Source organism: Anopheles coluzzii, chromosome X, assembly GCF_943734685.1.
Source record: "Anopheles coluzzii chromosome X, AcolN3, whole genome shotgun sequence".
In the NCBI taxonomy this organism is placed as follows: Eukaryota; Metazoa; Arthropoda; class Insecta; order Diptera; family Culicidae; genus Anopheles; species Anopheles coluzzii.
The window spans coordinates 16,580,307-16,652,395 of NC_064669.1; the positions used below are offsets into that span (position 1 = coordinate 16,580,307).

Below are 72,089 nucleotides of genomic sequence, written 5' to 3' on the forward strand. Positions count from 1 at the left end.
AAGAGAGGCGGCGGAGGTTTTTGCACCACGACGACGTCCAGGATTTTGTTACGGCGGTAGTTTTGCTTTGTGGCTGCCCCGTCCACTGGCTCGCTCGCTCGCTAATCCGAATTAACTTTCTTTCCCTCAGCTAGTGTGTTCGATGTGGGCTGTACAGTGATGTGGGGTAGAAGAGTGTTTGACGTCCCCGTGGGACTCATTCTGCAGCGTTATCGACAATAATGAAGAATTCCGGAGTGCTTCGCCGTTGCGAGACTGGCGGGAAAACGCCAGGGAAGTGGTAAAGCGTTAGTTTTCACCTCCACAGTCGATCGATTTGCAGGACCAGCTTGAAGGAATGAGTTTCTTTTTTCCCCCCTCATGATTACAAGAGGGAGACGAAGATGGTGTAAAGAGAAGCAAGGAAGGTTTCAAAGAGATGAGAAGACGACAGTTTAACCGTTCAAAACACAAGCACAACCCAACACAAGAAAATATACTTTCCGGGTGATTTCAAGCACTGTGCTAATTCAATGCTTAGCGATTAGCCTAGCTTGCAGGCGAAAATTGTATCAACTCGTGTTTAACACACTGTAGGTCTCGAATGAAGGTTCCGTATTAGCAGGTGTCGTTTTCCACTTCTACCGACTCATTTGGTGGACTGGGATGTATTGGTTGCCATCCGTTTGCCGTATTTTGACAGCAACAATCGTTATATTCCGCCGAGTTTTTTTTTTGTTCTCCTTCCTCGCCCCGCTAATGGCGGACTGGAACTTGCCAATCCAAAGCGTTTGGTTTATGATGCCAATGGGATGAATTACCGCTAACAGCCAGTGTGTTTCCCCCGTGGAAATGCTTCCCGTTACAGCGGCATTTCCCTCCCCCCGGTCGTACTCAATTTTCGTCTTTTTCCTTGCGGGCAGAATTGCTGTTTGCTTTTAGACAGGAGGGGGATACACATAAAAAATAAATCCCCAAGAGTAGTAAGCACCAGCAATGGAAGGTGTGCAGTGAGGAGCGGGGAGATTTTTTAAAAATTTCAGCAGCAGGTCAACCGTCACACTGCTCACCGACGCTCACGACGCGAACTTTACGACCGGTGCAGCTGTCGCGCTTGGAGGTAGCGCAACATGGGGCACTCGGGAGCCTACTTTGCTGGCTATGCTATTGGGAGGTAATTATCAGCGAAAAGAGTGGAGCCCCATATTTATTTTGGGCGCAGAACAAGTTCAGGGTTCTGTAGGGTGTTTTCAAGCTGCACGCAAAAGCGTTTTTAAAGAACCTACAAAAATAGTCCAGTGAAATGATTGCGTCATTTCAAACGGAATAGAAACATTAATATTCCCTAATATAACAAACCGATCTGGAAGCCGTATACTTCAACAAGGAGCAAAGGGCTTCTCCCCTTTTGCGAGTAAAATCTAGACGAGCATTGCGAGATAAGAAATCGACCAGGTCGAGTGCATTTGTCGAGTGTCAAGTACACGCAAAAACAGCCCCGCAGTACACATTGTCAAGCGTTGCGTAAATGCGCAACAGGTAGCCGCCTTGGGTGCGTGGCGTTATTGCCGTACGTATGGGTAATAAAATGATTAAAAACCGATTACGCGTACGCGTAGTGTGCTCGAGATGGATTCATGCATGAGGGGTTGTGGGTGACCTATTCTGTCGAGCACATCCTGCACACGCAAACTGCACCCGCCGGGACCGAACGATGGGAATGTGTACGCATAATTTCCTTTCTCGATACCACACATTTCAGTTAAAGTGCGTGTTTTGCAGCCAACGTATGCCATCGTAATGGGGTGCTGAATCAGAGTGCATTTTGTTTTCCTTCTCTCTCTTTGTTTCTCTTTTTCTCGCTCTGACTCTCATGCTGTCTAGGCAGCTTAAGTGCACTCTGCACTCGACAGTAACAGTTTCGCTGCAAGCAAGGGCAATCGGTGTGCAAAACCTTAATCGGTTCATTGGTTGTGCGAAATTGATTGCTTACGAGGGTACGCTGGTTTGATTTAAATGATTGATGTTTAAATTAATTACCACTCGGCTGCACTTAATCCGATGCAATGAGCTGCGGGAGGTGTTCGATGGTTTGTTAAGTCGTTTGAGCGGCACAGGTCACAGAGGGCACACGCTGTAATGTAAACTGTATAGATTGTCCATGTACAATATTGTATTTAAGCTCGTAAGCTTTGTAATTTTTATCTTGCTCGACAAATTTTTATGAGTGAACAAAAAAAAGCAAAATAAAAATATGTGTCACAAATTTGTTTTGCTTACGCATTTACATAAACTGTTGATCTACCTTTAAGTGTGCTATTATTGACATATGTGTTTATTGCTAATTTTATTTAATTTCGTGTCTACTAAAACACCATACAGCTATTACATTTTAAATTAGAATTTCTAAATTTATGTGTTGCGTCAAATCTTACCCCATTGAAATATTTAATCCTTTGCAAACATTTTGGCGATTTCATCTGTAGAAATATATCTGTGAGCAACGAACAGATAAAGATACATCACCAGCATTTGCAGCGCATTCCTGCGCTGCAAGGCCACAACGTCGCTCGGTAATCGACAATTGATGATAAAACGGAGTTGATCTCCTGTTGACATGTACTCGCGTAAACTTCCTTACCAGACGGGCGCGCTGGCGGAGAGACTTAATATTTGCTTCGTTTTAATGAGTAGCACCCTTCACTTCGCTTCCCTGGTGCGAATGCGAATCAGCGAGGGGGAGCCAGCAAGCGGGCAGTACGGGAGCACACATAGCGTGTACGAGTTTCCATCATACACGTACCACCGTAAGGAGGATGTAGAGTAGGAGAACATAATTCACACTTGCGTACGCCACTGCTCGTGGGTAAACATCCACTAGGTAAAGCAGGAAGAAGCAGCGGAGCAGCTTTCTATATCCTTTTCGCCAATATTTCTTCGCCCACTGCTGCTAGCAAAACGTGCAAAGCTGTACAGGAAGAAATTTATTAAAAAACATAGAATAAAAATCAAGGAAAAATCGCTTCCAAAAACGTTACACAAGTAACATGCGGTGTGCGGCAAACCAACGGTAGTAGCTTTGGAGTAGCATCCAAGATAGAGAGAGTACGGGAGAGTGGGAAGGAGAGGGGCAACCTGCTGGAAGTGAAATTACCAAATCGCCGGGGCGTGGAACATAAGTGAAACTCATAAATTTCCATTAGATCTTACTGCGCCCGGGAGTTATTTGTTTCATATTTTTCCTTCCATAAATTAAGCCCCGATGCGCCCCGGAGTCGTTTCAACCGCGCGCGGCGAGACGACGGAAGTGAAAGCAACAACAGCAAGAAAAACGCAGCGACGCCGAAAAAACATGAGTGCAACATCTTGGGCCTGGGTGGGGGGCATGTAAGGAAAGCGACATGCTCACAGCAGGCTCTCACGCATGATGGAGCCATCGGGCCCTGCCCGGATGCTCGTGATGTTTTTATTTCGCGCACGGTCGCTCGATACGCACTCCACGCCAGGATTTTCTTTGCCGCGTTGCTGTTCTGCAGAGTTTCGACGGCGGATCTGCTGCTTGCCGATTTGCGCTGTAAGGTTTGGATTTTTATTTGCAGGCACCAACCATTATTGGCTGCCTGATGATGCGTTGAGCAGAGCATCTTCGCTAGTGTTTGGGATAGATTTATCGTTTTCGGAGCACAATTTAATTACGTTTAGACTTAATGCGAAAAAAAAAGTGTGCACAATTTGAAATCTCAATCCACGATGATGCTGAAGAGAAAAAAAAAAACATTTCTAATTGGAAAAGAAAAATTATCCAACGATAAGCATACGGATTCTGCTCAATAGTATTCGAATGCTTTGAGTGAGCATAAATTTAGGCGGTTTTACAAAAAAATTATTTTGTCTAAAAACTCCTATAATACCGACAGTCATATTTACTTTTTGCTTCGAAACATTTTCACCCGGCTTTCCAGTTATTCGCATTGGCCCAATTTTGTTTAAAGCACTCGAAAAAAAATTCAAATATCGACCACGCAGCCCGTGTCGGATGAGATTTTAAAGTCCATGAGTAAGTGAACCGGGCGGTATGGCGAAACAAACTGCAAAGCACCGCAAACCGCACCGAAACGCACCATTGCTTTCAAGGTCAGGCCGGGGAAAGTTGGACGGCCACCTTCAAGCCACAGCCTTGCCCGGCAAGGGAGTTTAGCTGGGACCAAGATTCATCGATTTTCGAAGTTAAGTCACCGAACGCCTATAAAGCCCCCTCCCGGCTTCAAGGAAGTTAGTTTCGGGCGGCGGATCCAAGGCGCGCCGACGACATCGTGGAACGTGTTATGATGCGTCGCCGCGAGCGGGATACGAAACGGGTCTTCAAAACGCATAGCAGCAATAACAACACAAAAAGGACACGTTTAGCACCGCTGGCCGTGCTAAGGGCTGGTAGAAAGTGAACCTTCACTTAAGAAGGGATACGGGGAGAGAAAGAGAGATAGAGAGAGAAACAGCAACATAGAAAGCGAAAAGTTGTTCGCCCAGACTTGGGCCGGATTTTCGAAGGGGGTGCTGGTGAAAAGTTTTTAATTTCATGCTAATTAAAGTTTCACTCCACCTCGCGCCGCCAGTGAAACCACCACACGTGTCACGCTCGCTGCTGTCGGTTAAGGTAGAGTGAGAGCAGCAGCAACAACAAAAAACTTACACAAAAACACACCGGACGAACACGTGACAGAGTCGTATTTGCTGGAGAGTGCGAACCAAAAAAAAAAAAACAAAACAAAACACGACTGGCCTCATTCACGTGAGATTTCGGCACCACGGCATCGATCGCGTATCTGCGTACGAAGGTGACGTCAGACAATTGGAGCCTGAACGGGAACGTCATCAGTTGCGACGTGGTGACGTGGTGATTATCCCTCGCTTCCCGCCTAAAAATTGCCAACCGTGTTGCGTTTGGCGTCTCGTGTCGCCTGCGAGTGCTGCAACCCGCACGGCGTGGTAAAAGTTTGCCCCTTGCACACACAGCGGGCCAGGGACGGGGTGGCTTTAAGGGGTTTTGCGGCAGAATTAATTACATTATCTTGCCATGCTACGAAATTGGGCCTCGTTGTTGAGTTTTCGTCTGAGCGTGGTCGTATTTTGTTTTTTTTTGCTTTGTTTTGTTAATGTTTTGATTCGCATCAAACAGCAGACGCACACACATTCGCACGTCGAGAGTGCCAACAGCTGAGATAGAAAGACAGAGTGTAAAGCGTGTCCTTAATGTCATTTTTATGTTCACGCACTTTACGCACCCATACAGACTGCTCTGCCGCGTTTCGCCTTCTCCATTATGCGAGGAAGCTGGAAGGAGGCGAAGGAGAGGGGCGCGACGAAATATGAATAGGGAAAAAGAAGGCCAGTGACAAAAAGAAATGGGGTTTAAACAAAAACCTACCGCTCGTGTTCGGGATAGCATTACAGTTGCGAGATGAATTGGTGTCGTTTATTAATTTTTACATTATTTTGAAAATATTACTTTGACGACTGTACGCATGGAACGATATGAATTTAGAATAAATAATTTAAAATAAAAATTTACACCAATTCATTCCACACAAAAAAACACACACCCCACCAAACACTTATTTCGAATCTCGTTAAACGCCCCATATTCAGTGTCCTCGACCTTTCCCGTAAGCGGATTTTCTGCATGACATCAACACAGTGCGGAAAACGAGTCGAGACCGATGCTCGAGATAATCTAATACGATGGTTCCGGGCTTACGAAAGATCATCATACTGGAGATGGTGTTGATGATGATGATGATGGTGATACCCTGCGCCAGGCAATTGTGCTGCAATCCGGACCGGCTCGACGGTAATAGGGTGCGAACAGTCAACAGTCCGTTGTCCTCGACAGTGTGTTACGGTGATGGTTTTTTTTCTCGTTCGTCAACATTTTTATTTGCTTGTTAGCTCCCCATGGACAAAAAAGTCAATCTTTCCCAAATAATGTTTTTGGGCGGCAATATGGAGCAGGAGAAATTTGTTTTTCTACCTACCTTCCAATTTGGTTTCATTTTTAGACTCTCTTCAAATCGCTTGTAACATACTTGTGTTGGGCAGAATGCATACCATCAGGCGTTTGACTCATTGCGATTTGCATTCAGGAAGATTCGCCTGACAATATGCAATCGCGTTCAAAATCAAGCTCTCTACAAGCACTCAACCGGGATTACGAAATCATTACAATGTGCTCGTGTTTTCATTGTGTTTTTTCGTAAAACAAACTCCTCCAGGAGCAACAATTACTTTATCAAAATTTTTAATGCTTGTTTTTTATTAAAAGAAAAAAAAATAACGAAGTAAAAATGGTAATTCATGTGGGCGCGTGTAAGTATATGGAAATGTATCCCATTCCCGTTTGATCCAAAGCAGAGACATCCACTTGGATTTCCTCTGTGTATGCAACTTCTGCTTAGCTGCGACTCATTGCCTAGCACACTTACTCCGTCGCTCCACATTCCAGTGGCTGCGCATGGTTGGCTCACACGAAGCGTAAAAGCATTTGCTGGCTGGAAAAGCTGATGGGATTTTTTTTTTTTTTGGTTTACTTCAGTCCATATCCTGGCATCGTTAAATTCATTTCGCTTTGCCTCGGAAACGCACATTTTGATGAAACGGCACACATAGAAATTACTGCAGAGTGGGCAAGCGTTGGGAGCTGGAGGAAGTGCAAATAAAAATAGCTAAAGGATAATGTTTGCGCTAAAAGTGACTTTTAATGATGTTACCAACTGAACTTGTCGCTCGTTTTGTTAGCGAGCGTGTTTGCCATGAGCGTGTGTATTCGTTCGTCGTTTGACGTGGGTGCGTTTTCCCAGCCCTCGTTTGCATGCAAAGTGGACGAGAAAATCGCTTAAGCGCGTTCCCGTTTGCCACCCGCACACATACGTACTCGATCGAATGATTTGACAGTTTTACCAAGTGCAAAGGGTGCAAAGTGGCAGACATTTTACCGAAAAAAAGGAAGGAGAGTTTAAAAAATTTCAAACGAAGACAGCAACAGCAAAAACACCGGATTTGAAGCTTCCGGATAAATCTTCTCCCAAATGAAGGCGCCGGAATGGTGTTGGAGAGAGCAGAATGGTGCAAAAAAAAAAATCCCTCGACGTGGTTGCACGCAGCAAAGTTGCTGATGACACTTCCAGCTAGGCAGGAACGGATTCCATCACTGCGCGGAGCTTCATTGCACAGCACATTCAGCACTTCGCGAAGAATGGGTTTTCCGGTTGTGCTGGTTAGCTGAGTGTGGTTCGCAAAAATCTTTCGCAAATAAAAGAATAACACACTAGAATGCGATACGTTTGCACGAGAGCGCCAGCGAAAGAGTGGGCGTACGCTGTAAAACACTTTTAAAATTACAATTTTCTTACAACTTCCCTACAATTTCTTCAAACAGAGCTGTGCTGGAATGAGTGCAATCGAATTGCTCCAGCCTCCCTACACCTCGGTACGCCGATGTCTTGGTACACCCCCGGAGGTGCACACGATAATCCTTTACCCCGTCGAACACGGTTTCTTGACGCTACGTTTCGGGCAACAAAAAAACCGTTTCGTTTTATCCTTGCAAGGAAGCAAACAGGACCTACCCGGATCGCTCGGGCGCTGGATGGTTTGTGCGAGACGGTGTAACATGTGTTACGCACGTTTATCCCTTCCTGCGAACGGAAAGCATGTGTCTCACAGAGTTAGCCTTTTTTGTGTGTGTTGTTTAGTAAAGGAAAAAGAAGAAAAAAACATGTGAACAGAGGAAGCAGTGGTATATTGGACTGAAAGCAGTGTTTTGTTCAACAACACAAACAGCTAAAAGCAATTTCACCTCACCTCATTGGGTGCAGTTGTCTGCGGGCGCGTTCGATAATCGAAGCGGTTTTGTTGCGTCATGTGTGTGTGTTGCAATGTGAACAGGTAGTGTTTTGGTAGTGCTGCCTAAAGAATACATCAAATGGGGCTGTGCATTCTGCAAAACTTAAATAAGTATTTGATAAAGCTCTTCAGGAAAATCTAACAAACGTAAATTAATACATTTTGTACGTTTCTGTTCAATAAATGCTAGTTCTCGCTATAATTCTGATTATTTTTGCTTAGGAATTTAAGTGCATAGATTGATTATATGTATTTGTTTAAGGTGGAAAGAAAAAAATGTTGCTTCAGATTTTTTATCTAATTTTCCGGTTTTTTTTTATTACATAAATCGATATGACAGAATTGAACAACATCTAAAATGAATTTGTGAGTCACTTTAGATGTACAATTTTGTTTAAGTTTCATCAGCTAACTTGCACTTGCCCAGACATCATATGCACCTGAATGTATATAGATCCCGCTAAGAAACTCTCAAACCATTAAACTGCAAACTATTAAGCCAAATTTAGTACATGATGGAGAGTAGACATCTGAGATCAGATCCGAAGTCTTTGGTATCGTCCTATGCAGAGGCGGATTTATCCTTCTCGGGGCCCTAAGCGGGGGATAGAATTCGGGCCCCTAGTTTCCTTAAAAGTCCAGAAAATTATATCGCATTTTTATGAATATCTCGTTACGAATACCAAATATGTCATCCTGATTTCGTAAGGGATTAATTTTCTTCTGTCGTTTTTTATGGCAGTTAGTTAATTATTTTAATAGCATCTATAGTCTTCGTGTAATCAAGCTAACATATTTTTCATATTTTTAGGATGTGCATCATCGTTGTTTCCGGTATTGCATACATCAAAACTATATTAAATACTAGCTATACTAGTGTTACTAGTGTTTAGAGTAAAGAAGCATTTCATTCTCTGTAGTAGTTTTTCAACACAAGTACGCATTAGATCGTTTTTACAAGCTAAGAGTCTTTTATATTGAAATGAATCAATCAACGATGAAATGATAAACTGTAGTTATTAAAACTCCAGACTTTCCGAATTTCAGTACAGATCTAGGCATATCTAGATAAAGATATATCTGGAAACCCTGACAAAAAATCTGAATTTTAGTTATTTATACTTTTGTATTTTTAGAGCAGAGTTTGCAATACATTTGTTTGCTTATTCATGTACATGAGCAGTGAAAGCCATTATACAAAGCTTGTGTGATTTCCTGTTTCACAGATGCATAAAACATGTGCCTGAAATCCAAGCGTCCGACAATGATTATCCTGCATTTGTGTATTTGTAGTCTTTTCGTCCTTGCAATCGAGATCGTTTAGGAAGTTCTTAAAAAATATAAATTAATCGTCCCAGGAGCTTTTTCATGACTTATTATCAGGAAAGGATTTATTGTTTTTAATATGGAAGAGTGCAAAAGTGTGTAAAATTTATTTTGGCCTTCAAAAATTATCTCCAAAGTTCATATCAACTTTTAATTGCTATAAACGTTATCAACACATTCCACACACTTACTTGTTAGAATGAACTACTTTGAGAATGATTTAGTTTTCCGTTCATTTGTGCAATAAAAACAAAAAATCAATCGCATATAAAAGTGATCTAACACATGAAAGTTTAGCTCGGGGACCCCTTCAGGCTGGAGCCCCCCGCGGCCGCTCAGTCCGCTTATAGGAAAATCCGCCACTGGTCCTATGGGACAGCAATACAATTCAATCAAAAAAATATGGGTTACGGCCAATAAATCGTGGAAATGAACCAAAAAACTATGGGAAGCATCCAAAACAAATTAGGGAAACAACCAAAAAAACTTGGAAAAATTCTGTATAAGATTTTCTCTTTTTCTTATACTGTAGAATTGGTATTAGCTGACAGGTTTAGCAGAGAACGAACAATTGAATGACTGTTCTGATTACATGATCCAAATCACTTTTATCTGTAACTGAGCCGGTCTTCAAAAGGATCCGTTTTTAAAACCTCTATTACAGAGCAGCAGGCCAGGAAATACATTTTTTGCGTTTAAAATATTACATTATAGACTTTAAGCATTTAAATAATAGGTTAAAGATATCAAGTATGGTTCCGTAGTACAGTTGTCAACTAGCACGACATTGAAAACATGTCCGCCGTGGGCTCAAGTGTAGAATGGACCATCCCAGCGTAGTAAGGACAGACTAGTAATAATAAGTAATAAGTCTCGAAAGTCTGTATAGGTCGGCATGACCCCGTAGGACGTTTCGCCAAGAAGAAGCATTTTTAAACCTCTTACTGATGTTTCTACATCTGAAGTTATTCTTGTACTGGTTCCTATTTTGAAAGCAACAAAATAAAAAACAAAAAATCATTCCATTGAATTTCTTGAATAATTTTATTTGAAATGTTTAAACAATTGAGTGTTGTGTTACTAAAATGAGTGTCACTTTTGAGTGTTTGAGTTACTTAAATGAAGCAAACATCGTTTCGCAACGACATTTTCAATAAATGCTCCGTCATACCCACAAAAAGGGAAAACACCGGTAGGCTGCCTGAATAGTAATTTATGTTATTTTCATCACCTCCCACTACTCCCACATCAAGTAGCAACCTCCCTCACTTCTTTCCGTATAGTGTGACTTCTAGAACGTGTCCATTTTCAGCTGGTAGCCTTTTAATCCGATGTCTTTTCCAGATAAATTTACATCTTCCCCGTTGGCCCAGGGGTTCCTTCGTTCAGCGCTAACATCTATCAGCACACACACACACCATCACACTCCATCACTAATCACTCACCCGCTCAAGCCGAAGGAAAGAATGGGCCGTGTCCCGCCAGTTAACCTCAGCCTTCGGTCATTGGTCTTGATCGGTTTTTGCAACGGGCAGCTACTCCCCACCGGCATCTTACCGGGTAATATGTTGCTGACCAATTACATACATAATAACAAGCACAAGGGTTGTCGACGGCGATGGACGGAGAAGGGATTTGGGGTTGGTCGACAGGTTCGCAACTTTTCAGGCCGGACCCCGCTCGGTTGCCTCGGTTCGCCATCCAATTTCATGCGGTTAAACTTTTCCGATTTTCACCGATCGATCCCGGGACTCGTGGTTTGAAGTGCTTTGCTCGGGTACGGAACGGTGCCGACAGAGGCCCGGTGAACGTGGCCAGCAAGCAGGGAGCCAGGGAGCGGGTACGTGTGTGCGGTTTGAGTTTGTTTCTGTGCGCTCCGGTGCATAAATATAAGATGATAAATTGATCCCGGCGAGTGAACTTTTTAAAGGTGAAAGAAAGACACAAACCCTCACACAGAGATACTCACATCGTTGCACGTTCGGTCGTCGGTTGGGCAAAGAGTTTGCAGCGGACAAGACGTACCTTTCGTTGGCCTGTCGGAGGTGGTCCTGTGTGGTCCACCAGTGCTTTGGCTATTCGGGGTTTTCCCATGGACACTGGAAAGTGTGAGAGAGAGAGAGAGAGAGAGAGAGAGAGGGGGGGGGGAGAGAGAGAGAGAGAGAGAGAGAGCAAGAGGAAGCGGAATAGGGGGACAGCATTTGAATGCAGGTTTCAAAAACACGGGGCTTGGTAGATTCTGGCCGAGGCGCAACAGGGCCGAGGGATCCCTGCCATGTGGTAGATTGCGATATTAGAAGGTACAAAACATGCCGAAAGTTGGTGGCTTTTTGGTGGTCGAGTCTTCATGCTTGTCGACCGGTTGAAGGGATAACACTTCTTGTTCCTTCTCCTCCTCCACCTCCTCTCACTCTGAGGCAGTGGTTCATCCGCTCGACCAAAGGGACGTGACTCGCGTTGGTAAAGATTTTGCAATCCGGGAAGTTTACCGAGGAAGATCTTGGGCCGAAGATGTTCCACCGTAAGATGGTGGGTGTGCATGCAAATACGATACGGCCCGCTTTTTACGTCCAACACGCCATTAGTAATTCAGGCGTTGGAGTTGGAGCTCCAGAAACGAAGGAATGCTTCAAGAATAATGCTAGAAAAAAAACACAACCTTCAAGTGATGAAAGGATGATGAACATCTTCGCTTTCAGCACGACCTCTCGACCAGCTTGAGCAGGACTAGCGTTTAAGGGGACTTATCTTACAAGCTGCTCCCAACGGGGCTGAAACGATGAAGCGACACCTGGGGAACCTAAGCGTTACTACGCTAAGAGTGCTCTGGAGAGTCGAGTCGCTGTGTTTGTGTGTTTGTGTGCAAGGGTAGAAGCATCAGCGATGCAGCGGGTGTTGAAATTATCCAGATTCAATATTCATAAAACATCATTGACGCTTTTTTGTCCCCTTTCCTCACTGCTCTTTCGATTTCTTGCGTTAGAGCATGTTGAAATACCTTCCGGATATTTCGGACATGCAGACATCTTCGCATCGTTATATTGTATTGGCAGCATATTACTGCTTCCCGAGTTCTGCTTATGGTTGTATTCATAGATGCAAAGAATATTGTACAAGAGCATAAGATGGTGACGAACGTCTCTGGGAGAGTAATTGAATGTCGCATAGCTCCAGTTCGAATGGTAAGATTGGTTAGTTATTGGAAATGGATCCTAATGTAGATTCTGCCAAACCTATAACTACGACTTCTTAATGTATTGACGATGGATCGGGTGTAAATTATGGCTCTTTTGATCAATACCACTCGCATCCCCTTTTTGTTAAATCCATTTTTAGGGAACATGTTTCGAAAATTTGCATACTGTTTTAAAAAATTCGTCCCCCACTCCGCTTCCTGCTTTTCCATTTACTACGTACACGTACACGTTTACACGTACACGCTCTGTTCTGTCATTTTTCGTCGTGTGTCGTGTCGCTAAATGTTCCGCAAAAGTTGCCCAAAGTCGTCAAAAGATTGTTGTTTCGGAACTTATTTCATGGCTCGAGACGGTGAGCGTTGTTTTTTTAATGACTGACATTACGTCTTGTGAGTTAATGTGTGTGTTCATTTTTTTTTTCTTGCTAGGAGCGTGCCATCCTCTCTCAACTCCTTCTCCGATGGGGCTAGGGTCGCACATTTGTGGACTACTTGTCGAAGGTAATGGGCCACGGGCGCGGCCTGATTCAATAACGTGTTTTTACGACTTTACAATATTAATTGCCCTGCATGCTGCTGCTGCTGTAGGTCGTTTTGGTGGAACAGTGCAAACCATCCCACTGGCAAAATAACACACCACCGTGCAGGGGCGAACGAAAACCAAAAATCTGTTCCAGCTAATGGCATTACAGGTGGGTGAAGCGAAAAATCAGGTAAGAAAAATGACGAGCCTACTTTACGACTTTCCTGTTTCGGTTTCAGATGCGTAGTCCGCGGCACACGCAGAAAAACGGTAAAAATAAAAATGCTGTTGTTGTTTTTTTTTTGACTCCCTTCCGTCCCCCGTTGTATAGAACAGATTGGCAGAAGTAAATTAACGTACACTGTGCCAGCACGATCCATATGGTGCGGCCGTAAATCGAACAGCGGGGACAGCATGATGATTACGATGATAATGTGGTAGTAGTACTTCGCTGCCGGCTGCTGTTGAGCAGCCTGTGAGGTATGCAAATTGTTCCATACCAGCTAAAAGTGTACACATTTTGCTGACATTTTGATTACATATCTCATCTGATATAGGGGTCCTTTCCGTTTTAAGTTGGTAGGCTGAAATTTCAGCCTGTCAGCTGTTTGCATTGTATAGCAGTTTTCGAGCAGTTATTTAAGTGGGCAGCTATCTAATGTACAGGTGGGCTTATCCCAAGGTGTATGAATTTAGCAGGCTGATTTGTATCGCTTCTGTTTCTGAGTGAAGATTTTAAGAGTGTTTTGTGTATTCGCCAAGCCGCCAGAAAGCTTGTTTGAACGAAAATTTTCACCCATCTTGTAAAAAAAACGATGTTCAAATTGGGTTATAAAAAACATACTATGAGACCACCTGGACTACATACTCTTTGATTCTGGATTCCACCACCTGATCTCTTTAACACTTTAAGCACCGTGTCATATAAATTCGCATGACGGTTTTGCTCACCGTTCAGCTTTGCATCTGACACTCAGTGATTCTCTTTAGAACAAATGAAGTAGGAAAGACAGAACGAGAACGACATGTGCTACGCCGCTTATCGCAACCCAAGTGACATTTGCTCGAAATTGTTTTCCCATATCTGCTCGATTAGTACTCGATACGCCTGAATTTGTATATTTGTTTGTGATCGAGTGAGTTGAAAGCGCTAAGATGTGGTGAATTCGTAAATTAAACTTTTTACTATCGATTGACTATGCCGTCGAGCTCATTTTACATTCGTAGCTTTTTTTATGAAAAACAAAAGCAAATTTTGTGTGATGTTATTTTATAAAAATCGATATTATATATGTATAAAATGGCTACATGATCAACTATAACGATAGGACATATCATTTCCGAGCGAATCTAAAAGAAAACAACGAAAAAGCCGCATCACAGTTGATTTTAAAGTCTTTTTCTAAATTCTGTACCAGTTTAAGGGAAGTTTAAGGCTCCAGTTTAAGGGAATTTGCTCGAATTCCCGATTATTCGTGCTCGAAAATGTCAATTGGGAATGAAACAAAAGAGTGATAACAATGGCACAAGAAACTGGTGCTCTCATCGCTCTCTTGCCATGCGCTACGTGCTCACCAAGGTGGATTAAAAATATCAGGTGGTGGATTAGGGCCTTTGGGGGGTCGCCATAGTTGAGGGACTTTACGACATTTTAGAACCGTTAACCATTGGTTTCCGCACACAAAGCTTAGCAAATAGAACAGATTTCTTTATTATTATGTGCATTTTTGTGTGTCTATTGGTTTTATCGAAAAAATTAGATATATTAACAAAAGATTTGATGATTTGTTTATGTACGAAATTTAAAATCATGTGAGTAAGAGTTCTAATCTCACGTAAATTGTCCATGCGGCTCGTCGATAAAAAGGAATCAATGTGAAAATTGAAAAAATAATGGTTTTCTTAATTTTTTTCTCCAAAAATGTCGAAAACACAATGAATTATGGAATAAATTCACAGAATAAAACAAAATAACACGCTTTAATCCATGTTCTAATGTTTAATAAGAACTCGCAAAGTCCAAAATATATTTTTAAAGAATATTTAATCGAAAAAATTGGGTAGATAAATTAAATGAACAAATTTAATAAATGTAAACAAAGTTTGAATCCTGGGGACCTTACGTCAAGTGACGAATTGTCAAAATGCACTAGAGTCCACCACCTGATATTTTTAAATCCACCTTGGTGCTCACTCAAAAACTGTGACGTCAGGCCGGCGGTCAAAGTGTTAATGCACCTTGGGATAAAGGTAAACAACACTGTGTTTTGCCATTTTTTCGAGCAGACTTGAGACTTGAATCTAATTCTAGCTTTGAGGCTAGAATAATCTAGACTGAAAATTGCAGGTTAGTTTTGTGTGAGGTTTTATATGGATTGTTTACTTGATTTCAGCCTCCAACTGTCAAACTCCATACAAAAAACTGACTAGAATCGTGAAGGACTCCATAGATGTAGTTTCCAGAATGAAAACGCAAAGCTTACCCATAGCGCGAAAATGAAGGAAATCTTTCCGAAAAGGATGACAGACACTTAAAATCAAACACTTTACTTTCCTACGTGGTGCATTAGTCTTACTACAACTTCTGTTTGAATAGAGTAATCAACAAATCAACAAACAAATAAAGTAATCTGGTCACATGGTCGAGTGGAAGCAATTTTTGTTATAGAACCTGTGAGTCTGTTGGCCTCATTCACCTCTTAAATGAGAGCAAATCAATAAAAGCACCAAAGGAGTGTAGACGAGTGTACATAAAAAAAATCACCTGATGTTTCTGCACCTGCCGCCTCACAGATGAAAAGGGCAAAACCGATCCCTCCGGATACCTATTTCCATCGAGCAACGGTATAAATATCGACACCTCTCCAATTTCGATACCACCTCCAATACGTTGATACGGCATTATTAAACGATTACCCCTTTTTCTTTTCTGGACCACCAGCACCAACACATCCGGAGTGGGCTAGGCCAATTTAACCTAGCACTAAACCCCCCCTACCCAGTCAAGAAATAAAAACCAAGTCCAAAGAGCCTCTCTCTCTCTCAATTACCAGTGGACTCCCGGATTAACTGGGGTTAAGAGTGGTATCCATTTTCGGTACGATCGGACCGAACCATAACATCAAAAAAAGGGGTCGCAACCCCCGTTCACACCGACAGGGACCGGACACGGGCTGGAAACATGATAATTGTTAATTACAGGGCACGAGCACGCCACCGCATCGGATGTCGATTGTGCAAGGGCGATAAGCGATGGGCAGCACGATTGCATGGCAGATAAGCAATGGATGGAATGGAAAGCTTGCATGTGGCACCAAGCTCTTTCTTAACAGTGCTCTTTTACGGAGGGGAATGAGAAGTCGGTGGGGGCAAACGAGAGAGGAAGCAAGGAAATGAGAAACGGTATGCCTATTACACTAAACGCTTTCCTTTTTTTATCTTTTCTGTCTCATTTCCCAGTCCTTTAATGCGAGGGTGATGCCAGTTGCCTAAGCAGAGTGAAGAAGGAAATGCCTATCAATTATTAATCTTACTAGAATAGAAAAAGGGGTACTTGATCAATCGAGAGTCGTTGCGTGTGAAAGCTACCTGTTGGGAAGGAAGCACTACCATTCGATTGCATAACGTTTGGGCGCACGATGCTAGCACAACATTGCATAACGTTAGGCGGGTTTACAAAAGGAATCCATCTGATTCCTTTAAAAATAAGGCAATGAAGATTAAAACAAACGTTGAAATTGATTTCATTTTTCACGAACGTTTCTTGAAAAATTAAGATCAATGAATGTGCCTCTTTCTTATTCAAGACAGTTTTCAAATGGCACATTGCAGTAAAAACTCAGCGCCATTGTCAATAAAATTCTTCAGCCCCGCAGCACAAAACCCGTTTTGCAATAAATGAAGAATGATTTCAATTTGCTATCGGACGCGCTCACCTTACCTTGCCCTGCTCGCAGTACCTCGCCGAACGTCACTGCTTGATGGGCTTGATTATTAATCATTATTCAGCATGCACCATTCGGTTGGTGTCGTGAATAATTTTGCATCACTAATTAACTGGCACCTTTGGTAAATCTCTCCGTCCCTTCCTTCTCCCAGACTTTGCTCCTTCTTTGGGGATGGAAAATAATAATAAATTCCAAAACCACACGCACAAACACACATACACACGCACACGTATAACAGTAAGAATTCTCAACCCCGCGCGAACCAAGGATCTTTTATTTCTTTGCTTTTGCAGTCGGCATCGGAGAGGCGAGATGACACTTTTTGAATACTCCTTTTTACCTTTTGCCAGGAAAGCGGCTGAATGGAATGAGGCGGAAGGCTGTGTGTGCGGTTTGGCAAGCACATCTTTAGCGGCTTTTGCGGGGTACAGATCTGCAGACCTCAGTGCCACTGTGTACGGGAAACACCGAAGCGATTAAAACTGAAGACGGTGGCGTCCCGGACTGACGTTTCGCATTTTTACATCACTCATGGGTGTTTTTTTTTCTCTTGCACTTTTTCCTTTGCAGATGCTGCTCGCCGGAAGAGGATGGAAAGATTTAACCCACCCTCGCCCCGCTGCCGTACAGCCACATCACATTTGCGTCGTCTTTTTTGTCATATTTCTAAGACGTCTTTACCTCGAGACGGTTTTAAAAACGAGGAAAGCAAATACACACACACACACCGAGCTATCATTCCTCATCTGTGGTTTGTTCATTTGTTCTATTGCTCCCGTTTCGGTGCCATTTCCTTTTCCTCCTCGTTTGCGTTCAGTCGCTTCCGGCTGCAGGAGGAACGCGTTCGTGGAGGGATGAGCGGAACGCTTCCGGCACCAAGAAACGTCGGAATGGAACCAGCCGACAGGCTCTGTGGCAGCAAACGTGTCTACCAACGTGTGCGACGTTCGGTGACATGTTCGCCGAGAGTGCGGGGTCGGGTGCCCGATTTTCTCTGCCCGATGGATGGCGTCATCTGGGTGGGAGCGACAAGACAAGCGGGTTGAATTAAAATAAAAACTTATTTATCTCTGACGAATTTACATAATGACTAACTCGCGTACTCGGTGGATGTGATTCCGATTTTGGGAGTTTTTCTGTGCTGTTTTCCCTCGCACTCTCTCTCTCTCTATCTCTCTCTCTCTCGGAAAGGAAGACTACTGGAGGGTTTGCTGCTTTCTTACCATCGCTCCACCTCATCCTCTCGATCAAAGACAGAGTAAAGTGTTTGGAGATGGGAGCCGATGCCGAGGAGACAAGGATGAACATGTGGCTTAGGACATGTGAATGGTTTTGCCTTGATGGGTTATCTTATTTATTGACAAAAAGAAGACAATGTGAAAGTGAGTTGAGCTTGCTCAAAGTAATTAAAGCTTGCACAGGCATACGCGCACGGGGTTTGTTTGAACATCATTTTCAAAATTATTTGCCTGCACAAATGAGTTTTTTGGGCTGAGAAATATATTGCAGCCACAAATAGCGGAAAGATACAACACTCCTTGCAATATTTTTGATGTCCACGGATGCGATTTGGCGCTGGTAATGGTACCTTGAAAAAAACAGTCACAATTACTGCCTTTTATTCCACCACGACAAAACTAGAAGCTATTTTTCCCTGGAAGCCACTCAACTCACCTGAACCATAGCTAACACACACACACACACACACACACACACACACACAAAACAAAACCTACTCTAAAGAAAGCCACACACTACAATGCAAAAGCGAGACGTCAAATGAAAAAGGGTTTTGCGGTGCCAAGGTTGAACAATAAGCGCGTGATTGAAGGTGAAAAAAATTAATTAAAATTTTTGTTTACAATGCCGTGTTCGACGCCGGGGCGCTGCGTGGCGTTGTTTTTTTTTCTGGGCGAGTTTTTTTTAGCCGTTGTTTCTTCTCCATTGTGCGCCAGCCATGCAGCAAAAAAATTGAAAAAAAAAGATGGAGAAAAGGGGTTCCGATAAGTGGACGAATCGGACGTCCGATAAACTCTCTGCGGGACGCACAACGCCAGCCCACCTAAGCGCGGGGGAAATTGGTACTTGATTGCATGTGTTAAAAATTTATAACATTTGCTGGAGAAATTGGCTTCGCTTTTTTTTTTGGCTTGCCGTGGTAGCAGAAAATCACTCAATTGGGAGATTGTGGTAAATTTTGCTACAAACAAAATTGGCAACTAGGAGGATTTATAAGACCCTTTTTGATTGTTTTAAAATGTTACTACCTGTTGTACATTCTATCAACGAAAGAAATTAAAATGTTACAACGGCTCAATAGTTTGCAATTATTGCACTTTGGCTGTGCGATTTGCATAACCGTAGGCGTTTATCAAACGAAAGCAGCACTACTTTACATTTGTTAAACGATGTTGATGATTAAAACCAAAATTGAATAAATCCCTCACTACCAAAAAGTCCATTTCATGCGCTCGTCCAGCAAAGTGACGCGAGAGAACCATTAATTGGATTCATTTCTCGGCTCGGGGGAAAATACCCACATTGGTGTAAGTGAACATTCGGCCGCTCGACGCGCCCCATTACGTGGAAAGGCTTAGCAACCTGTCCAATTTCAATCATTCCACAGCACCGTTTCGCTAATGAAATTTCTCTCTTTCGCTTCAATCAGTTGGCCAGTAATACCGATGCCAACCTATGGTTTTTTGTTGCTATTCTTTTAGCTTTTAGACAAATTTTTTAAATGAATGCCAGCCACAATGAGCAGTCGGTCGTCCGAGGATTAACACAACGTGCTGTGGTGCTATATAATTAGAAAATGAAATCACATGTGATAGATTTGGATTTGGTAAGCACTTCCATGTGGACGTTTAATGCAATTTCTAAAAACAGCCATGATGCGAACTCATGAGGGCGGCGCTTTTCTGAATTATTTTTGAATTTAATGTTGGTTTGTTTTCATTTAAAATGCCATATTACTTTTTTTATAACTGTAAATGTTGTTTGAATTATTTGAAAACGGCTGTAATGACATTGCTAATAGTTCTGTTATTCATCTAATAGTTCTAGTAATTGAAATATTTATCGAAAAAGAAAACATGTGGTTGCATATATGAATATTAACCGGTCGACCGAAGCGCACTGAACCAAAAAATAGCTTCTTTTTTTGCTTTTGTTTTCGCTCGAATCAAATGCGAGGAAGAAAAAAACACAAATAAACATAACACGATAACAATCTTCTAACGAGCGACAGCTTTCATGTTGCTTTCAGAAATACTGTTTTTAAACTCAAATACAGCAGAAAAAGTACATCGCTAACGCAGAGCGAACTCGTTTGCCTTCGAATGTAGCGTGAAATGCATTACTGTTAATGGAAGAAAAAAAAATCGGATGACATCGGATCTGGCTCATCGATTTTCAAACTCGGTGGAAAATATTACACCATACGGAGAGTAAAGAAAATTCCCTACGCTGACTCTCCGCACAATTCATGCACAAACGCACAGCTACACCGCACACAGAACCCACAAATGGTACAAAAACTCGGCATGGATAAATATTTTGCGCCAATTTACGAGCACAGCCAAACGCGGAAACGATGTTGCGGTATGCAGCGAGATGGCAATCACAATTTGCGCCCCGAAATTCTTACAATTGCGTTGAGTTGTATATTTCTTCCTTTTTTTCTGCGAGGGACTAGTTTGATGCCGGATGGGATAGGAGGTAAAAGCAAATAGATGACAATCTACTAACGGGGTGAAACGGAAACTCGATGCCCCAGGAGCCGCAAAGAAAGCGAGTGGATGAACCAAACAAACAAACAAAAAAATCCCTCCATGATGTCAGCGATCAGGAAAGGGATGCGCAAAAGGGAAAAGGGAACAAATAGCTGAAGGAGACCTCCGCGGGCAGAAGATTATATCGATAGCTAGTGTGTGCATGTTTATGGTGCCGATAATGGGTCAAACAGTGCTTCCTTCCGGGATGCCTCCCTGGATGTATTGGCGTGGGCGAATCGATGCGAATGATTTGGTTCGAACCGTTTTCTTCTCGCCGGTGAGATAATTTCTTCCCCGGGACAGTAAATCCCGTAACAACCCTGCCGGGCTCGATGGGCCGGACGCACGCGCAGGTGGAGGAATTTATGAGCGGAATAATGTACACACATATACATTCGCTAGGAAAATATTTTTCATTTCAATTACGGTAAGTAATGCCGCAGCCGAGCGCAGACGCTGCGCACGATTAGAACGGGTGAGATGTTAGGGTTTGTTTCGCGATTGCCCTTGCGTCGACAGTGTGCGAGAGTCCAATTTCATTTCGCTTCGGACTTGTGTAATGCCTAAGAAGGGAGCGTATGGGGGCAGCTTGTAAACGATAAATTGGATTTCGTCGCCACTGGCCGCGTATAATTACTTTTACCCAGTACTTGGCAAATTACACGCCGGGCCCCACGCATTGCAGAGAAGCAGTAGTTTGCACACGCATTAACGAGATTTGCGAGTAGCCATCTCGGTTCGGTGGAAAACAAACAATCATGGTGATGAGTAATGAAAGTGGCACTTAGAAATTCGTTGCATACCAGTAGGTGCCAAATATGTATTTGATTGGATTGAAGAAAAATATTACATCGTAGAGAGCTGACGGATATTAGGTATTCAATCAATTTATGAAAAATGTACTAAGGTAAATGTAATATTGGCCCGTTTTGACTTAAACCAGAAAGCTGACATTTCAGTATAACAGTGGAACAATATTCATCATCAGGGTTGTATCTATTTGAGAATTACGTTCTGCCATACTGGATGTCACCATTTGTATGCAAAAAGACCCATTTTTAAACTATTTTGTTTTCTATTTTTCTGTAAACCACGAGTCCAAGAGTCTTTAACCTTTCTTGACTAAATATGTATGCTTCAGCCAAAAACTGCAATTTTTGAGCTAACTAGTGACGAGACATTCATTGACATATTTTACTGTCAGAAATAATCTTCGCAGAAAATAATCTAGTTTGGTGTGAAGTTTTCTATGAAATGTTGAAATGATTACTATCACCGAGTTACAAACTTCATATAAATAAGCGGACTAAAACCTGGACGTAAAACCACCCATTAATTGTGTTCATTTCAATTGGAGGCTTTTCCAGCGTAAGTTTACTTTATCAATTATACACGTATACAGTGTCAAGAAAAGCATTAAGCAATCAATTACATACCTTTAGACACAAAACAAAACAGAGCTTGGTGCGTTACACTAAATATATATTATTTTTCAAACGCTAAACGAAAAAGTTTGATGAACTGCGATAAGAAACAATAGCTATGTCTTTTACACTTAATCATGTCTAAAGAATGCTTTTTTATGAGTATACTAAGCCACAAACTTTTACAATTTACAGTTGCAAATCCTTTAAAACGTCCTGAAGACACTTATAAGACTGTCTGTTAAAACCAAAATTGGAGTTTTGATGGCTGGCTTTAATAGACTTGTAAACTTATTCGTAAGCACGTTTTAAGATTTTTAATTTGGACCTAAATATTAAGTCATATTAAATCTAGAATGACGGGCACTTGGAACATACTATACAGGCTGTACCTGATATGCGCTATTTACGCAACACGTGGAGAAGCCGAGTATGTATAGAATCCGTGTTAGTTTTATTTCACAGTTTTCAGTCATTATTAATTAATTTTCCTTTTGCTTGCAGTGGGTGGTTTTATCCCCTGAATAATTTATTCGATTTTATCTCGAATGATGAGAACATCTTATCGATTTTAATTGATTTTGAAATTTTAAAAGAAACGATCATGTTTCAAAAACCATATCATGTTTGACTATTCTTAACAGTTGTTAGTCTCCACAACTGCTTCTTAAAGGAATGAGCTGTTTAAAACTATTTTAGCCACTCATATTGCACTACAAATCGACTGAACATGTGATCAGAAAAGACCTCTTGACCCTAATCCAGTGAAATAAAGTTTTATTTATATAATTGTTGACATGTGTCCAATATGTATCAGCCATGTTGATGTTTAGATAAACAATTTCATAGTTTACATGACTAATAGAAAAACGGCAATTTTCAAAAAGCCTTTTTCGCCATGGATATTATGGTACAGCCTTAAAATATCTTTAGGTGCAAATTGTGGGAGTTTACAAGAAATCTGCATCTTTTAAATAATATTTTAAACAAAAAGGTGCATATTATTTAGACGCTTTGATAAGCGAACAATTTCATCACAAAAAAATATCAATACTTGGCAAATAATTATCAACTATTATTTTTTCTTCATACTCATACTTTATTAAGATATCAAGAATACATTCATGACAATACGCTTTAATTTTGATAGTTTATTTGCGCTTCAAATCTTAAAGTTCTAGAAATGGTTTAGCTAGTAGTCTTAACAAAGTTATGTAGTTAGATCCTTTCAGTATGAAGTAAGCATTATTATATTTTTATTACATCATACAAGACATTCAATTAAAAAAGAAAGACTTGATTAAATAATCGTACTAACATCATAAGATTAGATTGAAAATGTTGCTTAGGTTGTATGTTTTTTACAAGGGGCTTTGCAACTTATTTTAAGTCAAACCTAAAATTGAATTGGATACAATGGTGTAATAAGTAGTGCCTATATCTAGACTAAACTATCCTCAATTACGTTTTAGGCCATTTCTTTATAATATTGCTTTAGCAGCTGGCAGCTTTGCATCAATGAGCCCTCATTCAATTTCCACCAAATATTTCGACTTGATGATTTTAAATTTTGATTCCGTTACAAAAAAAAAGCATTTTAAACCTCTCTTTGAAAGCTTCTACTCGTACCAACATTCTCGTGTCAGCGTGTGTAGTAGAAAATCCACAGCAAACACCTACCGAGAGAAGCAGCTCAAGTGGAGTCTTTCCATAAATGCACATTTTTCCTTCCACTTTACGAGTGCTGGCCCGGTGAAGTGACATTCCGGGCGCTCAAAAACACTTACGCAAAAAGGGCAGCAGAAAAGACGCCCCCGATGCCCCAAATACGTACGGTGTACAAAATAATCCATCGATGAATGCTGTCAGTTGCTGTGCTGCTTTTATGAATCGGAATCGGATAGCACTTTGCGCGTGTTTCACTACGCTGTGTTTGCGGGGAAGGAAAATCCAGCTCTGAAGAAACACGCTCACTACACCTACTCGTAAAATCAACAACTTCAACTGTTGTTCATTTCTCGCCTGCATGGTCCCTCCCCTCTTCCACCAGCTAAAAATCTCATTGCAAAATTCCTTCTAGAATATGAAGGTCTGTGTGGGTGTGTTTGAGTGTTTTACGTAGTAACCAGCAAATGACACACCAACACACCGACTAGTTGTGCAAAAGCGTCACAGCAAATCTTTATCAACCCTTCGGCAATTCGGCAATAAAGGAACCAAATCCCTTTTCTTAAGCGTCATCAAGCGGTTGAAAATAGTTTTCACTATCCGTTCGAAGAAGCTAGTGGATGCGCGATAGACACTCATCTGTCCTCTCCCGCACTAGCAGCAGCAGCTAACGGCAATTGTCACCAGCAGCCGGGGGATGCGAGGACGAATGGTTGGCAAGGTTACTTTAAAAACGTGGACGGGGACCGTGTGATCTGGTGCGAGGAAGGCTGGAGGCCTTGAAGCTCGTTGTTGTCATTTGAAGCAAATCGACCAATTGTCACCATCCACCCATCCTGTTCGAGTGGATCCTTCAATTGGAGGGTGGGGAGTGAGAGTTTGTGGGGCAAGATGAAGGGCAGTGAATGGATGAAAGTGCCCGGGCAGAACAGTTCTTGAAATAATTTAAATTGAGGATGATTTAATTATCTATTTTCAAGCTCTGGCGCGTTTTGTATCATCCGGAAAACCGGAGACGATGAACTTGAAGCGGCACTGCGGGCACGCCGCTGCACAAACACTCTGCAAATCCGTACTGCTCATGTGTACGCCCCGGTACAACGGAACACACAATCCCAATGACTAAGCTCGGCTGCACAAGATAAGAGCTGTTCGCTTTTGGTCCACTGGAATGGCATGAAGTATGGGATTAAGACGATTGCCTCGGGCTGCGGTGCGATTTGAACTTATGTTGTGGTTGTGGCTTTAGATAAGGTGCGTATTTTTGGGAAATATGCTACGAGTTTTTGGCGAACAGGTTCTACGAATCGCTTCAATAAGTAAACAGCAAACAAACATAAAGCTATAAACATTAAAAATTAAATTGAACAAACATCGAATATTAAGAAAAAGGACTAATTAATTAAGAAAATCTTACAAATTGACATAGATGTACACATTTGATCAATATAGCCGTAAAAGAACATTTGAAAAGAAGTAACAAATCATTCCACGAGAAAGTGACTTAACATTTCCATAAAAGTAAACAAAAAATAAAACAAAGTTGACCAATTTAACTAGTTTAATGTTTTGAAATGATAACAGAATTAGAAAAGCAAGATAATTTTAAATAACAATTAGCAAACACACTATCGCAAAGGAATGAAAACATAACTATCATCCCAAAAATGGGGCGGAAGTAGAACTATCATAAAGAAAAAATGATCATAAAATCAAGTATTAAAATCCTGCCTACATTAAAGTGAAATATCACACACAGAAAATACAATTCTAATGAATATCTCCACCGTAATCAGGGTTCTGATGTCCTCTTCAAGTCTTTTCCCCATGCACGTCTTCTCCGCATAATTTTTCCTTTATTTTCATTTTCTTGTCAAATGAATTAAGTTAACTTGCAGACATGGTGCGTGGTTTTGTGAGTTCACATCGTTGCAGGCTAAGATTATTCAAAAGTAAGAAACATGCTACTTTTTGCCTACGGTTGTGCAAAGAAAGCATTGTAGTTCTTTACTAATCCAGCTGAATTTTATTTGAACAACAATTGTCATTTAATATTAAAAAAGAGCAACTTTTGAGATTTGAAACGGATTCCTTCAGCATGTATTTCAATGTTTAACATTCGCATACTCTTTTTAGACATTTTTAGCTGCTTTCTTGCATGCTTTTACCACCCTTAAGCAAGACAGACCGAAATGGGAGCACATTATCTTCGACCACTGGCACAGACAGACGGTACAGCTCGTCGGCAGCAGTTAACGGCACTAAGAAATGAATGATGGCTGGTAAAATCCCGCCGGAATCGTGTTTGATAAGACACAGTGTGTCTGGTGCGGCGACATACCGCCGTACCGCTACGGCAGAAACAAAAGCGGCCGTGTTCGTTAGATTTTAACCGAATTTAAACTGCACGCAAAAATGAAATCTGCCCCCGGGCGGCCATTTGCGCTTTGCAGTACGGATGGGACGGACGGGTGCCTGAATGCTCATCCACTCACCCGGAAGCCAGCAGCACGGAGCAGCCAGGACAGGGCTCGATACGGCCGACCGGGCTTGATCGATAAATGATGTAGGCCCCGGACACTTCCCGGAGGGCTCTTGCGGACCGAAAAGCGCTCAGCAACAATCGCCCCGTGTCTCGGCGGCAGTGGTTCCTCCTTTGCTGATGGTACCCGAAAGAAGCGAAGGCAACCACCGCCGTACGAAGGAGGGACACAAGAGGGTGGAACCGCACGCACGAAGGGAAGGAAGAAGTAGAAATGGGCAATTTTCTACCAACCGTTGCCTTGATGTTGAGTTTCCGGTCCGAGGTCGGCCCGGCGCTACGCTCGAACGCCACCAAGGATCGCATTCGAACGCCTCACACACTTGCACACCCACCCTCGGTTAGTGTACGGGCTGGAAAACTCTTTAATTAGGTGAAATTTTCTCTTCCATTTGAAGCGACTTGCGTATGCCTAGCGCAGTACGCGGCAGAACGCAGACTAACAGAGAGAGAGAGAGAGAGAGGCACGGTTAAGATAATCGAGCTCCGAAATGGGCTCACGGCGGGGATTGTGGAAGAATGAAGCCAGCGGGGCAAACGGCTGCCGGCGCCACCATCCTCACCCGAGCCACCGTCACGAATCGACACGATTCAACACATGAATTGGTTGTAAACTATTAAGAAGACTGAAAAATAACAGTTTAAGCACGCATGATTGCCGACAGTAGCGCCCGCCGCCGGAATTTCGCTGACGACGATAATGCCGTGAGGGGGAGAGGAGTGATGGGAGAATGGAAAAGAATGTGCGATGAGACGATGTCGGTGTCTTCAGTCCTTAGGGGCTGTTTTGCTGCACACAATGGCTAGCAGGCAGGGTACGAGATGTATGTGCCAAATCTTGGAAGCTGCTGTTAGAAGACAAATGTAAGGCGTTGTGCATACTTTTAGGCGACAGCGGTAGAAAATTAGCATCGTTTATCGGCAAGTTTTGCTACTTAAGTTATTATAAATTTTGTGTTCTGTACAATGCTCAAAACATAGGATAATTCAAAACATTTTTAATAACAAATAAAATACGTCATTTATTTTAAGGCACGACTCTGCATGTGTACAGTTTTAATAAAGCATAACATAAAAAATTAACAATATTTGAGGTGTAGTTACATCCTAGAAAACCTATCCTATTTTATTTATCCTATTTTTCCTATTCATCCTATTTGTTAAATGACCCAGAACACGAACACGTAAACTAAAATCCAAAGTAAAGATACTTTTACATACATTTAGGCGCACTACTCTTAAAGCACAACTTAACCAAGTACCGAGGATAAGTACTTTCCCTAGCCAGCCAAAACTGGGCGCAAAGTGCCAAACGCCGCCAATCACACCCATCTTGAGACGTCGCGGTACCTAAATTGTTTCTCGCACAACGTTCCTCGACTTCCGGCTCACTGAATGCAGCAGCGTAGGCAAAACATTTTCAAGGGTACCGGTGAGAGTTTCCTTGTCAGTTTCTCCATCCCGCCACACACACACGCACACGAATTTCCCTACACATACGTGTAATTTTAGTTTGCAAAAGTCGTCGCGCCGAAAGTGGAGTGAACAACGGGGAAAAAAGAGATTGTAATAAATGTGTCTATATGGTTCGTGCGGAGCGCGTGCTGTTGTTTGTGGCCCGGTGGAGCGCTGAAATACAGGCAACGGGCAGGTACGGCCCTGGCCCGAAACCGAAATAGTATTCCGTGCAGTTTGGCGCCTGCTGCCGTACACCACCCACTTACATTTATAATTAGGTTTCTTCCCTACATTAAAGACAAGATGCTTTCGTCGGCTTTACCGATTGTTCGCTTAATGGGTGGAATTATGTTTTTTTTTCTTCTTTTTTGCGGAGGAGCAAGTTGTAGTTTCTGTAGCCGATTATCCTGCTGCCCGAGGTTAGCACGCGCTTCTATGTACTGCGTGTCACATACCATGCAGGCGCAAGAAGGGAAAGGGTTACAATCTACGCGTTGATTGGGTATTTCGTTCTTTCCTTGTTGTTTTGGTTTTGCTTTCTAGTGCGTGTCTGCATACGAGACTGGCGTTGTGGCGACCGACGTACCCGTTCAGCACAAAGCAACCCCAGTTGCAGCCGTTCATGTCTTACGGCACAGACAACGTTGTCACCGGAAATTGCATTACGCGCTACTGATCCAAAGCCAGTTTCGAAATGACATTCGGGGGCATTAGCAACGCGATGGATTGTTTTTCTTTTTACTGCTCTCCCTTGTAGCAAAGCAGTAACAACACTAACCGCACCGCACCCAGCATGGGCAATAGGAAAATGATGTCAAGAGATTAATACCCCGAGACTAGTCTAGTAGAGTGGTTTTGATGAAGAGAAGTGTGTTTCTTTCCAACCCCCTTTTCCGACTGCCCGAGCTCGATCGTTTGAAGCCAATCAAACACTCCATCAATCATATTGCCGCGCTGGTCCTTAAGTATACATTCGGGCGCGCTAGGTAGTGGTGCGATTATTCGTCATCGTGACGTAAGTGTAATTAGTTTTCGATTAGACTCCCCTGGCCGATGCAGCTGAATTAAGGCGGTTAAAGCAGTAGCGGAAAGAAAAAAAAACCTCCCGTGCTAATAGATTTACGCCCGATAGCGTTTCTCTCTTCCTTTTTCGTCCTTTTGCCCAAGATGTTTGCCTAAAGTGTACGTGTTTTACCCTCCCACTACCCCCGTCGGTCGACAAAATCAGCTCCGGAAGCTGGCGGCATTGATTTGAGTGCTCTGGCATAAAAATCGATCAGCTGTAATTGAAGGTGCGGGTTTAATAATTAATTATGCTTCCCGCTTACTCCAGCCGGTCCACCATCCCCCCTGACAATCATTCGGGTTGAACGGGCTAGTGCTCAAAATGCTGCCTCCTGCCACATGCCTGAATCTACTTGCCCGGCTGGAAATTAATGGAAAGCGCTCGAAAAATTTATGGTAAATAATTAAAGTGATCATTCCATTAATGATGCTCGTTCGTAGGTTGCAAGATGCCATCCAGCTCCTGCCCGACGTGATAATGAACTATTGTGTCCGTTTTTCTTCTTGTCGTTTTGTCAAACTTGATTGCAGTTGAGTTATTTTCGCTCTTCATCATTGCCCGGGCAACCCATTCGGGGTCCACGAATGCTGAAGCGGAGCAGCCTGTTTGCGTGCATCTTCGGGCGCCATCTGTTTCAGTTTTGCGATACACGAAACGAACGTCGCAAAAAAAACGCCCATCGATTGACGGTATTTATTATTAGAAAAACGGAAGAAAAAACAGTAAATATAAAAAGGATGTGCAAAATAATGACCAACAATGTTCGCGACAGTATCACAGTAACACCAACAGCTATAGCAACAACAACAACAACAGCTAAAAGAAAGCAAAAATGTAAGAAATTATTCACACCGACGAACAAAACGTCTGCTGCAGTCGAGATAGCGGACAGAAATTATAATTAATTACAATCGTTCGACCCCTTTTTTTCGCCCGCTCGCCCGCCCCCTGTCGGCGTCGCACTGTGCATTGCCGTTCGAGGCAGGCAAAAAAGCCAAGCAAACGCTGGGATTATTCTGCGAAAAGGGCTACAGTGTGTACTTTAACCCCATTCCGGCAGCCCCGATTTGCCGATCTGCTTTGGGGCGCTTGGGGCTGGGTGCCACTGGCTGCAATCTTTTATCCCTCGGTCCAGCAAGACCGATTCGACAATGTTTGACCCGCGTTTAATCAAATCCTGCGATTGTTGTCGTACTCGCACGCGTGGGAAGTGGAAAAGGAGAGGGAAAAGGGCTAGAAAATAAAAATTAATTTTGTGATGCGGAGCGAATTCCTTCTTGGCAGCAAATAAGCAATTCATAGCGAGCGAAAAATTGTTTATTGTGTTATTGAAATCATGCAGGAACACAAAAACACTCGATCGATTCCATGTTGCTAGCGCAAATGTCTACTGATGCTTTCGTTTTGTGATGAAGATTGCATACATGCTGGGGTAATTTCATTCAACTGCATTATGGTAATTAATTGCATACATTCAGGCGCTTTATTTTTGAACGTTTCATTTCTTTCTAAGTAATTCATTAATTCAAATAAGTTGAAATCTTCTCGTACATGTCACATTAGTGGCAACATATGCTTTTGCATTAAAAAAAAACTGTCACTTGGATAAAGCAAAACCCTAATTCTGAGGCTTAAGATTAATACTTTAAAATTTTAACGATGTTTTTTTCCTCCATAATGGAAACAATTGAAAACGCCTAGCCTTAACATTGTCTTTCCCAGCCCTTGTACATCCTATTCACCACGTTCTTTTTTTTTTTTTTTTTGCTAGTGTCTTCAGCTTTGCTCTTATGCCAAAATATTTCCCATTCAAAGGCACCCCGGCATCCGCCACCGGCACCGTTTTAATTACACCGAAAGCTAACCGTTGACTTCCTGGCCATTATGTATCCTTCGACCCGCTCTGCGAGTCGCACTGGCAAGCAGGAGGGGGAAACATTAAGGCCCCCTCCACACGCACACGCAAAAAGGGGGTGGGGTAGCGCGGGAAAAGGGGTGCGTCATAGCGCGTGCGAAGAAAGAGAAAATCGATGATCGAACGCTAAGGGCTTGAAAATCCAAACCCCGTTTGGTGAGGCGAGTGTGTGTGTGTATGTTTGATTTATTTTTCATTCTGTGATTTGAGAAATAATGAAAATTGTTCCGCGCGCGCCAACCAACTCGAGAGAGGAGCGAGGGGTAATGAAGCAATATCTAAATAGAAAGTGCTGTACGCGAAGCAGACCGAGGGTCGATGGGGCCAGCGGGACGGAGCAGCAAAAAGCGTTCTTCGTGCGGCGAGCACGGGAAGAAAAAAGGGGTTAAAAGTTGCCCAGCGGAAGGAGGTCGATTTAAAAAATAATCTTTCAAAACCCAAGTTCCGGCCCAGACTGCAGACGGTGGCAGGCGGGAGTCGAGAAATATTTCGCGCTCGTCTCCGCCTAAAAGGTAAGCGCAACGGGCGGAAGTATGATTTAGTGGGGCTGTTTTTGCGTACGTATGAATGTATAGTGTAAAATTGGCGTTTTTGTTGCTTTGCTTAGCAAACGCTTTTCCCTCGGTTGAATTGACTCATTGCGTCATGATTTATTCATTCTTCATTTATTTCACTATTTTGACTCTGTTCTTTTCGTTGTTCTGTTTTGTTTCATCAAAGCATCAAAGCTCTTTTTGGTAGTTCCAGGTTTTATTATTTTTATTTTTGGATGCTACTTTCTTCAATATTTGCAATTCACCTCTCTTATCAGCAAACTGTTTGTAATTTTCTCTTTATTTTTTTTTTCTATCGTTACTTATTTTTGTTAATTTGAGTAAATCATGGTTTTTATTATTATTTTCCTCAATTTCACTACTTTTCAAATCGCCACAGCTACACACAGCATTACTACTACTCGTCCGAACAATACTTCCTGGTGTCTTAAAATACTCCCTTTTTGCATGCACTTTCATGCAGATGGAAAGCTCAGCCTGGCGCTGGAGACTTCATTCCACCTCGTGTGCGCTCGCATGCAACTGAAAATCCATTCCCTTCGGTGCGCATTGCACACAGACACACACACACGCTCCACCCTGCTCGGAATGCCAGCACGCACTGCGAGAGCCCGTGGCGAGCTGCCTTGCTGCCCGTGCCGACACACTCGCAACGCGTTCCGTGGCGACTCCCCGGTATGTGGCGCGCGTAAAAAGGCGTATCCCAATTGGAGCCACCTTCGCCTGCCATTTGCCAGGGAACGGGAGCCTTCGCCGTGCAACCGGCCAAACAGCGGGCCCGCAACTTCCCCTTTTACAGGCGGGCGCCTCCCAGGTGCGCGCCTGCGCGTATGCAATCCGTTCCGCCCGCAGTACGTGCCCAGGGTGGGCCCACCGTGCGCCACGTGTTGTCTCGCTCGTTCGCGGGAAAATGCATCAACGGTCCACCCACCCGCACGGATCGCTGGCCACGGTCGCGAAGGGCACGGGCGGGCAGGCACGGAACCTGTAGCTTGCGAGGACTTGGGATCGTTCCTTTGGCAGCTGCAGTTCTGCCATCTTTCTTTATTTCTTTCTCAGTGTGCATTAAACCGGCCAAAGCCGGTGGAGGGTGTCACTGAAGGGAGATGCAGCCTCCTCCGGGAGGATGCAGTTTGTCCGTCCAGGAAGGATTTCGCTTCAAAAGCGTGTAATTCCTCTTCGCACCTAAAATTGCGGCAATCCGCTTAGAAAGGGGATGACGGGGGGAAACAGCCCTGCATTGGGAATGTCTTCCTGCCACGCTCACCGTAATGCACCGATATCCCGCCGGTGCACCGAGCGGGAAGGCATCAACTGGCCAAACCAATCGCACGCCACCGCCCAGCAGAGCAGCTTGCACCGGAGATCGGTCCTCCCCACGCCGCAAAAGGCAACACCTCCCACTTGAACGGAAAGGGCCGTCCTAACGAGACGTCCGCATCCAGCCGGTTCGGCCCCATTCCAGCGTAGGGGAAGGCGCGCGCGTGCCCGACAATCGGCCGTCGTCGGGTCCCGAATCCGAGCGCTGCAGGATGCTGCAGTCGGCCGTTTGGGAAGCGACAGCTGAGACAGAGCGAGAGAGCGAGCGAAAGGAGTGCAAACGAGCGGTACTTCACCTCCACTCCGCCCCACAGCCGGGTGATCCGAGCGTCGGGCGACGGCGTTCGGGTCGGGCGGTTTCGAGGATTCCTTCGCCCGCCTGGCAGACTGCAGCAGTACGCCTTCCGAGCACGGTGCAGACAGGAGTGTAGCCGACGACGGTTTGTCACACGCGTACGCGCCTGAACGCCAGCAGCTTTTGTGCCTACGCGCGTGAGTGTGTGTGTGTATGTGCGTGGGTTCTGGGTGTGTGTGTGTATTGGCTACGTGTAGGCCCCGCACGGTGTTGAACGTTTTGCCGTGTTGTGACGTGTGGGTGACGCTTTTCGGCCCAATTTCTGTGCCGCTTATCGGAACGGAAAACGATAACGGGCACGACCGGGACACGCTCTGGGCTTGGATTCTTTCCGGCAGTGCACAGTAGTGGCAGTGCAGAGAACTTCTTCGACAAGCTAGCAGCAGAAGGTGTAGCAAGTGTAGCAGGTGTCCCTGGAGGTGGCAAAACACTCGCGCACTAACGAGAGACGCGCACTAGGTGAGTAAGTGCTGTTTGTGTGTGTGTATGTGTGTGTGTGTGTGTATGTGTGTGTGTGTGTGTGTGTGTGTGTGTGTGCGTGTGTGTGTGTGTGTGTGTGAGCGTGAGTGTGTGTTTGTGGGGGAGGGGGACTTATTTGTTATTGTTCGTTCGTTGTGCCCCAAAGACTTAGGTGTGGTGCAGGTGGACAATTAAAAAAAAATAACACAATACTTTCACATCTACCGAACAAAATTGACAAAATTGAGTGCTAGTGCACCGAGCAGTGCTTACAGCAGGTGCAAACTACAGAAAGGACATCAAGCAAAGGCAACCCGAGGCACGGCCGTACTGTAATTGTATCGCGTTCACAGGATCGCTGCAAAACAGAGGTCGATGCGTGTAAGCGACTGCTGCCCGAACACCTATCAACCAGAGCTGCCAATGGCTTAATATCATCAAACAATTCGTGTGTACAGCACGCTCTACAGGCTCGTCCGTGGAGACACGTCGCTTGTGCCTGCGCCTTGCTAGTGTATGTGCATACTCGCCAAGCAAAGGGGCTGGCTGCTCTGCAAGGAAGTGTTCGTAGCTACCTGCGTCACATACACACCTATCAACCAGTCATTGGCAGCAGTCGTAATAGCGTTAAACCGCTAGCCAGTCTTTCTATTGAACCTCCTTTTGGTATACTTTCAACTGTGATCAATCGCTTAAGTCTTTGCACTACTGAATTTAATTATTTTTTAATTTTGGTATATTTTTTAGGTCTCTGTATTTCCTGTTTGACCCATTATTCCGACTGATCGAGTCTGTAGATTGTTTGAAAAATATTTTTACTGAAAAAAAAACCTACAGACGACCCAATGTTCGCTGTGGATGTCTGCAAAACACGTGCTGGAGTGTCTTTCTTCGCTCGCTATTGGGCAAAGAAACAGCCCAACGCACCGCTCAAGCTACTACTGCACCGCAAATGAGCTGTAAAGTGAACATCCAGCACGTGTGGTATTGTGTTGTGCCCGTTCGGAAAATTGCGCGCGTCTCCGACGACGGCAGCATGCGGGCGCAAACGTTTCTTAGCGACAAGCGCAAATGAGCCAAAATTCATCTCGTCGACAGCAAACGCTTCCAGGCTGGCTCACATCTCTCCCGTCTGCCCTTTTTAGCATTCGGCATGTTCGCCCTCTCTTTTTCCCCGACCGCACCGAGGGACGGGAATCACGTAGTCCCTGTTTGCAGTGATTAAACACAAACACACACGCATACAAAGGGTTTGTGATAAAAAGATGCCGCTCCGGTAGTCGATTCTCCCCGTTCCCTCCCACTCACACACACACACGCGCATACTTAGTGGGTTATTCATGTTGGGAAAATCGAAGACATTTGCCGTCGTGATTTTTATCTCGCAATGCCTGGAACAAAGGCCCCGAACCAATAATCCATACTCCAGTTGGTTGGTTTGACTGGTTTTGGCTCTGGTTTTGTGTTTCCGAACAAATGCGTGCTATAATGTATGCGTGCTTGGGGAACAAACGGTAGGGAGCGGGAGTATGAGCAAGAATTTTGGGGAAATTTCATAACGAGTCTTCGACCGTCATCCGACTCCGACGGGCACATTGCCGAACCACGTTGCCGAAAGCCCAGTGTCACTCGAACGGTCGTCCTCCAGTTTGGAAAGGGGAATTTTGAAATTTGCTCTCGTTGAAACGGTAAAAACCGGTCCGAGCCCACATACCGGACAGCACATAGGTCAGTGCGCGGCATTCGGCCCCACTAGTCCTCTAAGGTTTAGGCTATGGAGATGGCTTTAGCACCTTTGTCCTGCACCACCTGTTTCCCTTTCGGCACTGAGTTTCCCGGCCGACCCACACCATCCCCCATGGGAGGGGTGGTGCACTGGAATTACTTACCATTAGAGGTTGTGGTGCGTGAAATGTGTAGACCACCCGCACCCCCCCCAGTGTTGTGGAAGAAAGTGATTGCCGCCGAAAAAACGACCCCCCTGGTTATACACCCTCGCCAATGACAAAAATGCCAACATACCTGCGAAAATGGTTTGAAAGGGATGGGAAGGGAAAATTAAAACTCCCACCCTCGCACATCCCTCGTACGAGAGAGCTAACACTGATTGACACTTTTGCTCGGGCCGTGGCTAGAAGCGAGGTTGGGTGTTGCCGGGGAGGGCTACTGCTTTTCTTCTCATTATTTAAATTCACTCTGACCAATGTGTGTGTGAATGTGTGTATGTGTGGGATGAGAGCATTTGTGTGTGCTTTGATTTTAAAAAGGGATCAAAATGTATTTTAATATTACATGCACCGTTTTCATCGACATGCTTGCTCTAGGCCATTTGCTGAAATACCTCGTTACGGTCAAATATTTGACGACAGTTAGAGTGCTTAAAGAAGGTTGCTTATTAGTGAGATGTATGTATTTGTGTCCCTAATTCCATCCCGTTTTCATACAAATTTGAGAGGAATATTATGTGGTTGTTTTCAAATAGAATATACTGTTGAAAGAAACGATTTTATTTTACAAAAATTGATAAAGAATATTTTGAAAAATATCCTGGAATTGCTTTATCTCCCATCTCCCTGTAGAAAAATAACTAATATCAATAAAGTTGCTAGCTTAAAAAATACATCGAAGTGAATTGCTCAGGTACTATTCGACTTGCGATCAAAATGTAAAATGTAAAATAAAAAATAGCTTTACAACGTAAACGTTTAAACTGTTTCCTGACCATAACAAATCCAAGACTAAATATTCTAATACAATGGTATTGTCAATGTAAAGTAGGAGCATATCACCAAACAGTCGTTTAATTTTTACTCGTTCCGAAATACATTTACTACTTTGGACATACGTGTTATTTTGATTATATGTCAATAGAAGCATCGATTCAATAATAATTTAACAACCGGTAACGAGTTTCGTGCAAGAAAAAAATAAGTAACGCAAAATTGCTTCTAAAATTCGAATTTTATTAAAATATCTTTGTTTTATATAACAAATTTAAATTAGTTACTTAACACGCATGTTGGAAGTCGAGCGTACAAAAGAACCAATTTGAAAACCATGGTTTCCAAAATACGGACAGCCAAGTCTTTCCTCCAGGTCGCAAAGAACTTTCTTTAGCAGTTTGAATGAACCAGGAAATGATATTATTTGAAAAGAAAAATGAGTGTGATAATTTAGATTCGGCTAGCTTTAAGATGTCGATATGCAAACACTCGTCAGCGATGCTGTTGGCTAGTAAATCTTTCTCTAAGGTCTCTACAAAAATCGTTCATCTCGTCAATGTCGTCGTAACAGCTAGATCTCACAATGTTCGCAATTAATATGCGTGTTATGCGTACCGCGGTTATAATCGCGCATGTTATGGCGCATACGGTCGGTCGGAGCTATTAAGCTTTTGTCGGCAATTTTCTGGAATTTTATTCCCACTAAATTCCCGCCAAAACATCCGCACCACTCCCTTCATATTTGAAGCATGGGTCGTCCACGGTCTGCAACTAATTTAGCTTTTGCACTCTTTTTGTTGAATATTTCGTGTATTTCTAAGGATTTCTGCTACCTGTGGTAATATTTCGACACAAGAGCTGCATTATACCCCAAAAAACGTGATATATTGCATATTCTGGTAAACTCCAATTAGTTTTTAAAACAACGCGACAAAAATTCTAAATCTCGCTTCAACCCCTGGTAACCTAAGTGGATTAAAGAGATCAGGTAGTGGAATCAGGATTTTGACAATTTGTCACTTGACATAAGGTCCCCAGGATTCAAACTATTGTTTACGTTTTTTACAAACTTTTTCATGTATTTTATCTACAACTTTTTTTCAATTAAATATACTTAATATACTTATTTTGGGCTTTGCGTGTTTTTTATTTTACATTAAAAAATAAACTGAACACAGATATTGCAGTAAACAATAATAGTTCGAGGGTTATTTTGTAAATTTATTGTGCAGTTTATTGTGTTTTTAACATATTTAAGGATAAGAACTACATTTATTCCTCATTATCTACGAGGCTCATAGAAGATTTAATTAAGTGAGAATGGTACTTCTTTCTTACCTGCTTTTCAATTTCGTTTCCAAAAAAGAGTCAGAATCATCAATCATGCAAAAGGGTACTAAATAACCATGAAATATGTTCTATTTGCTATGCTTTGTTAGCGAAACTCAATAGATAACGGTTTTAAAATGACTTAAGGTCTCTCACATGTGGTGATCCGCCAAAGGCCCTTTTGCATCACCTGATCTCTTTAATCCACCTTGCTGGTACTAAAAGGATATCTTCATCTGTTCTGATTAATTATTAGGATGTCTTTGACCAAATCATTCCTTATTCTTTCATTGTAATCACTTTGTAATGACTTGTTCTATTTTTTACATTTTTATTTGTTTTTTTTTCTAAATTTTGTTCATAATTTCCTACATTATTAATTTGCTAATCACATTTCATTTTAAAAATAGGGATTACCAAAGAGATCAATTTAAAAAAAAATAGTATGTGTGTTTACGTCTTTTGTTTCCAAGGTACGAAATTCAGAGCATCAATGTGGCACGATTGACCACTTAAGAAAAGGTTTCGGTATTTTTCAACAACTTTCTAACTCTATGTTAATTGGTTGATCAATGTCCTTTGTAATGTCCTTCAAACCAGTATGTTTTTTTTACGCTGACGATATTCAAGTATATTTAACCCTTTCAACTCTCGACGTGCTCCAGATCTCTTATAATGTTTAATTAAACGTCAACGGTGTATTTTTATGTCGTGTCACTCACACAAAAGAATGAGGTGTAGGTTTGGATACTAAGCTCAGCATTCAGGAGCATATTTTCTACACTGTCTCGAAACCATATAATAGATTAGGATTATTAGGACGAATGGCATTGGATTTTACCCATCTCACGTGTTCCAAAGTTGACGAATCGCTCAAACACCCTTCATTGGTTCCATCCTAACCCTTCACAATGATGTATCCTCCCTCCTCTCTGATGTTGGGTTTTATGTTCCTACTTGTTCCCTTTGCTCCCGTCCACTTGTAGCGACCAATTTGCGCTGTACAGTTACTGAATTTAATGCATGACCAAGTCTTACACTGCTGCTGACTTTTATGATCACACACATTTGTTCGATTTGTATCAATCTTTGAAGTAGCCCTCGTTCCCCCGCATTTCTCATTAAATAATTTCAATGATTTGATCGTTGTTTGGAATCTCCTGAACTAAATTTTATTTTATTTTTTGTTTACTTGACTATGACTGAGTTACATCGAGAAAAACTCGACCAACAAGATTTCAATAATAAAATACGCTCCTTATTTTCCACTCACACAAAAACAAAACATGCTTCGTCGTAACCGTTTCCAGCTTCCACCGAGTTCACGTGTCGTGGCGCGTTCGGCATCCCCGGCATCGCGGAAGGATGTAGGCAGCCCGAGCGGGAGGCGAAACCTTCCACCCCGGTTCGGCGGGAGCGCTCCGCGCTATGCGCCAGCGATCGTCGGCCACCAGTCGCGACCCCCCGCTCCGCTCGAGCGCCGGCCTCTATGGCTCTATGGAGTCAGTGTTGCCACGCAACCGTCTAACTAGTGCCTCCACGTCCAAAACCAGCGGCGGCAGTACGCAGTACAGTGTAGCAACAGCAGCAGCCCCACCACCAGCACACTTCCGGCCGGCAAGCGGCGGTGTTATGCATGATCACTCCCGCGCCGACAGTCGGATATCGCACCAGAGTCTTAGCAGCAGCATCGTCAGCAGCAGCAGCAGCAACAGTAGCAGTAGCAGCAGCAACAGCAACAACAACAACGGCAACAGTAGCGCCACCAACCCAACCCGAACGCCAAAACACGCCGGTCTAAAGTCGGTGGAGCAGCGCGCTCGCAACAAGATCAGTCCCGGGCCGGAGAACGCTGTCACCAGTTCCACCTCGACACCGGGCGCGTCCCATCGAGCGGGCCCGACCGCACCGAGCAGCGGCAGCAGTAGCGCACGGGCGCCTTCGGCATCGTCCGGCACGGAACCGGACAATCTTGCCAGCTACCGACGCTACAGCACCTACACAGCCGGGTTGAAAGGTAAGGTTTCGCTCCTCATTATCGCAGCAATTTTCCTGTCCCACTGTCGGCGCGTTGACAGTGGTTTCCCCCCCGTTGTCTCAGCCATGCAGTGCGGTGGCTTTCATAGCACAGGCCGTCCAAGGGCATCGCTCGAGAATGTGGCCTGGAGTGGCATTATCCCCACCCTCCAAGCAACGTTGGGTTCGTAATCCTCAAAAATCCTCTCGGGGATTTGGCAGGTTCATTGCCAGTGTTCGGTCGGTCAGTCAAGAGGGGCTCTCGGTGCCGACCGAAAACCAAAACCCTCTGCTAACCCTGCTGGACAACATTCCACCCTCTGTGTGTGTACATCCCTCACGGCACACGACACGACAGAGTGTGGAGTTGATTTTTTCTCACACATTTTAACCGTACCCCTAACCGGTGGCCCATTTCTGTCCCTGTCCCTGTTTGGAAACTTCCTTAATAAGCTCCGACAACTCCGACAATCAGATTCCAGCAGCAGCAGCAGCAGCTAACCACCCCCGCCCAAGCGTGCTCCGGGGGGTGGGAAAATTCCCTTTTTCCCGTTTTTAAAAACTACGTGCTTGGAATTTTTGCACACAGCATTCGGCAAAGCCAAAGGGCCTGGGGTTTCATCCCGAAGGGCAGACGGGGTTGGAGAATTTGTTGCAAAAATGTTTCCCGCATCTGCTGCTCGTAGCGTTGCGCCGGGGGTTGCCGGGATGCCATGTAGTGGTCTTTTTCTTGAGCAATGTTCGGTAGACCGTTTTTTTCTTCTCTTCTTCTTCTGTTTGTTTTGTTTCGCTCCCCGGCGAAGAGTCTTTTGCTGATGACTTGCCTTTAATTAGTACGGATGCGGATAGGTATCAAAGCAAACTTTACATCCTTGATTGCGATCGACGCAAGGAATCGTCGCGTCTCACTCTCGCTCTCTCTTTCCGTGTTCAAATGTGACTTCTTTTGATGGTTGCTCCCGGTTTTTTTGGTGTTCTTTGCAGAATCGAGCAAGTGTCCCACTCCGGGCTGCGTCGGGCTAGGGCACGTTACCGGACTCTATTCACATCATCGCAGGTAGGTTGAGTACCGAGGCACTACTGGCCCAGACACTAATGCACTCGACTCCATATCCTGCCTCCTCCACAATAGCTTGTCCGGATGTCCACGGCGTGATAAAGTGTCGTCTGAGTGTAAGTGTTGCTTGCCCCTTCCCAGAAGCTGCCCCGTTTCTGTTGCTTCCTAACACGCGCTCTTGTCTTTCTGTCCCGGTCCGTAGTATTAGCGCTTCACGAAACTATACTGAAATGTCCGACGCCCGGGTGTAACGGTCGCGGACACGTCAGTGCGGGGCGCAATTCGCACCGAAGCCTGTCCGGCTGCCCGAAGGCAGCGGCCAGCAAGGCAGCAGCACGCGAGCTCAAGTACCAGAATGGTTTGCTCTTTCGTCAGAAGCTACATACGGCAGGTTGGTAGACATCATAACCACGCATTCACACACACACACACACACACACACACACACACACACACACACACACACACACACACACAAACAATGTCCCATGATCCCATAATTTTCTCTATCCGCCGTTGCCGTTGCCGGTGCAGTTTTAAACTATCAGCAGTTGGGCGAGTACCATTCGGCACTGGCAGTGTCGGCGGATGACGTAGTAGCAGCACGCGACAGTAGCGTACCGCGGCAGCACGCACCGACCGAAGCGGCCAGAGTCAGACAACCCGAACCGGCCGCCGATAGCCGGCTTGTGAAGGATCTTAGCAGTAAGCATATCGGCGCGCCCGAACCGGACAGCGACCAGTCGCGCCCCAGCTCGGACGACAGCAGCCCCCCGACACCGGTGATCAAGACGGAGCGGCAGGACGACACCGGCCACACTACTAGTACCGCTACCACCGGTGAGCAACCGGCCTCCGGCAGCAGAATGCTTGAAAGCAGCTACGGCCGTGATCAGGATCTTGCCCGGTACGGGCAGATCGGTGACGCGCGTCACCAGCACCAGCACCAGTATACGACGGCCCACTACGACGCGAGCCAGACACTCCCGGCGGCCAGCGGCTCGTACGATCTTGGCACCTACACGACCCGCGGCTACGATACCGGGGCCTTCGAGCGGTACGACACCGCCGGGTACGGCATGCAGAAGAGCTTCATGTACGGCTCCGTCTACCAGCCAGTACAGTCCACACTCGACGACTACACAGCGGTCGGGCTGTCGGCCAGTACCGGACCGGCGGTACCGCCGGTCGGTACGGTGGGCGCCGCGGCTCAGCAGCACGACGCAATGCTGCCGCCGCCCGGTCCCCCGCTGCTCAAGGTGGAAATGCCGGACGAGAATAGCTCGTCGACCGAACCTATCTACCCGCGGCCCGTCTATCACTATGAGCAACCGGGCGGCTGCGCTGCCAGCCCGGTCCATCCACCCGGCTACTCCGCGATCAATCTCAGCGTCAAGGTGACGTCCAGCGAGGGCACACTGCGGGCGGTAGGTTCGCCCGGTGCGACACCGCCCACTAGCGAGCGGCCACCGGCCACCGATCACTCGCCGAACGGTGTGTCCTCCTCGAACGGGCAGCTGGCGGTGAACGGCGGCAAGGACGAGTCGGACACTCAGCTCAGCCCCAAACCTGGCACCAGCCCGAACCACATCAAGGCTAACAGTCCACACATACCGAGCCCCCAGGGACATACGCTTGATCTGAGCGTTAGCCGACTTCCTAACAGGTACGTTTGATGCGAGATTATTATTATTATTATTATTTATTAGTTAATCTTCAACGGGTCATATGGCTTAATTAAGTTGGGTAGTTTGGGTTCAAAACATTGCACAGCAAAGCTTTTTGTCACAGTTCACTCCAGTTTTATCCCAGTTTTCCGGCCACGGCAGAAGCCGGAGACGTTCTTTGAAGCACTGGGTTGAGATATTAAAGTCAAAGCAAACAGAAACAGCATTAAACACAGCCGACATGCGGAACATACGGTCCCAGAGATGCATTTTGTTTTTGATTACTTAATTTGCACATTACTTAATTTGCATGTCCGCGTATGACGTTTAAGCAAAATAGAAGAAGAAGAAGAAAAATGTGTGCAAAGAATTTTTGTATGAGCAACGCAAATTCCAGATTACTTTTACTTTTACAGATTACTTTTAATTCTAAGGGATGCATTAAGAGAGACTAATTCAGAATTCATAGCGATGTTGGGACTAATCTCAAACCCATGTCAATCCTGGAATTTTACAGAACTCATTCTGGTGCTTGAACTGATTTCAATCCAATGTAGGTGTTTCAATCCAATGTAGGTCATTAGCTATGAATCTGGCTCTGGAACAGATCCTAACCCTTTACCAGCCGTTTGACTGATCCTGACACCACACCGGTCATGGAATTGATCCCGAAACCATAACGGTCTTGGAACTGATCCTGCCGTTACTGGCACTGGTCCCAAACCAGTGCAGTGGCGGCCAACAAAATTAGGACACCTATCTTCTGACTTTGAGGATTCCTGTACAGTTTCGTGGACCATTTATTGGAAAACTTTCCTCACACATCGTAGATAAAATTCTTACCTATGCTGCAGCCACAAATTAAACCAATATATGGAAAATTCTCAAAGAACCTCACAACAGCATCCATCCATTGAATTATGATTGTAGTTTGTATCGTTCTTTCCGTGCTTCTCAAAACACTCAAAACATAGTAAGCTTTGCGTTACGCATAGCCAAAGTGATTGCCATTGTATGGATGTAAGCTAAGCAAAAAACATCCAAGCAGCCGCTGGAAAGTAACGCTGATCAGTAAACTACGTAACTTACGTAGTAACTCTACGTTAGCATTAGTAAATCTACGATGGATCGGTAAAATTCGGTTACACCAGTGGCCTCCAACTTGTGGTCCGTGGAGTGAACATACGTAATTTGCAAAAGATTTTATTCTATAAATAGAAAACCTTATTACAATACATATCCTTCATTTTTTTCCATACAGGGTTTCCCACGATTTATTGGTCAGTTCCCATAATTATTTGAGGTCGTTTCTCGTTCTATTCATCGTATTCCATAGATTTTAGTTCGTTCCCACAATTGATTGGTATCGTCCGATTGGATATCAATTCAATTGTCCCAAAAAATTCTGAGAAACGGCCAAAAAATCATGGGAACACACCAATAAAAACATGGAGAACAACCAATAAATCTTGGGAATCCCTGAATATAGGAAAATTAAAACAGGTATGTCTAGGTTATTAAAAATAAACATAGTTTTCATCAAAAAGCTTTGAACTTAGTTTACTAAACATATGTTTTTAATATATGTGGGCCGCGGCAAATGTATCCTCAAACACAAGTGATCCGTGACAAGTGATTGGAGAGCACTGGCTTAGACCATATATAAATGGATGAGGTCCAAGATAGAGTGAGTTGAACTTAAGAATAGAGCGAACCAAAGAAGAGAAAAAACTCCTAACATAATGGGTCAATGAAGTATTTGCTATTCCTGATCCATTAGTATTGTTCCAAGAACTTGGATGACATAATTACGAGCTACCTAATTATTGTTAAAGAAAAAGGCGTGAACTACTGGATACTGTTTGTGATTGAAACAATTATCGACACAGTAACAGCAACAATGCAATGAGTTTTGCACTAATACCATAATTATTTAAGCTATTTAGACCCATTTAGACACTTCAGACCCTATTATACACCTTTTCATATCGTCAGCAAGTGATATTTATGCTATTTTGTGTGTGTTTGACGTAGCTCCACAAGTCCACAGTACCACCAGGATGCCGGTACCGCGGCAACGAACGCTCGATCGCCCCCAACGGAACCGGTCGACTTCAGTGGCCCCCCAAGGCCACTCAGCTTCGGTTTCATGGGACCGCCGGGACCGGGGTACAGCCGAGAGTCGACACCGGACAGTGCCGCTTCCCACTATCTCGACGGCTACCGGGATCATACTGGTGAGTTTCCGTATACTCCCGTACGCCTAACACGTATGCAATCTGCGTAACAAAAGCGGCAGTTTAATCGAACGCGTGCGCCCATCGTTCACCCACAGGCTACAGTCCTCATCCGGGCTACGGGATGGTGGAGTACGCAAACGGCTATCCCGGCTACGGTTCAAACTATCAGGCCTGCCCTCCGTACGGTGCGTCCCTTGGCCCGTACTCGTCCGTGCCGGGCGCGGGCTACTCGTCGAGCGGGTCTTGCTACGCGATGCCTCCACCATCGCACATACCGTCGCACGACAAGCTGCTAAAGGATGGGTGAGTAGCCCTCGCACAGGACAGTGGACACATACACACGCTTACTAACACGCCAGGCCGTACCAAACTTACGGGTTTCGTTCCAGCTTGTCTGGACTTTCGCGCACCGACAGACAGTACCACTCGAACACGCAGGAGCTCAAGTGTCCGACGCCGGGCTGTGACGGTTCCGGACATGCCACCGGTAACTACTCCTCCCACCGCAGCCTGTCCGGATGTCCGCGGGCAACCAAACCGAAGAGCAAGCCCCGCGACGGCCAAGAATCCGAACCGCTTAGGTAAGGTAGCAGGGTGACGGGGATCGTGATTGGAGAGGATGCTACTGTGATATTTTCTTTCGCTTCTCTTTTCGCTCCCAGATGTCCCATTCCAGGCTGTGATGGTTCTGGACATTCGACGGGAAAATTCCTCTCCCATCGCAGGTACGTAAAACGCGGTACGGTTGTGCTTTCCTTCGTGTGCAGTGTGTGCTCACTCGAACGTTTGGCTCTTTTCCTCTCCTCGCTCAGTGCGTCCGGCTGTCCGATAGCGAACCGGAATCGTATGCGCGTCATGGATTCGGGAGTTCCCAGTTCGGCGGACCTCCAGCCACAACACTCGGCCAAACTTGGCTCGATGAAGTTTGATGGCGTGTCGAATTCGACCAACGGCTGTGATGGTGAGTTCGCACACGCATAAACCTTGAGCTAGGTATCTTTATTTCCTTGACCTTCGTTCCAGCGCTCACTAACTCGCTTGGTCAGGGCATCAAGAAGGCAAAATACTCGGAGGAACATCTAAACGACGGAGGATATGGAAAACCATTTTCCGGTAAGTCGGAAGAGTTAAAAAAGTAACAGTAACAGAGTTGTTAAAAAAGTTTTAATCATGCGGGGCATTACTTCACACTTTTGATATGGTTTTCGATTTGTCAGCACAAATACTACTCAGCCGATAAAGATGCCCTTAACACTTTGAGTGCCATGACTATCCTATATTATAGCCAGTTTTGTTTCATAGGGGCTATGGCTATCATACACCTACCAAAACTATAAGGTAGGAACATCAGATTTTCCGCAAATCGTAAAAAAACGACTGCCCACTATGATAGCCAGCGATTACTGACTTTAGTTCTTAATATCTTGTAACATATAAGGCGGATTATCATGAAAATTTGTAGCAAGATCAACAAAATATTAAACATTAAAACATGTGTACGGTTTTTGATTTTGTTGTTGTTGTTTTCCCTTTTTCATCTAATAATTGATTGATGAGCCGGTCTCGTAGTACAGTCGTCAACTCGTACGACTTAACAACATGCCCGTCATGGGTTCAATCCCTAAATAGACCGTGCCGCCATACGTAGGACTGACTATCCTCCTATGGGGGGAAATCATTTAGTCACTGAAAGCCAAGCCCACAAGTGGTAAAGGCAGGCCTTGACCGACAACGGTTGTTGAGCCAACGAGAAGAAGAATTGATTGATGCTCTGATGATATTTTAGCTACAATGTTAATTTTCTAACCGTCTAATATACTATCGATATTAGTTAAAATATTTTCTAAATGTCAAAATATGTTGTTTACATGATCGCTATTTCCATCAATGAAGAATCATTTTAAAAACAAATTCTACACATAATACACATCAAAACAAAACAAAGGAAAAGCGGAACAAACAATCCAAAATTGTTTTAAAATCATTATTTTCATTTCCTTTTATTTTGTTTATATTAAATTACACTTCTCCGGGGGCCATGGCTATGATACATGATAAATAATTTAATTTTTTAAATGTAAACAAAAAGTGCTTGGCTCCCAGCGAAACATAAACAAAAATGGTCTGGCACTAAAGGTATACATATAGGCACTAAATATACCTTTTAACATATTCTATGAGAAACATCTTCTGATGCAATTTGCATACTATCGGGTAGACTTTGTTTTCCTCTCTTTTTAAACTCGTTCTCACCGATTGTAAATTTCTCTTTCAATCACACATACAGCCATGTCCGACCTGGTGATGACGCACTCGCCCGATCACGACACGCGCAATGGTGGCAATACGGCGAACAACCTGCCAAATGGAGCGATCGGATCATCACAGGGCGCACTATCGCCCAGCTCCTCAATGTCCCTTTCCCACCTACGGTCCGGCACGCGTATGCAGGACCCGAACGCACAGCAGCAGCAGCAGCAGCAGCAGCAGGGTGAACAGCGAGTCGGCAGTGATGGGACGGCGGGCGTGGGCAGCGGCGAGAGCGGTGGTGCTGGTGGGTCATCCGGAGCCGGCGAAGACCTGCTGTCGCTCGAGGCCGAGATATCCGAGCTGCAGCGGGAGAACGCCCGCGTCGAGTCGCAGATGCTCCGGCTGAAGACCGACATTACCGCAATGGAGACGCAGCTTAGCCACGCCGAACGGGTACGTAAGCTAAGGTTGGTTGAAACGAGCTTGATTCGTTAAACACGACTTTCGGATCGGTGAGTGCGGGATGCGTAAGACAGATTTTTGTTTTTGTTTTTTTAGATTTTAGTTATTGTTTTCATTGTTATTTTGGTTCGCGGTTCTCCGACACTCCTTTCTTTTTGCACTTCCACCTCACTCTTTTTTTTCGCCGTTTTGCGGTGTGTCTAGCACCATAACACTCCCTCACTTGCCTCCCTCGTACGCTCGAGCCGAGCAAAAGATTTGTACTCCGACAAACAAGCAGGCAACCAACCCCTTTCGCTCGTCCACTGACGACAAATCAAATTCAATAAAGCCATAAAAAAGCAACCAACATAAATAAACGTCCCCCCATTGATACGATCGCTCATAAAACGGTTTTCGTTACCCATGCTCTGCGCCACGGGGTCGAGTGTGCTGGATCGTCGTGCTGGTTCTCCCCCTGCTAGCGATTTTTGTTTTTATTACTCCATTCGTTCGACATTCGAGTTTTGCCAGCACCAGCTCACGTCACACAGTGACCGCTATTTTTCCCCCTTCAATTTGTCTTCCCGTTGCTTTTTGATTCGATACTAAATGCCCAAACATTCTCCCTCTGTGTGCTATGTGCTTGTTTTTTTTTTCTTCTCTCTTCTCGAGAGGGCAAAATAAAGCAAGCTACAACAAAGAACTCATTCCATTCACAGCAAAGAGTTGGCCGTATGAGAGAACGGTTGAATTCACTTTTTTATCGTTAATATGATGATTTTATTAGGATTTGTATGGAACAAGATAGGAGCATTTTTTGCGATTCTGTTCAGTGTTATTGCGTCAGAAGGAAACTATGAGTTCGCTTTAAAAAGCTAGATTAATAATGTGGGTTCGCATATCTTAAAGGCAGATAGAGTTGAGCACTCATTCTTTGAAAAAAAAAAAAAACACTTTTTAGAGAATAGCTCAAAATGTACAACATTCTGTAGGTCAGGATATTATGTTATGTTATTCTCATTGAGAAAACACGGTTGTGAATACTGTAAAATAATACGGAAGGAGTTTAAAAAACTGTGGGGAAACGTTAATGAATTATTGAATTAATATCAAAAAAGTGGGGAAAAGCATTGAATTTTTTATCAAACAACAACTTCAATTTTGTTTTATTAGAAAAACTTTCCCTAAACCAAAGCACCAAAACGTCACACATTTGTACTTCTAACGATTAGTGGTGGGAGTTCGGAATAGGAACTACCCGAATCCGATTCCGGGTTCAAAATCAATTCCGGAGCCCAGTCTGATTCCGAAATCGGCTCCGTAATCGTAATTGGCCCGGAAATAGCTCCGGAATCGTCGGAATCGGAATCAGAGTCAGTTCTAGCATTGAAATCAAAAGTTTTAGAAACGAAAACAGTCTCGGAATCTCCATGAGAATGGATCGTTTGCAAGAAAATTTGAGATCTTAGCGGCTATCGATTCAATCGTAGCTACATAGGACCCAAAGACCTATTCTCATGGAGATCGAATTGATTCCGGAGCCGATTCCGGAGCCTGATTCTAGAACCGGCGCCGGAGCTGATGCTGATTCTCGAGCCTATTTCGATATCGGATCTGATTCCGGAGTCGATTCCGATTCCAAATTCGATTCCAAATTCGGGTTCATTTCTGATTCCGGAGTCGATTCCGATTCCGGAGTCGATTCCGAATCCGAAGTCGATTCCGGGGTCGATTCTGATTCCGTATCCGATTTCTGGAAACTGATTCCGGGCCTACTATCCGGAAATCGATTCCACAAAATTAGCTAGTTGGAATTGTTTCCTAAACCAATCATTCATTTTTTCCATCACCACCATCGATCCTGTTAGCATTGAAATCCTTTCGTTTGGTTCGATATTATTTAACTGGAATGTCTTACGCATGGTGCGGTGCGGGAAGAGATTAGTAAATGCTCCAATCCAACCCCTAGCAGGAAAACGAGACAGCTGCAGGTCGCGGCAACGTAACGGGCTACTACGATCATCTGCGCAACAACGTCATAACCATGCTCGAGCACGTCAAGATACCATCGGCCGCCAGATGCGACGGTACGCTGGCGACGCACGAGCCCCCCAACGTCCGGCTCACCAATGGTGAAGATCCGCGGCTGGCCAACACCATCAATAGTATAAACGATAAAAATAACAACAACACCACCACCACCATCGGCAGCGGCAAACACACGCTGCACTCCGATACCGATGGCGACGGTAACAACAATCACAGGCGAACTGAGCTCGGCCAGGATCATCTGCTCGCCTCCTCCCATGGTTCCATCTGTTGCGGTGCGCTCGACAAGCGCGGGGACGAGCTGACAGGCGCCGACCCGCTTGCCAAGGACTACCAGAGATCGCTCCAGTCAACAGGCGGCGGCGGCGGCGGCGGCGGTGGGCACGAGCATTCCGACCTGGCCCGAACGCCGGACCGCACGCACCGGGAGCCACCGGCAGAGGAGCCACCGTACGATAACTACCTGTCCAAGCTGCAGTCTCTCTGTTCCTCCCAGCCGCTCACCTCGTCCACTACCTCGCCGTCAACGGCGTCGTCCGCTGCCAACGGCGAGTCCGGCAGCCACACCTACACCACGGTCGTGTCCGCCTGCAGCCCGATGGTGACGCCCCAGCATCACCACCACCATCACCACCAGCATCACCATCTACATTCGCACCATCATCTCGGGGCGCACGGTGCCGGTGGCGTTCCGCCTGGCCCGGCGGCCGTATCAGGCATGATGGCGCCGCACCACTACCAGCCCCAGCCGCCCCATCCGATGCACCATTTGTACGATGGGAACGGGCCGATCTACACCAACCTCGGACCGGTGCCGGAACCGCATCCACTCTACGATACGATGAAACTGTCTAGCGTGGGCGGTGCGGGTGGTGGTGGCCCTCCGGTTGGGGCTAGCGATGGGTTCATGGGGATGGCATTGCCAGCACCGATCTAAGCGGTCCGATCGGCTTGAGACTGTTCGCCAAACAACCAACCCAAGGCGATGGATTTATTGTATACGTTGTGAACAGTTCTCGATTGCGTTACCTTTGTGCGTGTTTGTGGGTATGTGGGTGTGTGTAAAATTGAATTGATTCGTAAGGAAGGCTGGTGAGCAGGAGCGAAGCATGGTAATAAGAATTTGTGCAATAGATATTTTTGATGTAGATTGCACACTTCTAGGCGGAAATAATGAGCAAAATGACTTTTAATGTTTTTTATATGTCTGTAAAACTCTTACGGACCTTTATTCAATGTGTAAGTTTCATGCCTTCAGGTGCTTCCCTATGTTCATTTTTTTCTTCTTGTGTTTCTTTTAGTAAAAAAAAACCCGAAAAGCATGTAATTTTGGTTACAACAAGACTGAGTTAGTGACAGTTCTGTGATGTGGCAACAAATATACACTGAGTTACCAAAATATGCTTTACAGAGCTGCCTGATTAACGGCTGCAATGCACAACATTGTTTTACCCCAGGGTACGAAGCGACGCTCCACAGGATCAGTCAGACACATATCAAAAAGCGCTGACAGACATTTAGTCCATTTTAGCGTGCCGACTGACAAACAAGAACACACGCGTTTAAAGAAACATAAACACACACACACTCACACTAATACATACATAATTGTAGCGCAAAACAGGGCAAAGATATCATTAGCTTCCGGTGGGTCTCGACTAACCAGCAAAGCCCAACCCATTAACGCTAATGAAGATACGAATAAAGCGATACATGTGTAACAAAGGTAGGAATGTTAGGTGCGTAAACAGAAACAAAGATATCTTGAAAATATACTAGGGCTTGTGGTACTGTAATAGGCATACGCGTGTCGGTTCCACCCTGTGCGGCGTGGAAATAGAAATCTATCGCCATTGCACATGCACAACCAAGCACGGTATGGATACGATTTTATGCGTGAGCTCGCCGCGGTACGGTTTGCGGCGAATGTGGTGTACCGCGGAGTGACGCTCTACTTCACCAGGAAAAGAGTAGTTGTTAAGGCCAACCGGTTTTATGTCATAAGTTAAAATAAATACGAGTTAAAATAAAACTGATTGTATTTGTCCCATACAGCTGTGTTTCGATGTAACGCTCGGGAAATGAGAATCCATTTTTTTGTTTAAAACAATTGTAAAGCTTTCAAAATATGCTAAAGCTCAAGGGTGTTTTGGTTTTTTCTTACAGCTTTCAAATCGAATTCCAGAAACTTTTTTTTGTTCATATTTAACGAAAAAAGGACTTTGTAACTCGCAGGATTGAAGACATTCGTCAAATGAGTACTTGAGCTTTTTGTGTTGTTCTAAAGATATCTTTTCTGGCTGACGCCGTTGAAATTTAGACCAAGACCATTAGGTGTGCAAGTTGTATGCAAGAAAAAAGTCCATCCGTGCGCCCAGACATATCGAGAAATTTTCTCGTCGTGAAGCGTGAAAAAGTAGCCAAAATCAACATTGCTGAAACATCACGTGTATGTACCCAACTGTCAACCTGGGCAGAAAATATTTAAATTTTTGTCTACTCTTCATGTACTTTTTGTTTTTCCCATACTTTTCACTATGAAAACTGATAATTATTTCTGTCTGAAGTAAATTACGTGCAATAAGAGCAATGATTTAACTATATGTACAGTAAAACCGTAAAATAGAACACAGCATTAAAATACAAAATCAGAGTTTTCTACACTTCTTCTCTTCTTGCGCCGAACACTGATTGCTTTGAGACGAAAATTGAATACACAGAAGCAACATTTGGTGCCTCAGAGACAAATATTGATCACCTAGAGAAAAGCTGAGCGATAACTTTTTCAAATTGTGTTATGAATTCAAAACATACTTATTCAAGATGTTGTGGCTGAAACATGCCAATACAAACAAATATGTTTCTTCGCCGTTCTGTTGATTATTGATCGAAATTTGTAAAGAAAAGTTTGTTATTTTGTTTCTACTTCTAGTTTTTCCGTACTCTTCCTCAAATATTCTGGTTGTACTGCATATTAACAACGTTTGTAGTTTTTCACTACATTAATATAGTTGTAAATACTAGTGTTACGCGCAAAAAACATCTAATCGATTATAATATATTTTAAATGTGAACAAAGATCGTCATTGATTTTTTGCTCTACCGTTAAAGATTCATTGAAATCATGCCAAAGCTATATTTCAGATACATATCTTCTTTTTTGGCTCAACAACCGTTGTCGGTCAAGGCCTGCCTGTACCCACTAGCGAAAGTGAGCTTGGCTTTCAGTGACTTATTGTTACCATAGCAGGATAGTCAGTCCTACGTATGGGGACTCGGCCTATTTGGGGCTTAAACCCATGACGGGCATGTTGTTTAGTCGTACGAGATGATGACTCTCCCATTTTAAGGTACATAGATTATCAATAATAGTTATTTAATCAGTAAAATAGTTTAACTTGAATATCAATCGAGATTGTACGTGTGATTAACCTGGTAATAAATTTCCCACCGTTCTAAAGGACATAACACACGAGCATGTGATCAAACTTAGCCAATAAAGCAGTCTTATTATTTTTTTATTATTTTTCTGTACTGACCGCATAGTCATATTGCTTACACTTTATAAATGAAAATTTATTAAAATCTTACTTGACCTTGAAGATGTCCATAATGTTTTATACAATAAATGATAATAGACCGCTTGCATAATCCATAGAAATTTACACACAGCTTGCATGCAGGAAATATTTCATGCTAGACCGCTCCACCGCTAATTTCTTTCCGCTGGGTCGGTTAATTCTAATGTATTTCATTGTATTTATTTTGTTTTCTGTTCCCTACATTCTGTAACCTTAAATGGACCACCAGGTTTTTTTTTCCTAAATTAAATTGCGTTCTTTTTTAGTTTCCTTCAAGCCCGTTCCAGAAGCAAGGAAGCATCATTCACCGGCCTTCTTGATAAAGTGGTTACCCCAAGAACAACAAAAAGAGAACGACCGAAACAAGTCCCACAAATCGCAAATTGCATTTGCATTTTGATGGCTTAATTAGTTGATTTGATGCGACTTTATTGGAAGCGCATTGTCACCTTCGGCTCGGTGCGCATTCCTAACATGGGGGTAAAAAGGAAGGCGCAAACGCGCAAAGGAGCCATCCGAGCATCACCGTGATGGTGGTCTGGTAATAAAAAAAAATGCGATAAGAGTGCACAGGATTGCCTCTACCGGTGGGGAGTCCAGAGTAAGAAAAATAACCATAAAATCTCAACGCGAACGGGGTGGATGGCATCCGATGGCGTAAACTCCGAAATTCCTTTCCCCTCGAAATGGACCGTAAAATTTAGCGTGAAAAGCAAATCGACGGGATAGTCGCTACCGGTATCTGCGCTCGGTGGCTAAGTTTAGTTGCCATACCGACCGTGTGGTAATGCATTGGAACCGAGTATTGGCTCCCGTAGCGCCAACCTGGTGATGATGTATCAATTTTCCACCAGCAAAGACGCAGAAGCGGCAGAAAAAAGGGTTTTATTCGCCTTCGTTTCGCGTTTCATTCGTTCGCTGGGAAATTATATCCTACCGATGGACCACCCAGCATAACGCAACTGATCTGACCTTTTTTTTCTACCACTCTTTCTAGCCAAGCAAAGCTCAGTTTAAATCCAACCTTCTAAATCTAAGTTTTGCACACTTTGTCTGCTTCACTTCCGATGCTAAAACGATAATAACATATGAAGGGAAGGAACGATTAGCTCCCAATTGCAGACAGGCCGACTTGTTACAGTGTATCCAATGCATCATCGCGATCTCTCGCTACCATTTGCACACTCTAAATCAATTTTGAACCCGGTAGCTGGCGGCAGATTTCCGACTGTAGCCCACACCCGGGTGGCCAACTGCACTGTCGATGCGTAGCGAACGTGAAAATCAACCATCGGAAGTAAACGTCCATCAAGGACGCACCGAAGAACCTTCGAAGAGCTTGTTCGTGGGAGTGGTGGGGAGGGGTTCGTGCCCGCATTTTAAGACATCTTTGAAACGAGCCGCCTCGATTGAACCGATCCGAACGGTTTGTGACGCGAGTGATGACTCTCTTAACGGTCCGACGGGTACCGATAAAGGCATACTGATCCTGCAATTTTCTACCGGCTTCGAGTAATGTGCTGCATCATGCGGCCGTAAGCGGGAAACCCCTTCCGCGTCTTCCTTCTATGATTTTGAGTGTCTCCTGCCAAGCAGACGTTGTTCTCTCCAGCATTCCACACATTCCTAGTCACATGCCGAGATTTCGTACCCCTTACTCACTCCATGGTGGAATGTTATCTTGGACCTTTTTTCTCCCTCTCTCGTTGGGATGGGAATAATTTGCTTGCACCCTTTTTTTCGGATAGAAACTGAACCTTCGCATTGATTCAGGTCGATCGGTAGGAAGAAACCACAAACACAATGTGAAATTCCACTCGAAAAGCTACGTTTTGGCAAAGGATTCGAGCTTTTTAGAGGCCCAAAGCCCTCGTCGTACGCGCCGTTATCTTCGCCGGCGATCGCTTCCCCGCTCACGAAATGAGTTGTCACGCCAAATGGGCGCGGAAGAGGGGGATGGGGACCCCTATTAAGCAGAAGGAAATGCACTTTTCGACGGGCTGATGATTTCATTAGGACGCTTTACCTCCTGCGACGCGACCGCCCCTGCTGTGTGCTGCCACGGAAGCGCATCGAACGTGCAGCAGAAACCCCACCAACAGCAACGACAACAAAAACAAACTGGATCGCTTTTGGAAGATGTCTCGGACGCTTTCCAGCAACCGTGGTGCGATCCGGGACTGATTGCCGCACGCTGATCAAGATTCCAGTGGAGCACTCCACTCCCAGTGGCTGGCGGGAAGAATTTATGCATCTCAATCTCGACCGACCTGTTTCGGGGTTCGGCGGGTCCGTCGGGGCAACCGAATCGCTTAATTTAGCGCCAATTTGCTACGGGGGGCTAGATTTCGATCTGCGAGCGCTCGTCGCGTGGTGGTGGTCTGCTTTTTTTTGTATGGTTTTTTTGTGTGTGTTGGTTTCATGGCGAGACCTTACTGACCGACTAACGAGGCCCGTGCAGGGATTTGTTCTACACTCCGCGCACGGCTTGCTTTCACGTGCCAGCGATAGGATGGGATAGCGTTCAGCGTCTGCTGCCGAACTTCGATCATATCTCAATCCGTATTATGGTGGTTTTGTTTTTCTTCCGCTCGAGATTCTGTTAGTCGCATGGAGCTTGAATGCTGCAGCACGGTGGGACGGAGACTGGACAAAACAAATAATTTCATGCTACACACTTGTCGTACCATTTACTAATCTATTTAATTTTTTAATCGGTCAATCAATTAATATATTGTACATCAAATTTTAAAGTTACGTTGTTAGATGCAAATATTTCATTGTTTTAAATTACAGCAAAAACTAATATTTTGCATATTTTTTTTAAAGTGTGTTTTATTTGAAATATTGGTCTCAAATCTCTTTTGCCAAATATGTCATGCCAAATATAATCCTCACCATAGGTTTAAGTCTCCAGTTCTTAAAGCCAAACCTAACCTTAAAATTATGATACCGTTAGTAACCAATATTTTTAATAAAACTGTGGAAATACAAACGAAAGCGAAAAATTATGGGATCTAACACAGGACTAACCCGTCAGAGACATGCGATTTCTCGATAAGCTACATGCAATATAGGTTTATCTATGAATGCAATACAGTATAATACAATCAATACAGAGCTACAAAATCTATGATAAGACCAGATATTGGGAGATATTATGTCAAGACCAAACAGATTCAAATTCCTTTGCTGTTGTTGTTTATTTGTTTATATTGGCTTCACTATTTTATTTAAATCTTAATTTAAATCTAATCGCATAATTTTTTTCTTTGCAAGATAATTTAAGCTAATAACGTTTGCATAAAAAAGGCTTTTTTCGGATGGCTATAGACAAACAAAACTATAACAGACATTTGCTTTCCATGAACTCCGCTTGAAAACTGATTGTACAAGCCTAATTGCAAAAATATGCGTCCTTGCGCATCATTCGGAAATTTCGCTATGGCGGACGAAGACATGCGTGTAGATATATTTATAAGTTTTTACTTTTATTTTTACCAATTTATCCTCAGTTATCTCGATCAAATTGCTGGATTTCGTTGTTGGAGAAAAGTTCGTTGGGACACTGCTGGGTGGTGTTTGACCGGTTCGCTAACCATCATATTGATATTTAGCCGTTTCATCTCCTCCAAAGATCCCTGCAAGTTTTGACAGCTCTGAAACTAACGGACGCGATTTCCACTTCCTGGCACACTTTCCTGACATGAAACATGAACATACGATTCCCATTTAATTTTTCACTATTTGGCTGATTGCATTGTCCTCCCGGCCAAGCGAACGCAACGATCACCACTGTCCTCTAAGTCTTCATATTAAGCTTCATTTTGAGCTTCTTGTCGCTCCGGGTCGTTGCCTCCCATATTTTTGACCATCACGGCTAGACGGTTCTACTGATAGAGCTTTCAAGTGTTGGCTGCTGACTTAACGGTTACTATTGTTGAAAGTGCAATTAACAATTCGTCAGTGCAGATGAAGGTAAACCATGTAAAATAGACAATTTTTGTAATTTTTTTAAATGCAATAATAGGGCTCTAGTATATATTAAATAAAAACAATACGTTTAACATTTATTCGGAAAAAATACAACATAAAACAAATATACACTGTATGATGTATGTGAGCTCATGATTTTTCCCATGGTGAACTGATTTTGTTGACATCTTAACTTCCACGTGCAGCTGACCCTTCGCCCGTACGGGTTTGCCCGGGCGTAGAATTGTAAAGCCGTGCTCGTCAAACTATGAATGACTCCTCACCTCACAGGAATGCTCGTCCCGTGACAGTGTCCACCCAGTAAGTCCGGCTTTCCGACCAATTCGTTACAGGTTTGTTTTGTGTTTGTGTCTAACAAAAAACGCTGTACCCTACACACCGTACCGCATTAGCAGGGAGCAACTTGGGAGCTCCAAACGTTGTATTGCTATCGCTCCGCTACGATCGGGCAAGATAACGACGGTGGACACGCAGAACCGTCGCAGATCCTGCGACGGAGATTACAGGTTTGTGGGTTTCGCTTGTTCCACGAGGCCTGGGATCATCCTGCTACAGACAACTTGCCGTTACAGCTTGCCGTTGTCATTCGCGCTATCTTTCAATCGTTGATCGTTCGATAAGCAGTAGCCTGGAGTAGCCCCCGACAAGAACGTCCAGAGAGAGTGAGAAAGAGGAGAGAACGTTCTTTGCCTGTGGCTGCGCAATGGGAGTCAGTAGTCTGCTACATTTGCATGTTGTGCACGAACCTCTGACTGCAAGGACCTCCGCCGTGGTCTAAGGAGTCCAGGCTTCTCAGTTACGGGATTTAAGGCTGGGTTAAGTCGATCCCAGGGAGAATAACGAACCGAAAGTACTGGTACGGCAACGACTGCTGGGTTGATGATGAAACACCACCATTCCGGCTGCTCGGTACGATTGGTGGGGGCACAATTGTCGACCCGTTTGTTGTCGTTTTTTTTCGGATTGTTTCGCTGTTTCGCAGTACCGATCGATGTCATCTCGAACTGTCAACAGCTGCTCAAAACCGTTCCCCAGCAAAAGGGTGGGAAAACCTCAAGCAAAAGGTGCGTAGATGCGTCTGGCTTCCTCTCGCAGGCGAGTGCTGCACCCGGTGCACCCGCGTGGATCCGTGTCTGGTGCTGCACGGGAAAGGTGTGCGATTGATTGCTTGCATGCGGGCGCATTTGCAATTTACTTTCGGCGCAATTTATTACCCACGACGGCCGAATGATGGGCACGAATGGGGCAAGATTTGGGAGGCACCTGAAGGACGTGCGGTCGCATCGTCGGCGAGGGAGGTTCGCACCTTGTCCCGTGGTGTCAAAACGCACGCGAAAGATACGAGCAAAATGTTTGATGAGCGATTTTTATTGATCTTTTTAGCATCTCGGTAATCACCGTTTCTGGTTGTTGCAAACAACATCCTGTTAAAAAAGGCTCTCAAGAGATAAAACGATGTGTTTCCTTCTTTTATTAGTTGTTTATTTGAATGTAATTATTCTTTTAATGCTCACTTATTTCTTACTTCAGCTTCGGGATGGCTCTCGAGGAACAGGACAGGGAAAAGAAATACACTCTAATTTTCAGAAAACAAAGCGAAACACAATAAAAACACCGCTGCGAGCGCTCGGCTACACCGGCAGCGGGTGACACCTGTGGGTGACATTTATTATCGCCATCTTCGCAGCGCAACCGCGGCAGCAAATTAATGAGCTTCGAAAAACATTTAAACTTTTAACCGACTGCCCGGCCCGGCGGCTGCAACAAATCAAGAAGAAATGGCCCGGCAGACCGAAACGCGCGCGCGCGCGCACGGTCTCGTGCAGTAAGCGACGAACCCGAAACATTCGAGTGGTGATTTCTTGTAAGCGCACAGTGAAGCAGGGAAGGGAAAAAGGACCACGATAAGTAGAAAGTGTTGAAGGGGCGCTATTTTACTTCTTTTTGTTTTGTGTTTTTGGACGAGGGTGTTTTCTTTAATTTATTTTCGCGCAAAGGAGCCCCTGCAAAGGGTGCTCCGGCAGTTTTACGATTTAGCCACTCCATTTGCTGCTGGCGTTACGTAGCCGGTGCAGAATCGGCGCAACCATCTCCCCATTACGTTTGTGTCGCCCGTTCAGCCCTGTGGGCCTCATGGCCCGAGTAAACACATAATTATGCATACGTGCACACCGCAGCTAGGTGTCACTTTTCGCTGGAAGCGACGCGTAACGCTCACGCACTTAATTTATGACGATTTTATTTCAGGACATTGGTTTGGAGGAGCTGTGGCATGCCGAGCGTTGGCCTAGGATAGTAAAGGAGCAATTTGCAGCTCGTTAATTTAGTGCCGGCCGGTGCGGGCTGCTGTTGTTTTAGCACGGGTGATGAAAGATGGAAGTGAATTGTGCGAAGCAATGGCAAACAACAACAAAAAAAAACGGGAAAAACAATCGCATCCCGCACGAAGGCAAAGCTGTGAAAATTGACACACCGTAATTGGTGCTAATTGTATGCAACGGTGCGCGTTTAAGGATAGGTTCGTCTTAATCAGGTGTCAAGTGGCTAGTTTAGCGGCTCGCTAAGGTGTCGGGAAAATTGGGGGTGACTTTTGCGTCCTTGCATTTTCTGCACGATTAAGCGGGTACTCTCACCTTCGTGTGAGCGGAATGGCACAAATGGTGGAGTAAAAGTATTTCTTCTCGCCCACATATGTTGCTGATTTGCGATGCGTTGGGTGACAGCGCAATAAAAACAACACTTAATATCACTGGTAGATAGAGGCGGATGTATCCATCTCGGGGCCCTAAGCGGGGTATCTAAATGGGGTTTCCTCTAGTTTCCTTAAAAGTCCCCAAAATATATCAATTATTACATTAGACTACATTCGCATTTTTTATCAATATCTTTTTACGAGTACCAAATAAATAATCCTGAATTTCTTGGGGATTTATTCTGTTTTGCTCTTTTACATGGCAGTTATTACATTATTTTAATGGTTTATGTAGTCTTCGTGTAATAGGACTAACATATTTTGCATATTTCAAGGATGTTCATGATCGTTGTTTCCGGTAGTGTAAATTTTGCAAAACTAATTCAAATGCCATTGTTGGGTGTAAGAAAATTTTCATTTTCTTCAAAAGTCATTCAAACCAAATACGCTTTTGGTCGTTTTTTCTAAATTAAGAATCTTTTACATGGAAATAAATCAAACAATGAAATGTTAAATTGCCGCTGTTAAAACTCCACACTTTCCAAGCTTCAGTACTGATCTAGTTGGTCTACTTTGATTCAGTTGCCCAAACCTCGACCAATTTGATCTCGGTAACAACCTGACAATTTGTCTAGTACATCTAAAAGGCAAATTTGGAAAGCTTAACTAAAAACTTAATTTTACTCATTTGTACTTTTGCATCTTTAGAGCAGGGTTTACAATTCATTTGTTTACTTAATTATCAACATGAGAGATGTAAGCCGCTACAAAAAGTTTGTGTAATTTCACAGAAACACAAAAATTGCCTGATATTTTTTCCTCCCACCCCCCACTTCCCCATCAATGTTCTCTTAGACCGGTACAAAGTCGCCGGTAGCCGTCTGCTTGTAAAGTTTAGTCGTGAATTCGTTAGGTAGTTTATGAGCCTAAATAAGGACTGGCTGAATTAGTGATGTGGTATTCACATGTATTAGATAAGCATTTGTAAAGCCGGTAAGAATATGTGCAAAGAGTAATACTCTAGGCCCATTACAATTGAATATCGTGTTCGTCTGCACTTCCTCCAAAACATTTACGGGCGCCTTTGTAGCGGTCTAAGAGAACATCGATGGTGAAGTGGGTGGTGGGAGGAAAAAAATATCAGACTAGGATTACATTCCTTAACTATGGACGTAACAGCAGCAAATATTTAGATTCTGCTAAAAAATCGTTGTTGATGTTTTTGTGTCGCTTTTGTTTGAACGGATCAGTTTTGAACCTTTGTTCACAAAATTGATAAGGTTCTCATGACAATTTCAAAATAATTTTAGAAAACTTTTTACATACTTTGATTTGCATTTTCAAAACAATCATTACAAGGGAAATTTTTTTTTATTTTTTTTATATTCGAAAAAAAAATATTTTGATAATTACTCTTATAAAACTTATAAAACCCTAAAATAAGTTATAAAAACACTTTTTAAAAATCGTTCAAAAATGTTTTTCTTTAAAATCTTTGTACAATATGTTATTTCTATTTTTGAACCAATTTTAAATGCGTTAGTTAGCACATGAGACCTGTTTTTCGAAGTGTCTTTATAGTTATGGTACGACCATAAATTTGTTTTTTCGTAATAGCTCGTGTAAAAATGAGTTGAAAAAATTTGAAAAAAATATACAAAGATGTGAAATAGTATTCTGCATAACTCATACATTCACTGTTTTTATCTATTTCTTATAGATTTTCCGCAAATCGTGAAAAACAACTGTCCATATAATTGTGGTAGGCGCTGTATAAGATTTTTGTAAAAAAATAAAATGAGAACATCGCATTATATTGAAAATACAACAACAGAGGGGCTTTGTTTTATTTTTGTGCCATCAAAATACACGCTTTTAATTTTATCTTTTACTTAGTGTGGCTACCGGAAGTTGCATGGACCCATTGTTTTTGTTTTTGTCTTGATTTGGATCACCAGTAAAATGCTCATTTTATCGATCGAATTGATACACCGTGGCAGTAGCAATTGTAGGACACAATTTATTCGATCCCAAAACATTTTAAGCAAGGGCCAGCCTTACGCTCTCGCTGCCATGTCGGGCAGCAATTTTAAACCACGGAGGTCAAACACCAAAAACCTCCCCGCCTTAATAGGCCCTAATCGATACCGTGTTTCTTGCTAATGCTAATCGAAGCTCCAGCTCTGGTGGTTTTGATTAGCTGTTTCTGGGTGACGCTTTTCTAGCCTGCAGAGACGACGAACCCTAGACAAATGTTTAACACGAATCTTTGAGCCTGCCAGCTGGAGAAGGCAAGGAATGCCACGTGCTGAGGGCTAATGATTTGTGAAGCGTGCGCCAAGCGTGCTACCCTCCTCTGAAGCAAAAGCCTCCTACCTCCCAGATAACTTTTTTTATTGCATTACATCGTTGTTGGATACAGTTTGGTTAGATGCATAAATTAGTTGGGTCCCTCTTTTTATTTCTTGGGGCGAAAAATTCGCCCCACTTCCGTCTCCGCTTCCTAAAGCGTCCTAGGAGGGTGGTGTGGAGGTTTTGTTTTCATAGTGCTGCGACGGCTGTGGTCATCTAATTCAATTAACAAATAGCCAAACCACAACACGCACGCACGTAACGCGACAGGCAGCGGGAGCAGTTTCGCCGTGAGCATTTGCCTCCGTAAACCGATATCCGTGTAAGGGCGTATAATTATTATGACATCAAATTAACATGTAATAAATTGTTCGGAATGTTCGGCGTTCCGTGGCCGATCATCTGAGCCCATTAAGGGGGGGGGGGGGGAAGGGGGGAGGGGGGGTGGTTTTTTTTATTCTTCTCCGATTGCTCCTTCAGTCCAATAGAAACATAAAAATAAATAATTCGGGCCAAAGGGGAGAAAAAAAAACCTCGCGCTAGACGAGAATATGCAAATGAAGGGATCGCGAAGGGACAATGTTAATTGCTTAACAAGCATTTATTCTTCACCCTCCTCCTTTTGGTTGTGCAGGTTGTGGCAGCGGAAGGGTTAATATATGAGCATGTTGAGCATGTTTTTGCTTTGTTTGACTTAATGAATCATGAAGAAATACGAATTGGAAAACTATTTTTGTTTCTCCAAATCAAATATTGGCTTTGCTGATCGTTTAAGAGGGAAAACAACTAGCTTTTTTAAATAATAAATGAGCTCCCGCAACTTTTGGATAGGATAGGCAAAATATACAATTCATAATAAATAAAATCAAAGTAACCAGTTTTAACCACATCTTAACCACCTATTGTAAAGGATAAAACTTTCTGCTTTCGCCTTTCTTTCCTTGTCATTATTAGTCTGTTTCCTTGCAAAACCACTCTACCACCGTGAGAAACAGCTTCGAGGTCAAACCAATTATGCTGATCTTCAAACACTGCACTGGGCGATAATCACTCACCAGCAGCGTAACCGGAAAGGCTTCTGTCCGAGTTGCTGCCGGAGCCGCTTTTCGCTAAAGCCAAATTGCTTTTATTTTTTGGCAACGCTCATTTTCGGTGACAAACTGTCGCTTCCGCTTTAAGTGTAAGTGTGTGTGTGTGTGTATGTGCGTGTGTCCAAGGGGGCATGAGCCTTCTAAAGATGCGTTTTAAAATATGCAAATTACATAATAAGGAACCTAAATGTTGGTACGATTGTCAGTAGAAATGAACCGAATAATGAAAAAAAGAGACAAAGCAAAGAGAACGGTTGTTCCGGATGTGGCATAATGTTAGTGCACTGCTTGCCGAATAAGTTGCGTAATGTTGGTTTGCGAGTTTACGGTGAGTGGAGCGAAAGGAAAAGATGCAGTAAAGGGAATAGAAACAGATACAAAGATAAAGGACTCTTGTACTTCATTTAGACACCAATCTAAACCAATCAAAATCAATTTCTTAATATTTGAAGTCCTTGTAAACACACTTCAAAACCACATATAAGGACATGTTATAATGGATTTTTTATGTTATAATCATGTTTTGGGTAATTCATATCGTTCCGATTTCAAATAATAAAAATGCTATCAGGAAATAAAGAAACAAAAAGCGCATCTCTCAACAATCAATGCAAAGTGGGCAACGACCACATGTGTACGCCAAAATGAAAATCAATTCGTCATACTGTTGCATGCTTTTCTTCATTCAATACATTTGTTATGAGCATTTGGGGCGGTCTAATATAGTCGTCAACACAGAGACTACCAATGAATAATTTTCATTCACAACATGTTATTATTCATTTTGCGTCGATGTCAAAAGCATCAACAATTGTTGGGAACTAAAGCGAAGGCTGAATAAATATCTTCCCTATAACTATTACGCATTTTTAAACTATTACGAGCCGATTGCTAACCTGAGACCTTGTTTTCCTCTGTTCAGCCTCGTGTGTCATGCCTGTTCGTTTCAAATCTCCGTTTACGACAAGTAGTAGGATACAGCTGGTTATGGCTCCAACAACATCATATGTTAAAATCGGTGACGCTCTTTGGAACAAAAAGATGATTTATTTTCGGGACCGGGAATGATCGCAGCTAATTTCAACGACGAAACGTATGAAAAATGATCATCTTTTATATTGTATACGACTCACGATTGATCGAGACAAATCATTTTAAAAAATTACGCTACAAAACAAAAATAATAAAACAACGAAATTAATTATCAATATAATTGATGTGATTATACATTGATACACTAGTTTTATCAAATTGAAGCTAATTGCTAATAGTTTCACACCACCATAATATGTTGTTATTCCAAATATTTATAAAACATTTATAAACGTTGCATTTTTCCTAAAAAATTGAGCATTTCTGCCGTATACTCCACTATTTTATTTATTTCTTATAGCACTTTTTCGATTTTTATACAAAAATCAAAAAGGTTCGGCTGCTTTTGATCAAAATGAATGAATTTTTTAACTAAACTGCTAAGAATTGTGCATAAAAAAAGGTTTTTTTTCGCCCTGTGAACCTTTTAAATTGTTTATTTTGATATAAATCAAAGAAATATACTTTTTCTTTACGATTAGGTAGCAGCAATTTTAACTTTTTTGTTAAAACAACACTTAATTTAATCCGCTGTTTAATAATTGGAACGAAGTACTCTCTTTGTACTTCGCTAGTACTTTGCAAGTACTTCGATCCTATTTATTTCACATGCCAAAGTGTCCTGTTTTCATCGTGCTATCATTTTGACAGTTTTTGTTTACCATTAACGTACGGCAGCAGGTGCAAGTTCGCTACTTATTTTGCGGAACTTCGTCTTTAACCAAGGACAAACGTATAATTTAACAGCGTTTCGTGTTGTGCCAAAAACTAATCGATAGAAAAACATCCATTTCAGGGCTCTTTGTTGTCGATTTCATTTTATTGGAAAATGTGTAATAATTGGCTGTGAATTGTGCAACAATAGAATTTTGAGTTTTTGTAAGTGTGCACAAATTGGATTTTTGAATTGATTTTAAAACACTGTTTTAGTTAAATGTTTCTGCCTAAAATAAAATATACATACTATTTTTAAACCATAATTGCTATCCATCTCAAACCCTATAGACGTAACAAAAAAGTAAAAAAAAACATTCAAGCGACACATTGATTATCAAAAGCTAACCATTATTGAATTAAATAGAATGGTTCATGCTTGATGGAAAAATAGATCGAATTTCGGACAAACACCAAGATTATACTCTTTATGGCCTTTATCTTAGTAATTTTAAGATAGAAACGTGAAATAATTTGGGTTTTCTTCTTCTTCTATTTGGCGTAACGTGCTACTCGGACATGCCGGTCTATACAGGCTTTGGAGACTATATAAATATATGGCACTAACCTGTGGTAAAGTGGGTTTTGCTATTTTATATACAGGCGTTTGCACTTACATTTTATAGCCTATATGCACTGAAAAAACTGAAACTATTCAAACCCATCAACTGATATACCCTATTACCAATTCTTCACATAAAACACGTTCTTGCATAGCACAAGTACAGAGCAAGTGTACCCCGAACGTACTCCCCAGCACCGTGGTATCTACCTTAAAAAATCCCAAACACCAATTTCTGTCAGTACGAGCCGGCTTCCTTAAAAAGCTTCCAATCGAACAAAAAGACTACGTCCAAAGAAGGGCCCATCTTTGAAATCTGTTTGAAAAGCGCAGGATTAAACGCAAACCCCTCATTACCGGTGCAAGCGGCAGTCGCAACCTGCTGTGTGCTTGTGCACACGAAATCATACCTTTGCCGTTCTGCTGCAACGAAATCGTGAGGTGATCGTATGAATTATCACTTTTGATTTTTATTTAGCGCACCAGAGCGAAGACGGCCGCGTGCAATGGAAACCGAAACCGGTCGCGCGGCAGGAGTTTTAACAAAAATAATAATAATCGATTGAGAGAGCCGCTGCCGCCGTTCCTGCGCCAATCTGGCAGTTTGCGGCCGGGTCCGCACGGCCGAGAACGGCAGCTTCAACGGCGAGCGTGCGCGCGCGCGCCTGGGCTCGCTCCTTTGCTGTGCGCCGCGCCAGTTTGTCGCGTGGCTTTGGGTCGGGCGCGGACGCGGCGCAAATGGTAGCGACCGGTCAAACGGTTCCACGGGAGTAAATAAATAAATAAATAAAACCTTGATGCGCTCGCGTGGCCTCCGTGGGAGAGCGAGAACGGGAGACAGAGCGAAACAAAAACAACAACAAAAAAACCGATCCGTCCCCTACTGTAGCCGGTTTTTCGTTGCACGTTCGTTTCGGTTGCACGTTGCTGACTCTTGGGGTTAGCGTGCAGCGGTCGAAAGTGGAGAACCGGGGTCCTGCAATTCTGCCGCACATTGGCCGAGCGAACGCCTTAAGCAGAACGACGAACGTGCGCGCCGTGGAAGTACGAAAATTAAGAAGAGCGCTCCAAACAACCAACCCCTCCAAACGACTGCACATTATTCCCCACACGCTTCTTGCCGCTCTCGATGCGCACGTCTCGGTCTTATCGTGGATAGCATCATCGTCCGTCATTAGGCCTCGGAGGCCCTAATGGAAAGGGAGTATTCCAGCGCCGTCCGGCACCGTTGCGGCATCGGCCTGCCGCTCTATCTAATGCTCGGGCAACCGGAGGGGGGGGGGGGGGTTCGAACAAAACAATGTTTGCAAATCGCATGTCACCTTGTTCCACGATAATTGTGTCCCCGGGTCGAACCTATCACGTGCGGGGTGGTCCTTTCAATATCTACACGGACGCCCGAAAGGCGTTTTAGAAAACCCCCGTCGCCCGTTCCGCGACGATGGCAATTGAGCTGCGGGACCACACCTGTGGATCGCGAAGTGTTTTTAATCGAAACTGCAGCGCAGAGAGCGGAACGCAAACGCATCGTCTGGTTTTTTGATAAATGTCATCCGCATGTGCGCCGTTTCGTCGCTTGGCCGCACTCTAAGTCTCTAATGCACTTGCGGGCTGGTGTTAATCTAACTTCGCTTAGCCGGTTGGATAATGGTTGCCTTTTTCAGTCCTCCCTTTTGCTGCACACAGAACCAAAACAAATCCTGCCAGCGCCTTTACCAACTCATCAACTGTGGTAGGTCGTTGGACATGGCGAAGTTATGCCCCGCCGCGAAGCCACGAGCACGGTGCTGTCCCTCCCCAAAAAAAAGTGCAATTATTATTGCGAATCCTCGTAATGGGCCCGACCGAAATGTGACGGCGATAATGGTTCAGCAGGGAACGTTTCCCGTGGTCCTGCCTTTCCTGTGCATCCCTCGCGGGGATAAGCCGCCGGTCGGCTCATTGATTGAAAATTGATTTACGTCCAGTGTCCAGCGCAACCGACATCTCTTGCGTACGCGCCGTGACTCGTCTTGTGCGGTCCGCAGCGAGCGGACTTTGTGGTGCATCCTTCGGTGCAACTGCACCGACTTGGCAATAGAGGAATGGAACCTTGCCATGGGGATACGTTTTATTTTTATTTCGGTTTGGTTTGGATTCTCACGCGGGAGGTCCACGGCACAATGCGTTTACTGACTGCGCATGCGGTTGCAATCGAGCGGTCGAGTGTGCGTGAGCTATTGTTCCCGACCGGGAAGCGGACATCTCCTCCGGGTGGTTTTAGGTTTTAGCTTTTAGTGCAAAACATACGAAAAGTGCCAAACTAGGAAGCAGGAAACACGTGGAAACATGTGTGTGTGTGTGTGTGTGTTTACGTTGATTGATTGATGAGGTCAGCTCGGGTCTGGGATGGCGAGCACGCGGGGACCGCAATTAAAACTCACTTAGCGGATCGAACCGTTCACGCCGGTAACGAGCTGCTGTCATCAGGTGGTCAAATTTGTCTCTCTTGTTTGTTTATTGTGTTTCTTTTTTTTCTTTTTTGGCACACCACCACCCATACGACATGAAGTCGTAAAGGAAAGTGATTGTTTTGACTGTCAAAAAAATGAGGAACAACAGCCAATCGTGGTTTTGAATTGATACCAACGCAGGATCGGTGACGTTGATGGATTGTTTCGCCGGAGCTTATTGCGCTCTCACTCTTTCACTCCCTCTCTAGCTCACAGTGTCATTCACAGTCACAGAGCACTGTAAGCATGATAAGGAAGCCAAACAGTTTACACCCCTTTTATTCCTTTAGTGGCGTAGCTTTGAAGATGTTTACACTAATTAATTGTATTATTGCTTTGCTTCGTGTGCGTCACTATTAGCATGATCTACTTTTACAGGGTTTTCGGCTAACGGAGTGTCTTATTCGGACATAACTTAATCGCATGCTTTTGACATATTTTGTGTTAACAGTGATTTAGGTAATCATTAAAAATCAAATTGAAAATGTGAAATGTCCCAGAACAATTTCGTTCGAAGCTTTTTGTTCATTGGTCAGCCAGATCATGTTTCATCAACTAGAACAGACAAAAATCTAAAGGACACACCACAAAGGCTACATACCGGGGGAATAAAACTTCCATTTTCAGTGTTTTTAGTACCGTTTTAACGATGCCGTTGGAGCAGTTCTTTAAAAAGTTAACTAACGGTGTTCGTCGCTTGTTAAGCAATTCCCTCATGAGACCCAGATTTATAACTTTCGGACAATTTTCCTTTCTTTTAGGCGATAAGATACTTGCGAATATACGTGCAGTGTGTCAAATAGGACCCACCGAAAGGTTTTTTTTCCAATAATGAAGTAGAGCAGCGGTCGGCAAACTTTTTAGGTTAAGGGCCAAATGTTCTAAATGATCGAGAGCCACGGGCCAGGAGTAAGATTTTTTTAATATTTTCGCTTAAATTATTACAATATAAAGTTGTAGAATAAAAATGATTCATTGATGCTATCCATGCACTGCAATTGTTGAAAGAGTTATTTTTTTGTAATTCGGTAATAATTGTAAGTAATATAGGCCAAACTAAGTTGAAAATTGATAGTTTCTATTATTAAATCGTAATGTAAAGATTCATAAGTTAAGGATCTGCTCAAAAATTATCGACACAAAAGTACATTTGATAACTATCAAAATGCTTTTCGAAAAAGTAATACCATTTCAGACAAATTAACAACTGATTCCTTTTGAAAATGCACTTTGACAATCGTTGTACTCGTAAAAAGCAACAGTGTTGAATCGCCGAACTCGTTTGAACAAGAGTAGTTCTGTAATTTTTAATTTCTGCAACCAGACTTTAGTTTATCTTCTCTGTACCAAATTTCATATACCACTTCCTCCATTAAATACTTATTGTCGTATAGAAACAATTAAATATGCGAATATTGAACTTTAAGTTCGACCATACTGATTGGTCCGTCATTGCACATTACGATAATTAGAGTTGAAAGATACAACGGTATACAATTTCATTCTAAAAGATCTTCAGTAATTTGTATACTCAATCAATACTCAAGATGTTCATCTTTTGTGGTCCTGCGTGGAATACGAGTCTGCTCGACCTGCCTGCTGGACGCGGTCGAAAAACTGGGAAAATGTACTGATATTCCGATTCGGGATATATTAGCGGCATCGGACTGGGAATTCCTAAGGGCCATATTCGATTTCTGTAGAGAGAACGGCTTAACTGTGTGACTTTCCTTAAGCAAAATGTCTGTGAACCAACCAACATTGTTGGCAACAGCAATCTTGCATCCTATGTTATTTCCTCTTGTTTGTCTATGTGTTACATGTTGTACATCGCTTGTATGTTTGTGATGGATGAATGTATGCATGAATGTAAGAATGAATGAGTGCAATGTGTATGGCTGAGTAATCGGCATTGACGGCAGACAGAAGATCGTTCCTTGTTCTTGCGATTTATGCAGACGATGTTCTTGCAAGGATTTATTAGATAACTGGAACAATACAGACCCCCGCCATGTCACACGGACCACTGATGGAAAGGACTACAACGATACAGACCCTCGCAATGTGATTTGGGCCACTAAACTGGACTACACTCGGACCACTTCGGATGGATGGATTTAACGAAATGCCTGGTTTCCAAACGATACAGACCCCCGCAATGCAATTTGGAATATTGAATTGGAATAGACATCGTCGAAACCGGAATGATGTAGACCTTCGCCACGCTTATAGGACCAAAAATCATGGACTGGATTGATCAAAACCAAACCGTTCGAGTACACCCGGGATAAGGTGCCCTTCCATGGCTCAGAGAAGGAAATGTCTCCCTGCCAATATGGATTGTAGCGCCATGAACTACCTTTGTATTTTCTACTCTTAAGCAATACGGCCTTTTTGGACCGTTACTCCTGAATAAAAAAAAAATACTCAAAATGGGGTAATAGATTTTTCCCATCTTTCATAATCAGTCGAATCCTTTCGCGGGCCTGATTGCATGTTGCGGCGGGCCGGACTTTGCCGACCGCTGAAGTAAAGCATCACGAAAAATTACACTTTTTGTTACAAAAGTTAGAGTTTACATATTAAAATCATACAATTACAACGTTACATCCACCGTACCGAAATTACCAGTAGTGAAAATAAAGCCTAAAGATGGCACTTAAAAATGACTATGTTTTTTTGTCAAATAACAGAATATGTGTTTAAACTTCTATCGAATAAATATGTGGTACTAGTCGTAAATACCATTTTTTCTTCAATATTCATTGTCAAAATGCTGCTACATGCATTAGATTATATATTAAAACCTCTTTAATCAAACACTTCCTCGGTGCCGGTCTGGTGGTACAGTCGTCAACTCGTATGACTTAACTCGTGACTCGTCATGAGTTCAAGCCCCGAATGGATCTTTCCAGACAGACTATCCTAGTATGTGTAATCAGTAAGTCCACTGAAAGCCAAACCCCACTAGTGGTAAAGGCAGGCCTTGACCGACAACAGTTGTTCTGCCAAAGAAGAAGAAGAAGAATCAAACACTTTAGCAGATCTTTCAATCTTCAAAATATTTGTATAAGTCTGAGCACTCCACAGACTCCAAATCGTGAAATGAATCTTATGACCCATGATTACAGTGAACCCTAACATACGTTTCGGAAGCAAGGACAAATCTCGGAAATATACTCCAAACAAAATACTTCAACGTATAATTCAAAATATTGGCTTCAAGCTAATTGTATCTTTCATCTATCGCGGCCTTGATAAGCATTGGAAAGCAGAATTGACAGCTGTCGTAGCAGACCAACTCGATTATCGAGAGCACTGACCTCAAATGAAGTACGTACGGTTGCGTGCGAATCTAAATCCCTTGCAACAGCGAAGAACAAACGTACCGAGAAGCTGCCGACTGTTCACAAACACATCAGCTCACGTTATGATGCGCAAACGTCATCACCAATTACCGATTATCGATGTTTATGCCGCAAAAAAAGCAAACGCTTTCGTGAGTGCATATGATGTGAATGCGAAAGGTTAAATCGTTTATCCAAAAGCCCAACAGGAACATCAACAAAAAAACGCAAAACAAAACGGGACGAAGCGCACACAATCGCATGCACATGATGACAGAAAATTATACGGCTAGCTCGGAATTAGATTTATAAGATTATGCGCGAGGCGCGCATCCCGAGAGTGCGAGATCCGGGTTAACTGACGCACTGATAGGGGATAGGGGTTTGCGTGCCAGAGCGCGATGCACAATTGTAGGGTTTGCCGCTACCGCACAATAAAGGCAAGACATAAACATTTACGCAAGCGGCAAACGGTGGACGGTGAGCGAGACTTTGGAGCTTTGTGGCAAACGCCTTCCCTGCGCCCCGTGAAGACCGAAACCCGCTCGCCTTCCCGAAACGATGAGGTGTCAATTGGTTTGGCCGGTTTTCGGCGTCACCGTTTGACGCTTTTGGTGCCGTGCAGCACGCTAACGAGCGTTTCCGAACTCGAGACTTCCTTTTTTCCTCTCTCTCTCAGGATTAAAACAAGCAAACATGCTGCAAGGATGGAAATGGTGGTTGCTGCGGGAGAGGGATAAAAATGATGGGTTTCCGCGGGTGCACACGAAAAATGAAGCTGGCAAATTATCGCGCTCATAATTTATTCGCACCAACTGCAAGCGCTTGGGCAAGCGTCAAATTTCATCTCGTGCAAGCGTCTTTAGCTCCAACGGACGGGGAAAGTCGCTCCAGAAGTAAGCAGTGTTGACCTTGATGAGAAAAATGCGTGATTTGGGATGGAAAAGGTGAGCATTTCGATTAAACAGACGCTGTGATATTAAAAAAA

General features: G+C 43.6%; 1 protein-coding gene across 5 annotated transcripts; it reads left to right on the plus strand.

The window, feature by feature from the left end:
- Nucleotides 1-32,368: 32,368 nt before the first annotated feature.
- LOC120950586 (myelin transcription factor 1-like) lies at nucleotides 32,369-51,234 on the plus strand. Of its 5 annotated transcripts, none has more exons than XM_040368738.2 (14): nucleotides 32,369-33,407; nucleotides 38,770-39,476; nucleotides 40,460-40,532; nucleotides 40,608-40,648; nucleotides 40,735-40,923; nucleotides 41,067-42,198; nucleotides 44,234-44,436; nucleotides 44,535-44,742; nucleotides 44,829-45,020; nucleotides 45,102-45,164; nucleotides 45,252-45,400; nucleotides 45,463-45,552; nucleotides 46,727-47,142; nucleotides 49,103-51,234. In XM_040368738.2, exons 2-14 carry the CDS (start codon nucleotides 38,888-38,890, stop codon nucleotides 50,117-50,119), a joined length of 4,362 nt encoding a protein of 1,453 aa, XP_040224672.2. In that variant the 5' UTR covers nucleotides 32,369-33,407; nucleotides 38,770-38,887; the 3' UTR covers nucleotides 50,120-51,234. The 5 variants fall into 5 exon arrangements, with proteins under 5 accessions (XP_040224672.2, XP_040224681.2, XP_040224691.2 ...); XM_040368747.2 differs by having other exon boundaries at nucleotides 49,106-51,234; XM_040368757.2 differs by having other exon boundaries at nucleotides 32,370-33,407; nucleotides 44,856-45,020.
- Nucleotides 51,235-72,089: the final 20,855 nt, after the last annotated feature.

Bases quoted from the DNA above. Each gene is read 5' to 3' on its own strand.
- LOC120950586 (XM_040368738.2), top strand. From the start codon at position 38,888: ATGCGCCAGCGATCGTCGGCCACCAGTCGCGACCCCCCGCTCCGCTCG. The intron at 40,649-40,734 runs GTAAGTGTTGCT...CCCGGTCCGTAG, and splicing joins TGATAAAGTGTCGTCTGAGT to TATTAGCGCTTCACGAAACT. The intron at 45,401-45,462 runs GTGAGTTCGCAC...CCTTCGTTCCAG, and splicing joins TTCGACCAACGGCTGTGATG to CGCTCACTAACTCGCTTGGT.